General features: G+C 37.5%; 7 protein-coding genes across 14 annotated transcripts in view; 6 read left to right on the top strand and 1 right to left on the bottom strand.

The window, feature by feature from the left end:
• Positions 1-11,772: 11,772 nt before the first annotated feature.
• On the top strand, positions 11,773-21,739 carry LOC103331133 (uncharacterized). 3 transcript variants are annotated; one of them, XM_089052855.1, is made up of 16 exons: positions 11,773-12,127; positions 12,914-13,389; positions 13,630-13,873; positions 14,514-14,785; positions 15,703-15,873; positions 16,002-16,784; positions 16,928-17,022; positions 17,607-17,669; positions 17,820-17,908; positions 18,017-18,082; positions 18,625-19,200; positions 19,438-19,512; positions 19,711-19,781; positions 19,899-19,956; positions 20,218-20,473; positions 20,782-21,739. In XM_089052855.1, exons 2-16 carry the CDS (start codon positions 12,968-12,970, stop codon positions 21,468-21,470), a joined length of 3,930 nt encoding a protein of 1,309 aa, XP_088908981.1. In that variant the 5' UTR covers positions 11,773-12,127; positions 12,914-12,967; the 3' UTR covers positions 21,471-21,739. The 3 variants fall into 3 exon arrangements, with proteins under 3 accessions (XP_088908981.1, XP_008231964.2, XP_088908982.1); XM_008233742.3 differs by having other exon boundaries at positions 11,774-12,127; positions 12,803-13,389; XM_089052856.1 differs by lacking the exon at positions 11,773-12,127 and having other exon boundaries at positions 13,307-13,389; positions 13,630-13,674; positions 13,740-13,873.
• Positions 21,740-25,621: 3,882 nt separating this feature from the next.
• LOC103331132 (uncharacterized) lies at positions 25,622-27,790 on the top strand. Its single transcript, XM_089052765.1, has 2 exons — positions 25,622-26,373; positions 27,424-27,790. The coding sequence occupies exons 1-2, from the start codon at positions 25,711-25,713 to the stop codon at positions 27,580-27,582; spliced, it is 822 nt and encodes a 273-aa protein (XP_088908891.1). The 5' UTR covers positions 25,622-25,710; the 3' UTR covers positions 27,583-27,790.
• Positions 27,791-43,683: 15,893 nt separating this feature from the next.
• LOC103331131 (uncharacterized) lies at positions 43,684-45,836 on the top strand. The gene is made up of 2 exons (XM_016794765.2): positions 43,684-44,436; positions 45,497-45,836. The coding sequence occupies exons 1-2, from the start codon at positions 43,774-43,776 to the stop codon at positions 45,653-45,655; spliced, it is 822 nt and encodes a 273-aa protein (XP_016650251.2). The 5' UTR covers positions 43,684-43,773; the 3' UTR covers positions 45,656-45,836.
• A 2,782-nt stretch (positions 45,837-48,618) lies between these two features.
• Positions 48,619-49,367, top strand: LOC103331113 (small ribosomal subunit protein eS25). The gene is made up of 2 exons (XM_008233722.3): positions 48,619-48,758; positions 48,842-49,367. The coding sequence occupies exons 1-2, from the start codon at positions 48,756-48,758 to the stop codon at positions 49,163-49,165; spliced, it is 327 nt and encodes a 108-aa protein (XP_008231944.1). The 5' UTR covers positions 48,619-48,755; the 3' UTR covers positions 49,166-49,367.
• A 1,510-nt stretch (positions 49,368-50,877) lies between these two features.
• On the bottom strand, positions 50,878-53,623 carry LOC103331112 (uncharacterized). Of its 2 annotated transcripts, none has more exons than XM_008233721.3 (5): positions 53,449-53,623; positions 52,947-53,079; positions 52,449-52,693; positions 51,703-51,874; positions 50,878-51,369 (listed from the first exon to the last, which is right to left on the bottom strand). In XM_008233721.3, the coding sequence occupies exons 1-5, from the start codon at positions 53,562-53,564 to the stop codon at positions 51,178-51,180; spliced, it is 858 nt and encodes a 285-aa protein (XP_008231943.2). In that variant the 5' UTR covers positions 53,565-53,623; the 3' UTR covers positions 50,878-51,177. The 2 variants fall into 2 exon arrangements, with proteins under 2 accessions (XP_008231943.2, XP_016649984.2); XM_016794498.2 differs by having other exon boundaries at positions 52,947-53,069; positions 53,449-53,591.
• Positions 53,624-53,844: 221 nt separating this feature from the next.
• On the top strand, positions 53,845-56,830 carry LOC103331110 (ubiquinone biosynthesis COQ9-like protein). Of its 4 annotated transcripts, none has more exons than XM_008233720.2 (3): positions 53,845-54,005; positions 54,735-55,713; positions 56,586-56,830. In XM_008233720.2, the coding sequence occupies exon 2, from the start codon at positions 54,761-54,763 to the stop codon at positions 55,667-55,669; it is 909 nt and encodes a 302-aa protein (XP_008231942.2). In that variant the 5' UTR covers positions 53,845-54,005; positions 54,735-54,760; the 3' UTR covers positions 55,670-55,713; positions 56,586-56,830. The 4 variants fall into 4 exon arrangements, with proteins under 4 accessions (XP_008231942.2, XP_088909652.1, XP_088909651.1 ...); XM_089053526.1 differs by lacking the exon at positions 56,586-56,830 and adding an exon at positions 55,825-55,875; XM_089053525.1 differs by lacking the exon at positions 56,586-56,830 and having other exon boundaries at positions 54,735-55,875.
• Positions 56,831-70,098: 13,268 nt separating this feature from the next.
• LOC103331109 (calcium-dependent protein kinase 1) overlaps positions 70,099-70,878 on the top strand; it is a 7,956-nt gene continuing 7,176 nt past the window's right edge. The window contains exons 1-3 of one of the 2 annotated variants that reach the window (XM_089053524.1): positions 70,139-70,301; positions 70,553-70,609; positions 70,716-70,878. The exon at positions 70,716-70,878 is cut by the window's right edge and continues 891 nt beyond it. The gene's annotated coding sequence lies outside the window, so the exon portion shown is untranslated. The other variant, XM_089053523.1, reaches the window with a different exon arrangement.

Raw genomic sequence — 70,878 nt, 5'->3', positions numbered from 1 at the left:
ATGTATTGCCTCAAAGAGGCTTTGTGTTTATTGTGCAGCACTGTGCAGTATGCTGCACCTATTTGTTTTTAAATTTCCCAAAACGAGCATTTTGGACCAAGCTGAAAAAAAATGAAAGAACAGGAAACGTGCACAGCGAAGAAACTAAACCAGGCTTTTTGGTTTTAGTTTGACTTCTATTGAAAGTCTTTTATATTATATATTCTTTAACCAAAATCAATATGATGTTGTCTGAGGCCATCTCCAACCCATGAGGCTAAACCCAAAATATCCCAAATTATAGCTGTTTGTACAAATAATCTCTCAAGAGAATTTTCACTTCTAGATCCTTTGCCCTTTGATCTTCCTTCTCTCTCTTCCTCGATTCCTGTAAAAAAGACTGGCTAAATAGAGTACACCCAGGGGGTGTTGGCCAAAGGCTTTCCGATGCCTAAGTTAGTTAGAGTATTTGTAGGAAAACAATAGCTAACAAAAGGGTACAGAGATGTATTTATGGTGTGAACCGGGCGGCTAGAGCTGTGTGTGGTGGTCGGAGCCTTGTGGAGAAAATATGGAGAGTGGAATGGAGAGGGAGAGAGCTTTTGGTAATTTTCTCGGGTTTTAGAAGTAGGTTTAGATATACCTTGAATGATGAATGAAGCCATCTATTTATATGAGCCTCGGAGGCTAGGGTTTCAAAGAGAATAAAACTCTTATTAGGAAGGAGTTTATTCTTTATCCAAATAGTAGAGATTGAGTCCATTAGGGATTTGATTGGGATCCAAATCTCCTAATTTGACGATGATTATATCTCCTTATTAGGATATATATATATATATATATATATATATATATATATTAATGATATTATCTTATTAAATAAAGATAATATCCTATAATTAAGATATTATCCCTATTAATTAATTTGCCCAATAAATTGATTCAATTAATTAATTTAAGGGATATTCTTCTTTTCCACGTGACGTGCTATGATTGAAGACGAAAATATTTGCTCTCATAAATGCCCCATAGCTTCTACATGGCACTTGTGTGGCATGTAGGAGATGAACTTATTTTTTGGGCTCTCCAACTGTGTCTGGGCTTTCTTCTATGAATTAGACTCTTTTTGCAGATTGGATTCCCAATTGGAGTAGGCTTTTGATTGTTCTTAGAGTTGGGTTCCCAGTAAGAGTGGGCTTGCGATTCTTTCTTGACTTAGGATGCCTAACCTGTAAAAATGTAGGGCTTTTCTACACTCCTTTTCACTTCACAAATTTAACTTCTCCACTTTCTAACTTGAGAGAGATCTTGGAGAATTTGTATTGCTTGTCGAAGAGAGGAGTTGTCGTGCATCCCAAGGTCAGCATTCTTGTGCTCAAGACTAAAGTAAGCATCTTTTTTACTAACTAAGTCGGCAACAGAAGAGCTAAGCTCAGAGTCCTTCTTAGCAAGGGAACTCTTCAGCTCAAATATCATTGCCCTCAAATCAAATGTCTTCTTCTCATAACGGTTCTGCTCGGCAAAAAGCTTGCTGGTCAGTTCAGATTCTTCTTCTCCAACTCACTGAGTGAGAAGGGTCAACAACAGATGAGTTCCGGATAGTCTCAGCAGCAAAAACTAATTCTTTTTTAAGCAGATGAAATGTCGTTTCCTTTTATTTTTCCAAGGAAATACTTAAGAAGGTACCAAGATCGCTGGCATGATGGATATGATTAATCAGCTCAGCACAAGTGGACGGGCTTGACAGAAAGTTAGCTTTAAGCATATTAGACACGCATGCATCCCATACAGGGCTGGACTTGTCCACCTTGGGCTTAGCCACCAACATAACAGAAGAACTCTTCACTTAGGTAGATAACTTTCTCGCTTTCTTAGCCGTCGCCAACATCACATCCAAAGGAGTCAACAACACTAAATCAACTCTATGCTTGACTGCTCGTGACTCAATAACTAGATCATGATGGTTGGGTAGATGAGTAGACCTTTCAGTTCGACCTTCATCCTTTGATTGGTGCAGACGACACGAACCTCGGAGAGGAATATCAGCATCTATTTGCCTCTCAGCAGGTGAAATAATTCGTGAGTGAACCACTTCAAGGAGCAAATCACGATATCCAAGCTTATCTGCAAAAGCTTGAGTGGAGCATCCCGAATATTGCGTAAACCGCCAATCTTCTTGTTATCTGCACCAACGAGATGTTTAACCCTAGCTAATGATGGGGGAACAACTCCTACTTGAGTCTTCTCAGTAGAAGAGATCCTTGGCTTCTTTCTCAAGCAGAGACATCCTTCACCCTCGAAGTTGCAGCTTCATTCCTTGAAGACTTGACATCAACCTTCCTTTTTTTTGGGGGTCAGGCAGAACACTCTCCCGCCTAGCGGCAGATCATCAGAGTCTAGACCATTCTGCTTCTATCTCTCAACATCCTGGGCAGGGGCAAACCACAAACTTCCTCTAGATACTCGCTCAGTAGCAACTAGTGGCTACTGCCGCTCCAACCGTCTTTGGCCGCCAGTCACAATGACAACTAGCTTGGTCCCATCCAGCTGGTCCTCACCGAGAAAAAGAAGACGAAGGAAAAATATACACGCTTGACTTACCTTGGGATGCATGACAACTCATTTCTTCGACAAGCAGTACAAATTCTCCAAGATCTCTCTCAAGCTAGAAAGTAGATAAGTTAAGTTTGCAATGTGAAGAAGAGTAAAGAGAAGCCATGCATTTATACAAGTTGGGCATCTTAGGTCAAGAAGGAATCGCAAGCCCATTCCTACTAGGAACCTAACTCCAAGAACAGTTAGAAGACCACTCTAATTGGGAATCCAATATGCAAAAGAACTCCAAATACAGTAAAAAGCCCATTCCAACTAGGAACCCAATTTCAAAAAATTAGCAAGTTAAATAACTCCTCCACTCAGGAGCCCAAGTCACGTAAGGAAGCCTATTTACAGCTAGATAGCCCAACAATCAATCCACATCTCCTACATGCTATGCAAAAGTTGGGGAGGCATTTGTGAAAGCAAAATATCTACGGATCCTAGGTCAAATAATTAAGCCAATCAATTTGGGAATTGTTTGGCATAATTAGGAGTTAGTTGATTTAATTGGCAATTATTCGATTATTACCCTAATTAGGGATTTGATTTAAATCAAATCCATAATTATGTCAATATCTCCAAATTGGGGAAGAATAATTCCTTTTCATATGTGGAATTATTCTTCCGAAATCCTAGCCTCCGAGACTCCTATATATTCATGGCTACACTAAGACTTGAGGTAATTCTAAACATATGTCTAAGCTTCTATCTTAAAATACTGCAGAAATTTTATCTCACAAACCCTAACCGCAATAACTCTTCCTTTCTCTCACACAAGGCTCCGGCCACCCGGTTCACACTATACATACATCTCCGTACCCTTTTGTTAGCTATTATTTTCCTACAAACACTCGAATTAACTTAGCCATCGGAGGGCCTTCAGCCTACACCCCCTGGGTGTGATCCTTTACTCCGTATTGTTTTGTGAGGAGAAAGAGAAGCGAAGGGGAAGACGAAATCTTAGACAAATATTCTCGTGGGATGAAAATCGCTCCCACAAATTGGTGCTTTCATTGAAAGCACGAGTTATACTCAACGCTTGCTCAAGGAATTCGTTCCTCCTATTTTCCAATCCACCTAACCCCTCCAAACAGCCATGGTTGGAAGCAAATGCCCTAGGAGCAAAAACACCACGACGGTGCACTCCAGAATGGTCGAAACGTCGCTACCACCACAAGGGGCAGCAACTGTACCTGTTTTGCAGCATTCTCCTACGGCTGCCAATGCATTTCAATAGCCTCCGTGGCTGCCAACACATCACAGCAACCTCTAATGGCTGCCCATACCTTGCCACAGCCTCTGGAAGCCTTAGAACGGCTGCAAATGGCCTCTGAAATGGCTATACATGAGGTTGGAATTGCTGTACCTCTTGTTGCCAAGCCAAACCATGGCTCTGTGGCCTCTTCTACCATGTCACCACAAGGACCAAGTGACAGTGTCGTTTTGGAAAAAATCTGGAGGTTCCCTCCTTTGCAACCACACTTGACGTATGCACCCGTGTGCACATATAATGGAACCCTAGCCCATATGTTATTAGGCTCGATCTACACCTCTCTTCCCGACCTACGCAGTCAAGTGGCCTTAATTCACTGGTTGATGAACTCACGTAAAGGGTCGACCACCAAAACAATCTAAGTGGCCAACTACTCAGGCAGATCAACTTGAATCGAGGCCCTAGCAGATCACCTTAACGAGGAAAGGAGGATCCGCGAGTATATCGACAAGCATTTTAAGAGTTCTCAAACTAGTTGGACAGGGACAAATGGGAAGAGGAGAGAACGAGGTCGTGCTGAAGAGACAGACATTTGCAAATCGTACTCTGCGCCGGTCGACAATCTGTTCAAGGTTAGGTCCAAAGACTAATGTGCAAGAGAGGTTGGCCCCACAATCCAATGTCCACACTCGCTTGGGCTAGCAAAGAAGTATCCATATAAGAATGGGCCCACAAAAGGCACGAGTCAATGAATGATTGTGTGACGAATGCAACGACTAGCACTCATAAACCCGCTCAAGAACCAACTCGCGACGACAATTCGTGGAGGAATCCTTGCAAGCTCAATCTACTAATCTGCCTTATAGGCAGGGTAACCAAGGAGGTCGACCTCTGCGAGCCAATGAGGAAGCCACAACCAACTACCCAATCATGGAAGATGATCCTGGCATCATCTTTCAAGGGAAGGAAGTTCCAAGACAACAAAGTGCCTATCACCTCCGGGGGTACTATCTATGAAGCTCCTCACTTATTAGCTCGACTCCAAGGAGGCGGCCAACCCTCCCTCACCTCCATTGAAGATAAGTTACTTTTGATGTTACCCATATAACTCATCTCTTTTGTTCAATAAAGAAATATAGTCACACAGACATCAATGCAAGTTCAAGCTTTTCTTTATAATGGAGTGTTCACGAGAGCAATTGACACGTCTCCGGACATAGGCCAAAAGGGTCTCTCTCATGGACACATCTCCGGACGTAGCCAAACGGGCCACTGTTATCGACACGTCTCCGGAAGTAGGCCAAACGGGCCACTCTCATTGACATGTCTCTGGATGTAGGCCAAACATGCCACACACATCGGCATTTCTTCGGACGTAAGCCAAATGAGCCACACTCTCATCACACGTATCTGGACGTAGGCTAAACAAGCCACTCTCATTGACATGTCTCTAGACGTAGGCCAAACGGGTCACACTCATCGACACGCCTTCGGACGTAGGCTAAACAAGTCATACTCATCGACACGTTTCCAGACGTAGGCTAAACGGGTCACACTCATCGACACGCCTTCGGACGTAGGCTAAACAAGTCATACTCGCATCGACACGTCTCCGGGACGTAGACCAAAAGGGGCCACGCATATCGACGCGTCTCTAGACGTAGGCCAAACGGGACACACTTATGGACACGTCTCCTAACGTTGGCCAAACGGGCTACGCACATTGATACGTCTCCAGACGTATGCCAAACGGGCCACACTCTCATTGATACGTCTTAGAACATAGACCAAACGAGTCATTCTCATCGACACGTCTCTAGACGTAGGCCAAAAAGGTCATGCACATTGACTCGTCAGGAAGGATGTTGAAAGAGCATTTGGAATAATACAAGCACGATGGGCTATTGTTCGAGGCGCTGCACGTATGTGATGCAAGGATAACCTCCACTCAATCATGATTACGTGTATAATTTTGTACAACATGATTGTGGAAGATGAGTACGAATATGTTGAAGAGGAATATGATGATAAAGATATGTGTCCATGACGATCCATAATGGCCAAAGCAAGACAAGATGAGCTAGAGCCATGGATTACATACGAGTACCACCAAGATAGGCAGACTCTCTCTGATTACATGATTCGTCATAATATAGTTCGATACAATTGTTCCAATCCTCCTTTTGTGTTTCAATTATCTTGTGTTTTTTCTTTTATGCTCTATATTTCTTTTATGTTGTGTGTTTTCTTTTGGAATAAAATTATATTTGTGGAATTTCAATTTTTTTAGGTCAAATTGTTCAAAAAATTAAATTATTAAATTATTAAAAAATATTAAATGAAGAAAAGTTTTCCATTAAAAACAATAGACTTAAATCATTCTTAAACAATTTAATAAAGCTGTGGACTTAAAATTTGGGGTTAATGGTTTTATTAGTCCCCCAACTTTGACCGAATTTGCATTTGAGTACCTCAATTTCCAAAATGGTACCCGTGGTCCTTTAACTTTAGTTTCGTTTGGACAACTAGTCCCACCGTTACTTCTGTCAATTTTTTCGTTAAATTTAAGGGTAGATGGGTCTTTTCATGTTAGTTTTATTATCCCCCTTCTGCAACTTGCCTTCCCTACCAGAATCCATAATCAATTCTAGAATCATTTTCTCCAACAAATCTAGCCAAGAAAATCATTCATTCCTCTTAGCAGAGGAGAGAGCGCACCAACCAATCAACCACTGTTCAGTTTTCAAATTGAAATTACAACAAATATATATATATATATAGATGATGATTGAGATGAATAACCCAGTGGTGGCGGGGCAAGTGTGTTTGACGAGTGCGAGGGTTGTTCCTAATCCGAACAAAGCAGCACCAGGAGGATGCCCTCGAAACCTTGTCAATGGCATCGGCAAAGGCAAATTAGGTGGCAATATTTTCATTTCTTCACCACCACAATTAGTAGTAGCTACAACAACACCAATTCCAATCCCAATCCAGAAGGAAAATTCTCGGGACATGTTTGGTTACAGAGAAAACCCACAACGCAAACACAAGAAATGAGATTTTTTTTAAAAATCAAACGGATTAAAGAATGGCAAAAAAAAAGTATGGGATTTGATGAGAATTGAAATGTGGAGAGAGAGGGACGTACAACAAGCTCAACAACATCAATGGCGGCGAGATCGGAACGAAGAGCAGAGATGCCGAGATTGAGGCAGCGAGTGAGGAGTTGTTTGGCCTGTTCCTAATACTCCATCGGGAGATTGGGATCCACACCAACGTCGCCGTGCACATCGATTGCCCACCCGCCCATTTTCTCTCTCTCTCTCTCTCTGTGACTGCCTGTCTCTCGCTCTCTCTGTGTTCTCTTTCTGGACTTGCTTTGTTCTCTCTCCGTTTCACTCTTTAGCTCGCTCTCTCTCTCTCTCTCTCTCTCTCTCTCTCTCTATGTTGTGGCTGCGAGTATGAAAGGGGCTGAGGGAGGTTCATATAGGCGCTGGCAGATGTGAGGGTTGTTCCCAATCCGAACAAAGTTCGACACGACTGTACTTTGGCTCCACCAGAACCACCCTAAGACTTCGCCCAAGGGTTTTTCCTAGTTCTCTCAGAGAATCTAAAAGTCTTTTTTGCCCCTCAAAACTAACCTGAAAAGACCTATCTATCCCTAATTTTAACCAAAAAATTGACAGAGGTAACGGTGGGACTAGTTGTCCAAACGAAACTAAAGTTAAAGGACCACGGGTACCATTTTGGAAATTGAGGTACTCAAATGCAAATCCGGTCAAAATTGGAGGACTAATAAAACCATTAACCCTAAAATTTGAGTTTGGAGGGCTGGGAGAGAAAACAGTTTGAGTCCAGGCAAAACCCAAAAAGTTACTTTTTGGAGGGGGAAGATTTGGATTCAGCCCCCAATGGGTTGAAGAAGGCCTAACACCCTTAATTGTAAACATGATCTATATATCGTATGTTGCAAGGAGATTTGAGAGCAACCTTTGGAAGGAGGCTCAGAGGAAGTAGCTATGAAATATATGGATCGGGGTCTAGATTGTTATCATGGAATGAGGTTATGGGGCTCATGTTTGAAACTAGTCATAATTATTCTATAAGTAAGGGATATAAAGTCGCATATAAACAATACTTTTATGTAACTAAAATCATTATATGAGTAAAAAAACAAAATTAAGACAAATTAGATCAAGCACATGAATTGCAAATCAATAATACAAAATTTTGCAAGTACAAGATGCGACCGCATGATGGCTACCAACAAAAAAATTTAAAAAACACTCAACAGTCTTTGTTGTGCCTCTTGTCCCTGTACACAATCTTTGTTGGAACGCTTGTAAAGTTCTTTCGACTGATGACTTGGGACTACTTTTATCTCAGAGAAGATCCTCTTGCATCTCTTATTCAATCCCTTGAAATGTGTACCTACAACATCATCCACCATTAGTTGCTCATTTGCATGTGAAAACATGTCTCAAAATAGCATTGTAATTATTATCAATTTGAACATGGTGATCACCTGCCAATTCTTCTTCAGTCGCATCCTTACCTTGAATTGGTTCCTTACCCAAACTAGAAGCAAAAATCAGTACTTTTGGGGATTGGATCGTTTTCTCAAGGTGAGTTTGTGGAGGAGGAGAGGAGTAAGACCCATTTAAATCAGGAGGAGAAACATGAATTTCTTCTTCTACAATATACGTGTAAACAAGTTTAATGAGTTTCTTTCTTGCATATGATAACTGTGTGTGGCATAAACAATGACATGTTAAAAATCACATAAACAATGCCATGATAAAAAATAAATAAAAAATAAAAAAAACCATCTGCTTGTATATGGCTGAATGGACATGGCCACATACACAAATGAAATATCAATTTACAAACTAAACGTGGCCACATCGTTTATTTCAACTTGAAATTTAAAAGGATACAAATTAAATATCAATTTACATAGTATCATGGTCACGTCCACAATACTCATTTATTTTAGACTTGTGGGTTTCAATTAAAAATTAAAAAGCAGGTTGTAGTAAAGGTCCTATAGAATTGAGATGCATATTCTTAAGAAATTATGTCATAGAGTTGGTAAAGAAAGCGAAACAAATAGGAAGTTTGATTCACACAAGTGGCTTGTGATTCTAACACTTTTTATGATTTAATTTTTGTGTATTTCACATATATTGCTTAAGGTGTTGCATAATTGCTTCCTTAAAGATGTGGCTCATCACTTCGGAGTTTGATGTCTAAAGTGTCGCTTTGATAATAAATTCTGCCTCCTTGTGACTACATGGCATTCATCCAGCGTTGGAACCAATTCGAAACAAGATTGGGGTCACAAAAACTTAGTCTCTCAATCACCTCTTGGGCCTTAACCAACTGACAATAAGAGGATAGGTAGGGAAGCTCGAGAACACAACGCTATTTTGATTATGAATGAAGTGGCACACAAGTGGGCGAATGAATTGAGGCACCACGCAGGGGCAACTCGCCTCAGCAAAATACTCATCGTCTGACTCTGCCTTCGCATTTAGTTGAGCAGTGTTTCGTTGCTCGAAGTTGGCCTCTTCTTCAGTAGCATAAGAAATGAGTGAAGGACGGAGCTGTCTTTGTGCATGAACAAAGAAAAATATCAAGTATGGCCCTCACAAGGAACGAGACTTAAGAAACTAAGAATTGCAAAAATCACCCAACCATATATTTAGAGGAGAGTATTGGGCTGTAATGACCATTTTTCTCTCACCTAGCCAAAATGACCTTTTTTTTTTCTTTCACCTGTTCGAGAAAATATAAGTGACCTTACTCAATGCAAAGTTGTTTTAGCCGTGTCTTTTTGTTTTTTTATAAAGGAAGCACACAAGGCAAGCACTGCTCTGCTACCTTTCCTAGGATATTCATATAACATGTTGTTGAAATTCCTGCCTAACCACTCAGATCTGGGTAGACGTGTCAAACGAGTTGGGTCGACCTAGCACTATATGAGTCCAGCCTGTTTAAATGGGACACGACATGTCCTAGGCATGATTCTTGGTGGGCCATGTTAGGCACGACTTGGTTCAATATGGACTTGGTTTTGGGTGGGGGTGTAACATCCCACATCGACTAACGAATAGGGGGTGATGTGCCTTATATGTACATACCCGCCTCCATCTAGCACGAGGCCTTTTGGGAGCTCACGGCCGAGTCATGGAAACTCCGAGTTAAGCGAGTTGGGGCTAGAGCAATCTCGGGATGGGTGACCAACTGGGAAGTTGCTCGTGAGTTCCCGAAACAAAACCGTGAGGGCGAGAAGGGGCCCAAAGTGGGCGATGATCGTGCTACGAGAGAAGGGGCCCAAAGCGGGCGATGTCGTGCTACTGGAGCCGATCTCGGGATGTGACAATTTGGTATCGAATCACTCTGCGTGTGGTGCAAGTGTGCCGACGAGGACGTCGGGGCCTTATGGGGTGGATGATAATATCCAACATCGACCAACGGAGAGAGGGTGATGTGCCTTATATGTACATGCCCACCTCCATTTAGCACGAGGCCTTTTGGGAGCTCACTAGCTTCGAGTCATGGGAACTCCGAAGTTAAGCGAGTTGGGGCTAGAGCAATCTCAGGATGGGTGACCCACTGGGAAGTTGCTCGTGAGTTCCTAGAAACAAAACCGTGAGGGCAGAAAATGGGGCCCAAAGCGCATGATCGTATTGCGGAGCTGATCTCGGGATGTGATAGGGGGTGGGTTCAATGTTTTAATAAATGAGTTAAGTCGACACGGCCGATCTCGAATAATTCAATGGCCCGATTTTAAATGGCTGGCCTTCACCTTTGACAGCTCTAGGTTCAGGGAGTCAACAATCTCTGCTTCAATGGTAGTTTCTAGCATTTTGTGGGTCAATTGACTCCCTTGGCCCAAAATGGGTGTGCAGACGCCTACTATGACACAATAATTTTTAGAATGCAAAAGCTAAATGAAGAGTGCTAATATCGTCACTCTTTTTTGATGTTATCATTGACACTCCAATGTAGTGATACGACACTCCTCTCTTATTGCTTTAAAATGGAGAAATAAATGGAATTTCCCCTTAAAAGGTATAGTTTTGTTTAAAGTCCCACTAACGACTCTAGTTATCGTTTTATTTTCTAAGCTTGCTTATATAATTTTTAAAATGTCACTGGGTTATTTACTAATGAAAATATGAGTATGGTACTCTTGTGGTACCATAGAATGATTGTACTCCAACTAAGACACATCAACTTATTGACAATAGATTTATGATAAATATTCCCTTACTAATAAATAGCATGGATGGAAATAAGAAAGTAAAATGGGGTGACACATGATAAGAAGTAGGTGTTTTGGGTCAACTTGATTATAGTGGGTTTGGTTGGTCTAAAATGAGCGGGTCTTGGGTTCAAAATATCATAAATTGTTATGTACAGGTTGGAACCAAAACTTAAAAGTATGCATAATTTTGAGTCAACTTGATTGAACCACCAAACCAGATCACAACAAGTTTGGGTTGAGTTGGGTTAGCCTAATAATGAGCGGATTTTGGATTCAAAAAATCATAAACCACTATATATCGGGTTGAGACTAAAACCAACCCAACCTAACCTAACCCATGCCTACCCCATCAAGAACTTTTCCAAAGCTTCCTTTTCTTTTAGACAAATAGAATTTTTGGTTAGAGCTACGTTTTCGTTGTGTACCTTGTTTGACCTGAACACATGTTCTTGTAGTGTTGCATCAAAGTTAGATACACACACATCACGAATCAAACTCCCAAGTCAACTCCAAGTCCATTTTTTGCAAATCCAAACCTCTTTTTTTTTTCTTCCCAATTACATCATTTTTTGTCCCATACATTACCCACACTATCCACAACCTCCACATATGCCTAGAAAAGGTACAATGAGAGGCAAATAAAAGAAAATAAGAGAGAGCCTATGATTGAATCATGTTCATGGCTTTGCCTATGAAGGAAAATAATTAAAAACAAAAGTGAAAAATAAGAAGAAATTTTTTGCCGTCCCTCTCTAAATTTAAGGGGACCGAGGGAGCAGCGGTCCAATCCAGCGGTTACCCAAACAAAACCCAAAACCAGATAAAAGGCCCTGATTTTTAGTCCTATTGTCTTCTCCTCTCTCCTCTCCTGGACTCGGCAGTCAAAGGTCAGCCCCTAAATTACTGTGGGACCCTCAGCAATTCCTCTTTCCCCCCTCTTTCTCTCTCACAGAATCTCCACGACGACAGCTGCAAGCCTCCAATGCCCAAAACCCAAATCCCTAGAATTCACTGATACTTTGTCCTCCCTTCAATTCGATCTCTTGCTCGATCGGTCAATGCCGGTACGTCTCGCTTCCGTTTCAATTTGTGTATAGCTTTTCTTGGTCCGAATTTTGTATTTGCCAGGGAAATTCGGGTTCAATTTGGTGCAATTTCGGTAAACCCTAGTTTTTAGTAGCTTGAATCAGGTTGCATAGCGGGTGGTTGATTTTGTTTTTCTTCTGAATATTGTGATTGTCAGTTTTTTTTATCCGAATTGGTTTGAATTTGAGCTGTTTATGTGGTTTTCATAGTGATAAAGGTTGATTTTGGAGTTGAGTCATATAAAAAAAAAGTAATATATGGATACTTGTAGTTGTTGAGTTGCTCAGTAAATGTAGGAACCTCAGAAGATATATAATTTAGAATCTAGATGTCGTTTGCATTTCTTTTGGGAAATGAGGAAACGGAAGCTTTTAGTCAACTCTGTTTTGAGTTATCTGAACTCAGTTCTGTTTTTGTAAAGTGAAGTTACATAAACTTTAGTACCATTTGTTTGGCAACAGAAAAATAAAAAAATAAAAAAAAACTTTAGTACTATTTGTTTAGTTACACGCCACTGTATTATAATTGTTTCCTATAAAGATTAGTGTTTTATATTTACTTTATTGAGTATAAATTATTGATGAATTTATTTAAAGAACAAATTTTGAATGGTTTTTGGTTTTGTACTAATTCTAACTCCATGTGTATTGTAGATATGGTCAGAGAACCTTAAATAGGCATTTATTTATGGATATGATTTGTCCAAAATCGAGTTACTTGTAGATCACTCCTTTTGAGATTGTTTCTTGAGTGAGTTAAACTAGGTTTCGAGGAAGAAGCTATTTGTTGATATGAGCTTGTTCCCTTGGGCCTGAGTAATGGCCGGAAGTGTGAGATTTGAGATGAGTTCTGCCAGTCCAGAGGAGTTGGCCTTTGCAGGGTCCTACCCAAATGGGCTGAGGGGAAATTACCCTGGTGCCAGTTTGGATAGGTCTGGAAGCTTCCGTGAGGGTAGTGAGAGTCGGATGTTTAGTTCTGGTGGTTGTACACCCAGGGGCAGTGCTTCTTCGACAGGGAATTTGCCTCCACTGCCTCAGTGCTTGATGTTAGATCCTATTACAATGGCAGATCAGAAGTGTCCTTCGCTAGGTGAGTTAAGGAGGGTTCTGGGAGTATCTTTTGGGGGAACTGCAGAAGACAATGCATTTGGAACAGCTCATCTAAAGCCTCACCCTGCAGTGGCTACAGAGGAACTAAAGTGGGTCAAAGCCAGCGTGCTAGATGCCTCAAACAAGGCCAGGTAATTTGAGTGACTCGTCTGATATTGTTCATTTGTGCCTTCAGATCCTCTTTAGTGATGCTATAAGTTTTTTATGAAGTTCAAAAATAAATCTGTACTTCTAATAAAGATAATTGAACTTTCTGCCTTGTCTCTACATGTTTCCCTGGATACTATACCTTTGGTTGTTTGTGTCAATGTGTATGTATATTTTATTCTAAAAGTTAGCCCTCTATTGATGTTGCAACACTTTTTGGTCAGGGTTAGAGCAAAACGGTTGGATGAATCTATAGACAAATTGAACAGGTATTGTGAAGCTTTAAACTTAAAGAAGCAGCAAAGGAATGAGTTTATAACAAATGAAAGATCAGGTGGGTCAAACTTGCCGAAGATGGGAGCTCAGATGAATCGAAACTCTTCAGATCTTATGAATCAAAGGCTGGAAGACAGGACTAAGACTGTCGTGATGAATAGACGTGTTCGCTCATCGGTCACAGAAATAAGGGTTTGTATACAGCAACTTTTGAATTGTCTTCTTCTCTATATAAATTTTGGATTATTAGATTTGACCTTGTGGTTTGATTGCATACAAGTTTGTTAGTATCCTGTGTGGTACGAATTTGATTACTACATTGCATGCATGCATACATATCTGTGTGCATTAACACTATAAACAGTTGCATACAAACATGGATGTACATACACACTTATGTGTGTATGTGCACATACAAAGAAATGAACCCACAGACGCATTTTCATCTGTTGTTAGTATTCAAATCTGTAGTTTGTGCAAGAAAGATCAATGATCAAATTTTGATATCTTTGTGGTTTTTTAATAAGAAATGTTAGTCTTACAAAAGAGAAAGGAAATACAACCTGGGAAGAGAAATCAGATCAAAATCACAACGCAAACATAGGTAGTGGCATATGAAACAACAAAAGACTGAAAGGAAACTATAAATGTAAAAATTAACTGGTGCCAAAGATTTACTAAATTTCTCTGACAGAGTAGTACTGACCTTTCAGATTTAGCATTATCATCCTAACTTTAAAATCCCGACTTGCTGATTCTATCAGAATTTCACATCAAGTTACCTGTGTTACTGAATAACATATAATTTGTGTGGTTAACTTTATTCTTTCAGGCTGAAGGCAGAAGTAATATGCTCACAAGGCAGCCTGTGGTCATGGGAAAGGATAGGGATATGCTTAGAGGTGAAGGCTCTGATGTTGTTGAGGAAAAGATTCGCAGACTGCCTGCTGGAGGGGAAGCATGGGATAAGAAGATGAAAAGGAAGCGTTCTGTAGGCACTGTATTTAGCAGACCCATGGATGGTGATGCAGAGCTAAAACGAAACTTGCATCATAAGCCTGCTGATGAGCCTGGTCCCCAAGCTAGTGATGCTCAAGGTTTCAGGTGACTTCTTATATGTTTAAAAAAAAAAAAAAACTCTAATCAAATTGAGTTGTAATTTTAAGTATCCACGACAACTTTATAGAACCATGAAATTAATGTAGTGTTACAAACTAATTTTTATTATTTAAACTTGCAGCCTTGTAGATTTCTGTCCTGGCATGCTGTTTTGTTGTTGAATAGTTTGATACTACAAAACTAGCTTTGATGTTCTTTTTTCTCATTAAAATCCTTTTTTGACCTGTAAAGTGTAAAATTGAATAGAAGAATAATCGTTGCAATTCGGAAATGTCAATTTCTTGATTTTGTCATCTTTTTTGCAATGCAAATCTTTCTTAGGGCCAGGCTTTAAACAATTTAAGCTAGCCAAACTAAGGCCTGTTGAGCTTAGTTTGGTACAACTGTGACAGAGTTCAAGCTCAGCTTTAGTTGTGGGAGGTTGATGCTATTAAAATTAAGGTATTTGGAGATTTGAGTGTTAAGGGAGTTACATTTCAACTTGGGAATAAATATTTGTGGGTTTTCCAAGACAATTTTATTACATGTGTGATTATATTACTCTCTTGTTCCACATATTTCTGAACAATTTTGTTAAGGGGTCTCCTCTTTAATATGTAAAGCCCTAAGAAGTGAAAGACGAAATCATGTGTTGTGTCATTTGTTCACCAAAGTTGTTATAATCATTGAACTTTGTGCGCATGTGTTTTTTAAAATTTCATTCTCTTCTTTAAGGAAGTGGTGGTTTGATCATGAATTATGTGGACATTTTCTGGGTCATCGTCATTAGATGATTCCTACTCATCCATTTTCCTCCAAACTTGTCTTGCTTTCTTGCAATAATACTTTAGTTGGTTGTGCCCATTATTAGTCTTTTTTGCTGCTTGCTATAACTAATATGTGAAACTTCTCAACTCTTACAGATCAGGGTCATTTAATGGTGGTAATGGCATTAACAAGTTAGACTCTAATTCCTTGTCTGCCAATGCTAATGCCCGTGTTGTGCTAAAGAATGAGCTGGACAAGGTCTCTCTTTCAAGGGATTTAATGGCTGGGTTGAGTAAGGAGCGACTTGGATCAAAGGGAAACAATAAGTATGTACTCATACTTTGCTCATAAAAGAGTTTCTTGTAGCTGCATTAAAGATTTCTTTGACTGATTTGTTATCATAGTATTTTATACTGACTTGCTAAATGTCTTATTTGGTAATCACTCTGTTCAGATTAAATGTTCGTGAGGATAGTCAAATACCCAGTCCTACTCCAGTGACAAAAGGAAAGGCTTCAAGGGCACCAAGAAATGGCCCTATCACAGCAAGCAACTCATCTCCTAGTTTTCCTCGTACATCTGGAACACCTGAGGGATGGGAACAACCTGCAACTGTAAACAAAAATCATTCCATAAGTGGGGCTATCAATCGCAAGCGTCCTATGCCCACAGGATCAGCCTCACCCCCCATGGCTCAATGGGTTGGTCAGAGACCACAAAAAATCTCTCGAACCAGAAGATCAAATCTAGTGTCTCCTGTGTCAAACCATGATGAACTGCAGATACCCTCAGAAGGCTATTCCCCTTCTGATGCTGGTGCTAGGTTAAATTCTTTTGGAACCAATGGGCTGCTTCAAAAGAGTGTTTCGAATTGTGCCCACCAAATCAGAGTTAAACAAGAAATTGTTTCATCTCCTGCCAGATTATCTGAAAGTGAAGAATCTGGTGCTGGTGAAAACCGTGAAAGTAGATTGAAAGAGAAAGGACCAGGTGGTGGTGAAGTAGATGATAGAGCTGCGACTGCTGTACAGAATACTGGTTCTTCCCTATTGCCTACAAAGAAGAATAAACTGCTCAATAAAGAGGAAATTGGAGTTGGTGTGCGGAGACAGGGAAGGAGTGGTAGGGGTTCATCCATTTCTAGGGCTAGCACTGTAGCTACTAGGGAAAAATTGGAGACTCCAGCCTCGACAAAGCCACTTAAAAGTATGAGGCCTGGTTCTGAGAGGAATGGAAGGTGTTAACTCATTTATTTATTTATTTATTAATGTTCTGTTTCAGTGTCAACCAATTTCTATTTCAATCTTTTGTTTTCATTTTCCTGTTAAACCAGATCTCGTCATCGTTATATCTAAGCTTTGTTGTTTTTTCTTGTTTCAGTAAGTCAGGACGCCCTCCTCTGAAGAAACTGTCAGATCGGAAGGCCTTTGCTTGTCCGGGGCATATATCAACCAACGGGTCTCCTGATTTTGCAGGTACTGTACTAGTTTTTCATTCATTGGTATGTTTGGATTAGGTGCTTTGGCTATGTGTTATTGTAATGATACCAAAAGGTTGCTAAAAGAAATTATTATACTTGGAGGTTATTTTTGGGAGTGCAAACTAAAATTTAGAGTTATGACTTGTTTTAGGATGTTTGGGCTTCCTAGATATCAGAACTTGCAAAAACTCTGCCTGGATGTGTTCTTTAAAATTTTTTGCAGGCTTTGATAAGTTTTGGTCTTCATCGCATGCCAGTAATAAAAGTTATTCTCTTCTAAATTTCTCAGACATCAAATAGTATTAGGGTTTGGGTATTTGGTTAAATACATTGCTGTATATTTTTATGTCATCTGCCAAAAAGAATTAACTTTCATTGGTATGCATGTGTACACTCAGTCAATGACGAGAAACCTGATTTCCATTATATGATTTCGAATCTTCTATGATGAGATATATTGTTTTCATTTCTTCATATTTTTTCCTATAGAAAATAGACTACAATGCATACTGCATATCAGGGTTTGGCTCTTTGAAATCAATGGGTTGCAATGATATGCTATTGCATTTCATGTTTCAGGTGAATCGGGTGATGACCGTGAAGAACTTTTAGCAGCTGCAGCTTTTGCTTGTAATTCCAGAAGTATGTTTCTAAGACCAATATTGTTTTTTTCTCTCCTTCATTTAGCAATATATACTTTATGTATTATATGAACACATATTTGCATTATTATGAATGTGTTATGTTCATATACATATTTTTCACCATGGTATTGTTTGGTTGTTTTTGTAGATTTTGCTTGTTCTAGTCCATTTTGGAAGAAAATGGAACCAATCTTTGGTCCTGTCAGTTTAGAGGAGGCATCTTACTTGAAGGAGCAGGTAGTTTCTAAAATTTATAACTACTTCTCTCTAAAAAAATCTATTTTATTAGATTGATATGGTCCCTGACAAACTCTTTCTATATTTTTATGTTTCCATTTGAATCAGCTCATATGTATGGAGGAGAAGGATGAATGCATGTCTCTGATGTTTGGCAATGGAAGTAATGTTACGGTAATGTCTAATAGCCAATTATGTTGTTCGATAGCATGTTATGATTTCTAATTTTGCACTCTCTTCCATCTTCTTTACACTTAATCTTGGTAGTTTTTAATCCAGTGTCATATTTAATTTGATGGAATACTTGAATTTTGACCCTTTTATCTCATCCCAAAGTGTGCCATTCCAGATGTGTATTTACGCTATGCTTTTATGCATTCTTATGGTTTTCAAATGTTTAATAACACATTTTCCAACTCCTGTTTTACCAAACTTTGCATGCAGTATCCTGCAGTTAGAATGATGAGTGGTGGTATGAATTTTGAAAATGATAGTTTGCTTGCAAGGACATACATCAATTCAACTTGTCATCTAAAGGAAAAAAAAAAAAACGAAGACATTCTATGGGTTCAATCTTGATGATATTTAAAATTATTCTAATCAGCTCATTTTGCTTAACTTCTACTTTACTATTAGGTGTTCTTGACGAAGACAAACATCCTGCTGAGTAGGATGCCAGACATCTTGTTACTTATGAAGTTATCTTGTTTTCTCAGGGTGATATTGTGCGTGAAGAAAATTTTGCGTCCAAGACTCTTGCTTCTGGATCAAAAGAGAGGAACTTGCAAGACCATATTCAAAATGGAGGTATATCACGTGGAAGATTAGACTCCGAAAGAATGAAGAAAGTGCCTCCACTGTACCAAAGAGTATTGTCAGCTCTAATCATGGAAGATGAAATTGAAGATTTTGAAAAAGATATTGACTGGAGAACCATGTCTTTACAATATAACAGAGATGTTTCTTCCACTGCTACATGCGCCTCTATTAATGTTGAGCCAAGGAACAGGGTTGGGATTCAGTTTGCAAACGAAACCAATTTGGGTCCTCATCTCAATCACTGTTCCGTTGACAGTCTCCCCTGCAATGGGACTAGTGGCTTTGCTAATGCCACAGGAATCTGTAATCAAATACTTGCAGATGATTTGTCGAAAGTAGATTTTGCAGTATTGCATTCAGGGAGTGGTCTGTTCCCTGCGTTTTCTGAAAATGGTTGCCCATATGAGCAGATGTCTCTGGAGGATAGACTCTTGTTGGAGCTGCAGAGTGTTGACCTATATCAAGAAACAGTGGTAAGTTCTTAACTTATTTAAGTGATGATGTATAATTGCTCGGCTCTGCGACTGTATAGTTTCACTCTACTCAGTTTTTCTGGGTCAGTCCTTTTTTCTGCTAGAAATTTGCATGACTTCCACTGCAGAATTGGGAACTGGGGAACTACTTTGAATGACAGCTCTCTCTCTCTCAGTTGCCTTTCTCAACACCTTTCTTACATTAATCTAACACCCTTACCGTTTCCCTTGTCTCAGCCTGATCTATCAGATGGAGATGATGAAGCAATTGATCAAGATATTGTTGGACTAGAGAAGCTACTTCACCAACAGGTTACGGTCCTTAGATTTCACTTTTTATGAACATAATTGAGTTTCCGCATTGTTAAACTGAACTTGTACAGAGTTATTTCTTCTCAATACTTTGTTTGCACAATTATTATCTTGCAATTGGTAAATTCTGAGTCATTTCTACATCTTTTCCTATTTTTGTCTCATAGTTTGATTTTTCTGATTCTTCGGACACTCTAGGTTGATGGGAAGAAGAAGCAGTTGAACAAATTTATTAAAGCAATTGAAGAAAGCATGGACATCGAAAGACGGTAGGATATTCAAATGTGTTTTGGAAGTTTGTAGTATAACATTTTTCATTAGGAACATCAGCACAATATCAATTCTTAGATTCTGTGGAAGTTCAATCTTATGTTGTTGAATTGCAGGCGGCGTGACCAGGTTGCCATGGACAAGCTTGTTGAGTCGGCTTACAGAAAGCTTCTGGTACCTTTTGCAATTGCTTATTTTCCCATTGTTTATTCCTCCAATATTAGAAGCTATCTATCATGTATTACAGTGTATCATATGGGATGGAATTCAAACTTGCATGTTCCCAAATCTATTACTTACACATCTTGACTGAATTACCCACAAATGATAGATATTGATTTAAAATGCCTCAATATGCACATTTTGCTGAATTTTAATTGTAGCATATGAAGTGTTACGGAGACAATAAAAGGTCCCATTTTCTGGTTTCTGTAGGCCACTCGAGGAAGTATTGCTTCAAAATATAAGATTGCTAAGGTTCCAAAACATGTTGCTGTTGCTTATACGAAGAGGACTCTTGCTAGATGTCGCAAATATGAAGAAAATGGAATAAGTTGCTTTAATGAGCCTGCACTTCGAGATGTCATTTTCGCTGCACCGCTTCACGGAGGCAATGCGGAACCCATGAAATGCGATGGCTTAAGTTTGCCACCTGAAAATCAAACCTCTCACCAAGAGCCCGTGGTGTCAGGTTGGCCTTTAATTATTTATATTTTTGTGCTTTTGATGAGTGTATTTGTAGTTTTAGCATACTTTACTCTGTGTTTGTGTGTGTACATTAGGAAATTTATGTGCTACAATATGCATATTTACCAAGATATTGAAAGCAGGTGTTCAGTCAGAGGCCATATATATCAGACAAAAACTATGCACTGGTTTTGTGCTTTCCCATTATGTGGATTTTTTTCCAAACATCCCTAATTATTTAAAGATATTTTTTTCACAGAAACTTAATCTAGGGTGACCTGATTTCAGTAAATGCCTTTTTTTTGCTCACAGGTTCTTCCAATTGGGCGGAGCGGCACGATCATCTTAACAAGTATGGCAGAGATTCTGATGGTACTTTTGGAAGTCTTACCCATCGCTCTGCGAAGGACTATGCTAAAAATGGACCAATATTTTACAGAGGGAAAAAGAAGGAAGTTCTGCTAGATGATGTTGGCAGTCCTTCCTTGAAAGCTGCATCAAATCCTGGTACTATGCTGGGCCGAGCAAAAGGGAAAAGAAGTGAGAGAGAAAGGGACAAAGATGTATCAGCCAGAAATTCTGTTGCCAAAGCTGGCCGTCAATCATTGGGTAACAATAAGGGTGAGCGTAAAACGAAAACAAAGCCCAAGCAGAAGACAGCTCAGCTATCAACTTCAGGAAATGGGTTGGTTAGCAATGTCGCTTCAGCTAGTGGTTTTATTGAAGTTGGTGGCAATAGTAATAACAGAAAACGAGAGGTCGGGCCGGTACGCTATAATGACAATTATGAGGGTCCCACAGAGACCAAGAAACAGATAGATTGTGCAAACATGCAGTTGAATGAATTAGACTCCATAGAACTAGGAGTAGACAATGACCTCGATGGGAATCAAGATCTGAGTACTTGGTTGAACTTTGATGAGGACGGTTTGCAAGATCATATTGCGGAGGGGCTTGACATACCTATGGATGACCTCTCGGATTTAAATATGCTTCTGTGAGAACAGCATACTGTATATTTCCTTGGATTGTTTGACATTTAGACAACATTGATGGTGTTATTGTCAGAGGGCAACCTGCTAATATAAGTTATGGCTCTGACAAACAGGCACATGTAATTATGGCCATTCTTTTTGTATACTTATCTAAAGAAGTTATATAAAAAAAAAAAGGAAAACAAAAACAAATCTCAATTGTTTATGTCATGCTGATAAATTCTCCTGTCATAACAAATAACAGTATTCTTTTGAACCGTAGTTTGCTTCTTTCATTTCTGTTTTCTCTAGCATTTATAACTTCTTCTATTAAGAATATATTTAAGTGCTTACTGAGGTGATAGCTACTTTCCTTCCAATTTTAGATACTCTGTGTCAGTGTGTTTGACGGGTGGGTTATCTATTTGGTTAACTAGAGTGGGTCTACACCTGATAGGGAGTCTTGATTGTTGTTGTCAAGTTGTTTATGAGCTTATCTCCTAACAACTTTTGCTCTTGGGCTTAACGTTACTTGGTATTTGTTTTGCTTCTAGAAAATGGGAATTTTTTCTGGTTTATTTCTGTTTCAGGAGCTGTTAAAGTCAAGACCTCTGCATGTATAGGTAAGGGGGTTCTAATTATGTAATTTCGTGACTATTTCATTCTGTTTAGAAACTTGATTCTACGAACATCCACTTCAAACTTTATCACATCTTTTTTTTTTATTTGTTTCATTTGCTTTTGGTGGTTTCTTTACTTGAACTTCTTTTTTGTGCTCTGCTGTTGTAGGTCGGATTTGTGGGAGATGCTTGTCCTCAATATAGCTTGCAAGTTTCTGTGCCAGGTTCTTCATTTTTACCGTAAGATGCTAAGCAGGTGTTGCGTAATGGCTAAGGAATATGCTTTTTCTCCTTGCCCTATAATCTGGTTGGAATAGTTATACAGATCAGGAAGTTGGAATTGTTCTTGGGCTCCTACTATATATTCTTTCTTATTTGCGTGACTAGTTTTGTCTTTATTTTATGGTTATGATACTTTGATTATTCACTTCCTGTTGAGGATCATTACTCATTAGCTTGTTTATAGTTTATTAATCTATTCAAATAAGAGTATATTCATTCAATAGTGAGAAACCATTGTTCTTCTTGCGTTTATTACATTGGAAATTGTGGCTCTTTGCATTGTTTCTATGATTGTTCTTTCCTTTCCTGAACTTTCTTTGTCATTCATTCCTTAAAAGTTGAAACAATATTTGCTTATAAATCTATATAAAAGCTTGATTGCATTTTTTCTGGCCCTACACTTTATACTTCAAATTTTCTTTGATCCCTGTGATTACCCTTACCTTTTCTAATAATTTTGAATTCATCCAGTTTGACAATTCTGCCAGAAATGTAGGCAAAACATGCAAACCTAGGTCACTGACTGATGTCGTCTCTCCCCTCCTTTCTTGTTGCTCCTGTCTTTTCTCTGAATATCAACTTTTTGTTCTGGACATCTTGTATGCCCTTCAATATATTTTCTTGTTCTTTTTTAGTCCTTAAACTACATATTGTCTAGATGCAATGCCGTGTACTTTGGATTTAGTTTTCTGATTCTTTTTTCGCCATAGAGATACTATAGTGCTATGCGTTTGGAGATAACAAGAGAGGTTTTACTGATTTAAGTACTTGCAGTGGGAGTCTGAAATGGTGTTTTAAACGCAAATTATGCTTTGGGTTATATGGCTGAAGGTGAACTATAACTGTTTTGTGCAAACCTGAGTTAGGTATATAGTGTGATGATTGATGTAGGAGAGCTCTGAAATTCTGTGGGAGTGTTAAGAGTGTAAGATTCATATTTTGAGTAGTTTTAAGGACTACGCGTAGCAAGGTGTAAAATGGAAAATGTTTCCAGAAGTTTTAATGGCTTAAAACTTAGCATGAGGGGAGGTCCACGAGTTTTCTAGTGCAGCAACTGGGTAAGATGATGTTGGCTTCTAGAGTTAGGGTTGGGATAAATATGGATTGTAGGGTTTTAATAAATGACATGATGAGAGAGTGTTAGTCAAGGATGAAAGGTAAGTGAATAGAAACCGAAGAACGGTTGTTTTTCATTCTTTGTGCATTTAAATACGCAAGTGATGATCCATCTTCCTGCATTCTCAAAATAGGATTTGTAAAGGGAGTCGGAGCGGGAACCCAGCTTCGATGGGCTTGAATTTGCATCCACCTGGATATTTGTGGTGTGCTTTCAACCGGGTAGCACATCATAAAAAAGGTGCGATATGCTTTTTGTGACTTTGCTCACAAGATAAAATGATAGACCCGAATACTAGTTCCGAGAATGTACCTTTAAGTATGCACCTTATGTCAAACATGGAAGTTTTTCTAGATTTTCATCATGGACTTCAAGAATTCCATGCTTTTAGATGTCTTGCTGAATCTGAAACTTGTTATGAAGTGTGCAAACCACCAATGAATGAATAAGGTATGGAGGAGCTTCACAAAGTGACAAACACAGTTTCCTTTCACTGGTATGTTCTTTGATACCTATTTTGTGTTTAATTGTCATTTTTAATTTAGTAATTAAATATTTGTGAGTTTCTGCGGTTGCATCGTCAACTGTATGATAACCGAAATAACCATGAGAAATTCGTGCAGTATAATTTGTTGGCAGCAGTCCTTCGTGCTTGACCCTTGCTCCAAACGCTTAATATGCTTGGAAGAACATTCAATGGTGGGGCAGTAGATTTCCTTGAAAACAAGATTTGGTAGTTATATCTCGTAGCATTATCTAGAACTAGGCCGTCTAAGGATCATGTTACATGTACATGTTGATTAGTATCTTGACTTCTTTTCTTTGGTTTCATGTGGATAATCAGAAAATATTCTTTTGTTTTCGGTAGCTTTATAGAGCTCAGATTGTTTCGCATTCCATTAAAAGATTGCTTCATTGGATGTGGAGGCTTGTATTCAAATTTCTTCACGGTTTTAGGTTGGCTGCCTCTAGCAGTACGCTATCCATTTCTTGTGTTCTTAAATTGGCTGCCTCCAGCAGATTGGTTGATACTTGGATTTTCATCGAATATATTGTAAAATGAAAAGAGAGAACCAGTTTAAATTTATAAAGATTTTGCTTCTCCACGGTTTTATAGCGGATCAAAGGCCAAGCGACAATCTTCTAGCCTCTCTACAATTTGATTTCTTGGTGATATCTGAAAGGATCTATCCAAACCCATAGCATCCTACGGACAACTAAAAAATTTGAGCTGATGAACCCATGAATAAATTAAAGAATTAGCAGAGATGTCAAAAATATCCAGATTTCATCATTTATGCATCTTGACTGCATTTTACTTCATCCTTAAGGCAGCAAATCCCCAATATAAATACAGTAATGGTGACGAACCGGAACGACCCTATTATGGAGGGATGATAAACTTGATATATTGTACTGCTACAGATAATTTTAGTTTCTCCTGCAAAAAGCTGAAGTGAATGGTTTCATCTGTGCTATTTTAACAAAACAAACTTGGGCTCTATTTCTCAAAATTGGAAATAGCCCCGGTCATTTCAAAGAAACAGGTTTAAAAGAAACCAATTACCCAAAGTAATTTTAACAAGATAAATTTTAATTACCATCAATGGTGTTCTAATCTAAATACCCATATTTAATTGGTTTATTTTTTACCCAATTTCTAGATTACATATTTTAAGCTGGATGGTTTTATCATAAAAATAATATGCATTGGTATAGCAAAATAGAAAAACCGAAAATTGAAAAAAAAAAAAAAAGACAAATGAAAAATAAATAAATAAAAATCAGACCAAGCGAAAAAATAAAGCAATCAGACCAATACATTGGGTAGAAAATGAAAATGAAAACTTGGTGTTTTTAGTTTTTGTACATGAATTTGAATTTGTTTTCAAAAAACAATTTCAGTGAAAATGAACACGACATACATAACACATTTATAATAAAAAATGAAAATTGAGCTTTGAGAGTATTACCGAACGGGCCTTAAAAACCCACTGAAAATAAAATTCTCTGCATAAGCACAAATCTATTTCTTTGGTTTGGTGGGGCTTACTTCAGCCGCTGGATGGTGCCAACGGTTGATATTACAACCACCTAACTTTTTTTCTGTTAAAAAAAAAAAAAAAAAACATTTTGCTATAAAAGCGAAGATATCAAATCCCTACCCTCATTTCGCCCACAACCCTAAACCCTCTCACTGCAGCCGTTACTCTTCTCCCTTCTCCTTCTCATCCCTTCTCACAGAACAATGGCAGAGAGACCAGCAGAGAGAGGCCGTGGTGGATTCGGCCGAGGCTTCGGCGGGCGCGGAGGCGACCGCGGCCGCGGAGGAGGCCGACGCCGCCCTGGGCGCCGCGAGGAGGAAGAGAAGTGGGTCCCAGTGACCAAGCTCGGCCGCCTCGTGAAGGAAGGCAAGATCAAGAGCCTGGAGCAAATCTACCTCCACTCTCTACCCATCAAGGAGCACCAGATCATCGACGCTCTCGTCGCCTCCGGTAGCCTCAAGGACGAGGTGATGAAGATTATGCCGGTCCAGAAGCAGACCCGGGCCGGTCAAAGAACCCGATTTAAGGCCTTCGTCGTCGTCGGCGACAGCAATGGGCACGTCGGGCTCGGAGTCAAGTGCAGCAAGGAGGTGGCCACTGCGATACGTGGCGCGATCATATTGGCTAAGCTGTCTGTGATTCCGGTGAGGAGAGGGTACTGGGGTAACAAGATTGGGAAGCCCCATACGGTGCCGTGTAAGGTGACCGGCAAGTGTGGCTCTGTCACAGTCAGGATGGTGCCCGCTCCCCGTGGTGCTGGAATTGTGGCTGCCCGTGTGCCCAAGAAGGTCCTGCAGTTTGCTGGTATTGATGATGTTTTCACCTCCTCCCGTGGCTCCACCAAGACTCTTGGCAACTTTGTCAAGGTATATCCAAATTTTCATTGTATTTTTTTGTGATTTCATATTAGTTGATTGTTTGTATATTATTATTATTTATTGGATGTTGTTTAGTTTGCTTAATAAATATCAGAGTGTGTTGGGTAGCTTTTTGTGATGCTATTAATCTTGAATTAATAATTATCTATTGAAAAATTGGACAAAGAGTTCTTACTCGTAAAAATATGAAAATGAAATTTGGAAGAAGAATGTGATAGTTTGTGGAGTTGAGTGTTGTGTAGTTGAAATTGAAATCTACCCATCTCAGGAAGCTCTTAACAATCTTTAACATTTTGTTTTGCATGTTTTTAGAAGTGGGAAATCTTTGGTTAATGCTTCAGCAATGGTTTGTGCAGATCTAATACATTTTCTTGATAATCTCTTATTTGGCATATAATTTAACAGTTTTAGTTTTTGTGTATTTGCATGATTGAGGATGCATGAATGCAAAAAGTTTTAGTGCATGTTGTGGTTGTAGAAATTATGGAAGTGGCATTTTGACACGAAGTGCAGTTGAAGCATTAATATGTTTGAACAAGATAGCACTAAATTCTATTTCTTTGTGTAGTCGGGCTTTGAAAACTTTTTAATGGTTGGGCTGGTAAATGGATATGGAGGGTCTGGCCCTTGGCCCCTCTGATGATCCTGGCAGCCTGACTCTGAAGTATGAGCATTAAATAAATATATAAATTTGATTGGTGATGTTGCAGAGCTTCTTCAAGATAGGACTTCTGTGAACCAATATGTTAAGTTTAGGGCTGACTCTGACTTCAATGTAGTCCAGATTGAAATGAGTAGCTTTCCTTTTGACCCTGAGTGTCAATTTTTCTTTATGCTATATAGTTTGCTCCTTGGTAGTCATGTTAGTTCTTGATTTGCCATTGCCTTTGGTACAAAGAAAATTTATAATCACCACCCTTCAGTTTGGGTTTAATTCCTCAGTTAAAGATGTAATTTAACTAGACCGAACTAAGTGTTACTTGAATCTCGTATTATTTGCGTTGTATCTAATCATTTATGTGAATGCATTTTTTGCAGGCTACTTTCGATTGCCTCCTGAAGACTTACGGTTTTCTGACCCCTGAATTCTGGAAAGAGACGCGCTTCAGCAAATCTCCATTCCAAGAGTTCACAGACCTGTTGGGAAGGCCAACCAAACCCCTTCTCATTGAAGATGTGGAGAAAGTAGAAGCCTAGTCTGACTGAGAGAAGCAAGTGTTTATTGAAGATGAAATCTTAGTTTCTGCAATATGTTGCCTTTTTGGTTTATCAACGGTTTTGTAATTTCTTTCATCTTGTTTTTGTTTGTTTAAACTATGCTGGATTCGTCGAATGTGTTACTTTGCTGGAATATTTTTGTTTTCGCAGAGATTTACCAATGCTTCCATTCCTTTTGGATGTTCAATCTGCCCATATTTTAAAAAAAAATTGGTTACCGGTTATACAAGTTGTCTAGTTTCCATCTTTTATTAATATTTAACGCAAATGCAATTGCATGAGGGTCATGCAATTATGGCCTCCTTGTTTGTCAATTGGCATATGATTTGACATGTTATTTTTCAATTGAGTTTATTATATTTGACTCACGATGACATGCTTATGAATTTTGTAATTGCATTTGTTTACTTTTGTAAATATGAACGTACCGTTTTACTCTTTTTTAATGAGAATTGTTTTGTACCTCTTTTTTTTTTTTTTTTTTTTTTTTTATCGATATGTCACCTCATTGTAGCTTTATTCAATTTCATTATGAGTTTCTGGTTTTATTTCTATGAATTATGATGGCTAGTTGAGCAAATTTCTCTGTATTTTATGCTAGTTTTTGAATTCAATTGAGGATGGATAGTTTTAATTTTTGCTTCTTTGTTTCATAGAATTGGTGAATATGCATCAATATTTATTTGAGAGCTTGAAAGTCTTTATCCATTAAATTTTTTCACCTCGAGTTTTGTCTATGTTATTAGTTGAAATCAATTTCTAAAATAAGAACTATATTAATTGTTGAACTCTATGTTACATGGTTATACTTTCGTAGACATCCAAGAAGTATTATAAATTTATATTCTTTTCCTAACATGGCCATGGATTTTATAGTACATTGTTATGATTAAAAGTCAAGAAAAATAAGTATACAATTAGAAAGTTTAGTTTTCTCATAGATTACAAAATTTTCAGTTGTGTTTACAAGGATACTCCTCGAAAGTCCATTCTTATCTTGGTACTATGTGTCATTTTCTTTGTAAATTAGGGTATTACAGTGTTATTGATTAAGGTGAACCACAATGTTGTTACAATTATTTCCTGCACTTATAGATTTTTTTTAATGATTCATGAGTTAGGGGTTGCTTTATATAACTTGTAACCAAAAACAATAAAACTTGGGTAGCTTTATATATTTCCAATTAGCCAAATTGAAATTGTGTTTTTTTTTTTTTTAACTTGTAACCAAAAATAATTTTTGAACATCTAAATGATTCTTTTTGTTTTGTTATTTCTTAAATGTGAATAAATTATTATAAGGAACTAAAATACGACTACATAATATAATTTGTTCATGTGTTATAATATCAATCAATGATAAGATATTCAACTTTTAAGACATATTATCAATAAATATCAACTTATATTATAATAAATATTATATAACCAGACTCTAAAGCCACACTATGATCCTTCTCTAGTTTTTGGTTCATATCCTCGTAATATAATTGGTTCACATTCCGATTAATAAAAAGAATGTTAAATAAGAATATCTAATAATTTAATACTTAAATAATATATATTGCATTTTATAATCAATAAATAATACATAAATATGATATTTACATATAATATATACAATTTCAACTAAAATACTCAAAATTTTATGTGGTATGGATCCACATTATAAGGAGTTGGTAATGGTGGCCCTTAGCAATGTAAAATGGGTCATTATTCTAATAAACAATTTTATTAAAAGTTTAAGGATCGAGGGTACAATAACGTCATAAAGAGAATCCCTAAACTCATAACTTACAAGTTTTTGGTAACAATTTACAAGGTCTTGCATCTCGATTACAATATTAGGGTTCACCCAATTCATAATGTCGTAAATCAGCCTTTTACAAGGATATAGATTCACATTACAAGGAATTGGTAATGGAAGACTTTTGGGATGTAAACTGGGTCTTTATTCCAGTAAACAATGATTTACAAGATTAAGGACCAAGGGTACCTTAACATCGTAAAACTAAACTTGTACTTACACGTTTGGGGTAGCAATTTAAAAGGTTTTGCACTTGGTTTATCACGTTAGTGATCACCCAATCCATAATGTTGTAAATCACCATTTTACAATAATATGGATCTACATTACAAGAAATTGGTAATCGTGGACCTTAGCGATGTAAAATGGGTCAATATTCTAGTAAAGAATTTTGTTAAAAGTTTAAGGACCGAGGGTACCATAACATTGTAAAGAGAATCCCTAAACTCGTAACTTGCAAGTTTTTGGTAACAATTTACAAGGGTTTACACCTTGATTACAACATTAGAGTTCACCCAATTCATAATGTTGTACATAAGCATTTTACAAGGATATGGATCCATATTACAAGGAATTAGTAATGGTATACCTTTGGGATGTAAAATAGGTCCTTATTCTAGTAAACAATGGTTTACAAGATTAAGGACCAAGGGTACCTTAATGTCGTAAAGTGAATCACTAAACTTGTAACTTACATGTTTGGGGTAGCAATTTAAAAGGTTTTGCATCTAGGTAATAACGTCAGTGTTCACCCAATCCATAATGTTGTAAATCACCATTTTACAAGAGTATGGATCCACATTACAAGGAATTGGTAATGGTGGACCTTAACAATGTAAAATATGTCATTATTCTAGTAAACAATTTTGTTAAAAGTTTAAGGACAAAGGGTGTCATAACGTTGTAAAGAGAATCCTTAAACTAGTAACTTACAAGTTTTTGGTAACAATTTACAAGGTTTTGCACCTTGATTACAACATCAGGGTTCGCCCAATTCATAATGTTGTAAATCAGCTTTTTACAAGGATATGGATCAACATTACAATGAATTGGTAATGATGGACCTTGGGGATGTAAAATGGGTCCTTATTCTACTAAACAATGATTTACAAGATTAAGGACCAAGGGTACCTCAACGTCGTAAAGTGAATCACTAAACTTGTAACTTACACGTTTGGGGTAGCAATTTAAAAGGTTTTGCACTTGGGTTATAACGTTAGGGTTCACCCAATCCATAATGTTATAAATCACCATTACAAGAGTATGGATCCACATTACAAGGAATTGGTAATGGTGAATCTTAGTGATGTAAAATGGGTCATTGTTCTAGTAAACAATACTTCACAAGATTAAGGATTGAGGGTACCATAACGTCGTAAAAAGAATCCCTAAACTCGTTACTTATAAGTTTTTGGTAACAATTTACAAGGTTTTGCTCTTGAATTACAACGTTAGGGTTCACCCAATCCATAGTGTTGTAAATTATATGTTTACAATGATATGGATCCACATCACAAATGTAACATCTCACATCGACCAACGAATAGGGGGTGATGTGCCTTATATGTACATGCCCACCTCCATCTAGCAAGGGGCCTTTTGGGAGCTCACTAGCTTTGGAGTCATGGGAACTCCGAAGTTAAGCAAGTTTGGGTTAAAGCAATCCCAGGATGGGTGACCCACTGGGAAGTTGCTCGTGAGTTCCAAGAAACAAAACCGTGCTATGGCGGAGCCGATCCGGGATGTGACAGAATTGTTTTTTTTTTTTTTTTTTTGGGTAATATCTCACATTGACCAACGAAGAGAGGGTAATGTGCCTTATATATACATGCCCACCTCCATCTAGCACGAGGCTTTTTGGGAGCTTACTAGCTTCGGAGTCATGGGAACTCCAAAGTTAAGCGAGTTTGGGTTAGAGCAATCCCAAGATGGGTAACTCACTAGGAAGTTGCTCGTGAGCTCTTAGAAACAAAACCGTGAGGGCATGGGACCCAAAGTCGACAATATTGTGCTACGGCGGAGCTGATCCGGGATGTGACAATAAGGAATTGGTAATGGTGGACCTTAGCGATGTAAAATGGGTCCTAATTCTAGTAAACAAATTTGTTAAAAGTTTAAGGACCGAGGGTACAATAACGTCATAAAAGAGTGTTCCTTGTTGTTGTAAAAACAAAGATTTACAACATTAAGGAATCATTTTGTAATAGTTGGGACTTGAGATGTCCATAACACTGTAAAGTTTATCCGTAATCACGTAAAAAACAATGGTTTACAACATTAAGGAATCATGTTACAGTGGTTGGGACATGAGAGTTCCATAACATTATAAAGTTTATCTCTAATCTTGTTAAAAAGGAGTTTACAACATTAAAGACTCATTTTACAGTGTTCGGGACACGAGTGTTCCATAATATTGTAAAGTGTATCCCTAATCTTGCAGGTTACAATATTTGGATTCCAATTTGTGAGATTTCGCACAATGATTACAACATTAAGGTTCACTTTAATCCATAATATTGTAATGGCCTAATTTACAATGAGAAGGATCTCAATTACAATATTAAGGTAATGTTGGACCCTAAACAAATAAAATTGTTTCTTATTCTTATAAAAACAAAGGTTGACAACATTAAGGACTCATGTTACACTATTTTGGAAATGAAGATTCCACAAACTTGTAAATTTTATTCATAATCTTGTAGATCACAAGATTTTGGTTATCATTTACAAGATTTCATATCTTACAATTTACAACGATGAGGTTTATATAAAATGTTTCAATAGCCTAATTTACCTTTGACATAGGTTGTTTGGAAATATCTAATTAGACAGTCGGTTTTCATGAATTGGAATGACAGTTATGTGGTGCATTTTCATCAATTACAAACTTGATGTAGTTAAGCGAAAGCAATATATGCAACTTGATGTGAGACAAATGTCTTAAAACTAAGACTATATATTATTTTGTGAATATGACTCATAGCATATTCAAAATATACTCCAAATTTTATATATGTATGTAACATAATAAAATACTAGATAGGAAGAAAGTTACCAATTCTCTAGCTTCTCATATAAATCCCTATTTTATAAGGACATAGATCAACATTGTAAATGTAGACCTTAGGGATGTAAAATTGTAGGCAAGCTACTTCCCGAGTACAAACTCAATGGAGCCTCTTTTGAGCGCTATGTCCCTGACATACACCCAGTCGACAAGCCTTACCTCCATTGTAGGCAAGTTACTTCCTAAGTACAAACTAAATGGAGTATTTTTCGAGCGCTATGCCCCCGACATATGCACGTAGACGACAAGCCGTACCTCTATTGTAGGCAAATTACTTCCCAAGTACAAACTCAATGGAGTCTTTTTTGAGAAGCTATGTCCCCGACATATGCATATAGGCGACAAGCCTTACCTCCATCGTAGGCAATCTACTTTCCGATGGAGCCTGTTGAAACGATAATTTTTATGAAATAAATAAGCTACAAGGAAAAAATTGGGGGGGGGGGGGGGGATGGTTGCCTGCGTGGAAATTGATTAAAAGTGAATGACAATAACTATGATTCATCTAGTATGTGTTTAAAAGGAATAAAAGTTTCTTTGATGCAATGGTTGTACTTAGAGTGTTTGTATCAAACACTAAGGCCAAGGAGTGATAGTTCACTCAATCTTAAACTCCTCTAGACTCAGGGCCAATAAAAGAGCCATGCCTGTGACCAAAAAGAAAAAAACAGAAAAAGCAGAGCAAAGAGCAGCCGTAGGAAGAAAAAAAGACAGCAACCTCGCTAGAGAAAGCAAAAACCATCTCAAGGTAAAATCATAGTTCTATGGCACAGTTTTCTTGTTTGCTCACAACTCCAGGTTTCGATGTTCCTGGCTATGATGATTTCTATCATCATAAAAAAAAAGTCAAGGATCTCTCTAACGCATGGCTCCACTCAAATATTGCCACAACAAATAGGGAAGATTGTCTTCCATAATGATTTCAATCATCATATATTAAGACATGTCTGTTCCTACAGGCAACTTCAATTAAATACTTCCAATATGTGTTCAATATCCGATTCACAAGTAATCCGTGAGAATTGCTTGTCATGGTGGGCAAGCCATCACAAAACCCAAACTGGTGTACAACGCTTTTCAAAAGACATAGAGGAAATCCTAGAATTCTCTAGATTTCTCTTACTATTGCGCCATAATAGCCAAAATCGTTAAATAATGTTCATCATGAGATGGACAGCAAATGAAAAGAATCAAAGGCAGGTAATTCATGTAATTACCCAAGAAGAAATTCCAAGCATTCCCATCACAAGGAGACAATTTGGTTTGTCTTTGATTAACGCTCACTACTTGGAGAGCAACGATATGAAGACAAAATAACAATTAAAGCAAAGGAGAAAACTATTGTTTGTGAACTCACCACGTGAAAGCATGAGGTTTTTTTTTTTTTTTTTTTCCTTTGTGTGTAGCTGGCGATGAGCAAGGCGAAGTGAAGTGGAACTCTAAGGAAGAGTCCTGCCAATTGAAAGTCTCAAGGTTCTCTTTGGTTATTGACCTTGGGAAGTTACAACAAACAAATGACAACAAGGGGATTTGTGGTTCCACGTCACTTGCAAAGAAAAATCCCAGAGTCACCCAATTGACAAGAAGGTCTTCTGTTGCTGCCCATGCAAAAGCAAAGTTAGTTCAATAAATAAAAGTAAAAATAAAGAAATAAAGAAAGAAAATAAGAGGATGATGCATGGGGATGCTACCACGTGGAGGACAAAACAAGAGAATGAATTCTCTCTAATTGGCAGCAGAGGTCGAGCAAAGTCTATGGTTTGACAAAGAAGAGTTGTTTGCCTTAGTTTACTATGGTGAGAATGTATCTATTTAAAAAAGAGACACATAATCCTACTCGGAAAAGGGGATGTTCTTCTTGTGCTTTTCGTGTTTAGTTGCAAAGAGACAAAACAAAAGGAAGGCAGCCAGGAGAAAAAAATTTAAAAATGGGCCTGTGTCGCACAACCCCTCCCTCTCTTGAATGATTCTCTTGGTCTACTTTGACTGAAAATTGAGTAAAGGAAAAGAGATTGGCAATAGGGCAAGGATTGCTACAGTAGACAAAAAGAAAAGAAAAATAGGCAAAGCAAATACTCAACCTAGATTTGTCTTTGGTTTATGAAGTAAGAAGACAAATTGCTCTCAAAGCTCTCAATGTGGCCCACGGCAAGACACCTCCTTAATCTGCATCCAAAAAGAGAAGTCAGCCACATGGATCAAAAAAATTGAAATAGAAGAAGAGAAGAAAAGGAGGATTATGGGTTTGTGGGTTACTGTGTGAAATCTCAGAAGGAAAGAAACAATTTGTTGCTTCTTTTGATGATGCAGCAGATGTCTTGGGGAAGTCTACGGGCTGGTATGGAAAAGCAAATATATCAGAAGCTATCGCTTTGTTTGCTGGTTCCTTAATGTTGCGGTGCACATGTCCTTTTAAAGGAAATTTCATATTGCCTAATCCTGTATGTACAAGGGGCTTACAGCTTTCTTGGATCCTCAAACGGTTCCAATGCGATAAGGAGGCTAATTCATACTTCACTTGGAGAAGGATTTTTATCCTTGGGTGTTTTGATCAAATTGAAAGGCATTTGCTTTTGGCACCAAGCCGTAAAAGAACCAATTGGAGCAAAGGCACTAATCAAAAATTAATTGGGACTAGTGTAGTGCACATCTCTCTCAAGACCCGATGATCTCAAGTCAATATTCCAAAACTCAACGGTCTAAAATACAACGTTCTAGTCTCAGGCACAATGGGATTGTCCATTAAAAATTCCAATTGGTGAATAATTTGTGCAAAGACCAAATTCTCAAACCAAAGCTTGAAGGGTCCAACTTTCTCAAATTATTTTGTTGCAAGATTGGCCTGCTAAAATATGAACATGGTTTGAATACTTTGGGTTGTTCTTTATTCTTTTTCATAAGGAGGTATATGTAGGAGTTTACATATGAGGGTTTTAAAAGAATTAGGAAAGTATCTCCTAATTGTACAATGATTTTATCACTTATATATAAAATAGGAAAGTAAATCTCTTAATTAATCAAGGAAGTAAATCTCCTTGATTATTTAGGAGACTCATGTCAACACTCCTCCTCAAGTTAGTGCATATATGTCACGAATGCCCAACTTGGTAAGTGAGTCATGAAATACTCTTCCACACTCACAGCATATGGAATATCTGATCTTGGAGGACGTATGAAGAGTAGAACCTTTGTTGGTGGTGATAGAAGAAGGAGTCTGGGTTGACCACATGCTTTTGTGAGTCTGCAATAAGATGGAGAATCGTATGGGTTCTTGACATCGCAGCAGAAGTAAGATGTGATATGAGAAGGTGAGAAAGGTGATGTGAGAAATTTGCTGTATGAATTTGATGTATGAATTGGATTTAAGAGGTATGTGTATAAGATTTGATGGTATGTGTTCAGGGATTTGGATAAGAGGATTTGAGGACTTTAGATTTGAGGGATTTGGATTTGGGGAAAAATATAAGAAATTTGAGATAAGGGTTTAGAGACAAAACAACTTCTCTTGACTTCCCCTTGAAGAGAAGGGGTCATCAGAGTCAAGAAATAAGCAACATCTTCTTGAGAAAGAGAAACATATCATTTTCACTCCCCCTTCCCCCTTTGAAGAGGAGGGGAGGAGAGCACTTAAATTGCAAGAAGAATGCACCAACTTAATCACCTGTTTAGCAGGTGTGGGGTTTTATACAAAAGACATCGATGTTATTAGGAGTGAGCCAAGGGTTCGTTCCTTTGAAATCTTAACATGGTATCAGAGCGGGTCAGTTGACTGGGCCCGATTAAACCCAAATCAAACAAAAAAACCCCAAATTGAATCAAAAATCAAACAAACCCCAAATTAAAAATTAAAAACTAAAGAAAAAAGAAAAAAAAAGTGACGGATGTGGAATTGGTTGCACGTGTGGCCCACTAAAAAGTGGTCCCACGTGAGGAGGAGTGTTGAAGAATACACGAGTCCCACATCGGAAACTTAACAAAATAGAAAATCCCATATAATAAATGGTTCCACTCCTAATAACATCGATGCCTTTTGTATAAAACCCCACACCTGCTAAACATGTGATTAAGTTGGGGACAATATCGATGTTACTAGTGGTGGGCCAAGGGTCCGTCCATCTGAAATCTTAACATGGCCTATTTACCAAATATCTTTAAATGGTTTTCAAGTATCATGACAATTTGAAGAACCCGAGGAGATTTGGTCCACGTCAGATGGCAACCCAAATGGTCAAATCTTATGGAATGAACACATCTCACATGAATCAATGGAAAGGGACAATCAACAATTAGCAGGCTGACAAAACTGGAGACATTTAGTTTCAAACTTCGACAAAATAAATTATCAAGAATTGTTCCCTCCAAGCAAATGGTTTTCAATTAGCACTTGTTCCTAAATCAAAGGCATGAACAAAGCCTCACCATCAAACAAAACAAGGTCTTGGACTTGGCGGTGTTCTTTATTAAGCCTTCAAGTTGCTTATTTAACTTAGAAAGCCAAGATGGCAAAGATGGATATTTCACTCTCAGGTTTGCAAGATAAGTCACCATGGCAGAAGCAAAATTTCATTGTCAATAACAATTGGGAAGTGGCAAAGAGTGTCAGCAAAGGTTCATGAGAAGTATATCAATTGAGGGCCAGGAGGCTCAATAAAATGTTTATGGCATTCGGTTCTATTTGCCTCGATTCTCAAATGCAAGATGGCTATCAAACATGCCCACAAAATCCCAACAAGAAATATGGGAATCAACCACTGTGGCAAGGAAGCTATTTAGAAAGGAGTGCTAAGCGACTCAACCATATTGTGACGGTGACTCCAGTCCAAATAAATGATTGGTCATGCCCCGAGCATCAAGCTCAATTTCAAAAGATACCAAAGGAACATCAATATGGATTAACGGGTTTATCAATCACAAAAGCCCATTAATTTCAAATCCTTCAAATCATGCATGGATACAAATGCATGTGCCAATGATCAAATTAAATTAGTGGGTTCATCAAAATTGCCCATTAGTTTTCTTTGATATTGACAATGAAAAATAGTACAAAACCATCCAATTTTTCCCATGGGTTATCTACCTATGAAAATCTTCAAATCGTCTCAAAGACACAAATTTTAAATTAGTCGGCCACACTTACCCATTAATTTCTAAATTTGGAACTACGTCAGTTTGATCCTGTCAATGGTACGTAGGCAGTCTAGCATCCCAATAGACGCAACAACAATCAAATTTGAATCCCTGATTTATCATAACCAAAATTCGTCACTGCAAATGTCATTTTTAGAAAAAATTAGTAGGTTAATCAAAATTGCTCATTATTTTTCTTGGACATTGACAATAAGAAGAATGGTACAAAACCATCCAATGTTTCATGGGTCATCTACCCATGCCAACTTCAATTCAAATTTCCAAACACAAGTTCTTGATTAGTGGGTCACACTTACCCGTTAATTTCCAAATCTTAAATCCGAACAGAATCCCTGGTTTATTTCTTTAACCAGATTCGCCCCCCCAAACACAATGTCATATCAAAATCGAATCCCTAGTTTATTCAGCTGAATTCACTCAAACACTTTTTCAATCAAATTCATACAAATCCCCTTTTTTCAATGAGTCACTTACTCATTGCAAATCTTTGAACTACAAGTGGCTTGATTCTTGCGAAAGATACGTAGGCACCCTGAGGTTGGACTTGGGAGCAGCTGCAAAACCAAAGACACATGTTATGTTTCTTTATGATGGAATCAAATGGTGTTCCCTTGAAGGAAGGGATTATAATTTAAGAGACTTGCGTCTTGAACGGGTCGAACCTAAAATAATAAAAACCCATTATTTAATTAGTAGAGGTGAAATTATGTTGTGAGGTTCACAATTTTTTTTCTCTCCAACAGAGCCTCTTTCAAGCGTTATATCTACGAACATCCACTCACAAGATATAATGCGAATTGAAATTTGAAAGACAACTGAAAATTTCATAGCAAAGTGGCCAACTAGCCAAGTTCAATAAGAAATAAGGTGGTTGACTGAAGACCACTTATTCAAAAAAAAAATTACAAAGTTCAAAAATAGCAAAAAGGGACCACATCTACTAAGGGACTTCGGCATATGACCCTTAGCCGATCACACCCTTTGCTACCTCTTGATCAACCACACAGACAACAGCCTCATTCTCGCTCAATCAGCACCATCTGCTCTACAGCCCTTGCATGCTCTTCAGATCTGCCTAACCTCATCGGTTGCAACACATTTGGCAGTGTCTTCCTTCATTGCAACTTTGTCAGCTACCTACTCTTCAACTGCTTCTACATCCATAGCATTGATTTGCTCACTTTAAGCAGGGGGCAGATCAAGATAGAGCTGCTCATCATCTTTATGTTCGAGAGGGAAATAAGGAGAAGCACAATTCATACAGTCCAAATATCCTAGCTTGTACGCATTAGCAGCAATCTCATTCTTGGATGCCTCTGTGGCTTCAACATGAGTTTCCAACATGACCAATAGAGTTATCACCAACTCCCGAATTGGTAGTTCGCGCAACTGAATGACTCTTTGTTTGAGTAGACGACTCTTTAGCTCTCTTCGTCACAACTTGCAACATTAAGTCAGCTCCACGCTTAATTTCTCGTGGCCTCGCAGACGAGTCATGGTTGCTATGCAGAGGTACAGTCATCTCATTTTGATCCTTGGATTGGCACTGACGACCCAAATCTTTCTTCTCAACGGCCTCCTTACAAAGCATATCACGGGTTTTGGGTAGTTCGGGTGGAGACTTGAGCATAATATCCTGGAACTTTTGCATGCCATTGACCTTTTTACTGCTCGCACGATGAGGCACTTAATCCCGACAGATGAGGCAGGAGCAACTCCCATAGGGACCTTCTCGGTGACGAAACCCCTAAGGAAGACTTGCTCGTGGCAAAAAAGGTCTCGGCTGCTTTCACTAAGGGACGAATCCCTTGATCTTGAGACTGTAGCTTCATTGCAAGCGAATTTACTGCTAGCCTTCCTCTCCTTCGGGAGCTCGATCGAGAACTCCTCCTGCTCAGCTGGCATATCATTTAGGTCCGAGCCATACAGCTTCCATCTTCCAACATCTTCGGCAAGAGGCAGACCACCAACCTTCTTCCAATGTTCGCTTAGCAACTAGCGCCATTAGAGTTCCATTGTATTATAAATATGACCTCCTACAAGGAGAAGAATACACATAAAACAAATATTCTCATATTAGGTTTCATATTTTAGCACATATAGTATGCAGAACAAGTTACTAATTTGTATTCTATGACCTTAATACATATTCAGATCTCCATCAAAACCAATTTCATCATAGGGAATTGCCAAAACTTCATTTACAAGAGCATATTAAAGCAACTGGCTCACAAGTGCCCGCTTCCTCTCTTCCATCCGTACAAATCTACCAATAACAAAACACAATGCAGTTTCATTAACTGTCTCAACAATTCTCCCTAACCTCAATCCATTATCATTTTGCTTTCTTGGATGATAATTACAACATCAAACTTCTATAGTGCGTTTAATGTATTGATTTTATATATATTTTTTTTTAAAGTTCAATAATTTCATCAAACAAGTCCCTTTGACTTTGCCAAAAGCAAGTGTCAAGTGTGGTCATGAAGTAACGTAGTTTATATGATTTAATATATATTTTGTTTATATAAATACTAAAGAAATTGTAAGAGTACAAAAACAATGATCATTAGATTTTTAGCAAATAGATATAGCTAGCCCATCCGTTGAAAAATTCTTGGTTCTGCCATTCATTGTAAAATGCAGAAAATAATACAAATAAATGGCACCAAGATTGTACACAATTACTCGTTTACTTTGATCACTATATTGAGTTTTCTTCTTTCTGTGTTTTGTTGGAACAAAAAAACGAAAACAAATAAACGAAAGAGAGAGAGGAAAAATTGGTGACATAATTGCTCTAGACCTGTCAAACGGATCGTGTTTGTGGGTTTTGAGTCGTGTTTGTGTTAACCCATTAAGTTAATGGGCTGACACGACACGACCCATTAGTTAACAGGTGAAAAATATCATACCTGAACACAACCCGTTATAATTCGCAAATTACACGACATGACCCGTTAAGAATTAAAAAACTAAATAAATAAATAGACTAGAAAAAAAATAGCAAGAGAACACTCCTGGGAACCAGAGCATAGCTCTAGCCAATTTCATTGTCATGATGTGGAAAAATCAACGAGCTAAACTCAATACATAATTATAAATATCAAAAAATAGGAATTCCCCAATACAACAAGTTAACCATAAACTAATATTCAAACGAATTCCAAACAAAACAAAAGCTTCATATGGGCCGTCGATGATGTTAATATCTTCCTTGGGAAAGAGATTGATGGCTCTAACAAGCTCTTGCGAGTGTACGGAGGCGAAGCTAGACCTAGCGTGGGAGAGTTCGTGATTCATATCTAGACATGGTTGGATTCCTCTTTCTTCTTATTCCTTTTTCTACTTTCTTTTCCTTCGGCCGCCGAAACAAAACTGAAGAAACTAGCATTGTCTAGCATAAGAGACTAGTGTAGAGGATGAAGTTTCGGTCTTTTGGTTAATGAAGCTTCAATCTTCTACTTGTCTGCTTTTGCACATATTAATATTATATTAACTTACCAACCACTAGATGTGTATAAATCGGAAAGCAATTAGACAACATTAAAACAATTGCATACAGCCAAGTGCGTAAAGGAGGTTTCTTTGAAAATGTGTTGGTAGGGGTTCGAATCCCTTCTTGGATTCAATTATTTTCACTTTTTTAAAGAGAAACTCATGTAAAATTACAAAAATACCCCTGCTATTAATGGGTCAACGGGTGATTCACAAATGACACTAACACGACCCGTTAGCTTAATGAGTTAACCTATTATCAACCTGACCCGATGACTCAAACCTGAATACTGATTTTTTTGTGTGAATTTGTGTCGTGTTAACGGATCGTTTACAAGGTTTAGATTGCTCAACTGGAGGAAGAAGAGAGAGAGTAGTCGAGAAATCTTGAGAAAATGAAAAACCCACAGAAAAAAAAAAAATTTATCTGCAGAAGCACAAATCTATTTCTTTCGTTTGGTGGGGCTTACTTCAACCATTGGATGTTCCCAGAGATTGAGATTACAACCACCTAACTTTTTTTTGGTTAAAAAAAAGGCTTAAATGTTAAAATGGTCCTTGTGTTTTATCTCATAGGCCAATTAGTTCTTATGTTATCAATTTGGTCAATTTGGTCCTTGTGTTTGTATATGTTAGTCAATGTGGTCCATTCTCTTAAAAATATAAAATATAAAATATTTTAAATTAATTAAAAAAAATGTAATTGATTATAAATTTTTTAATTCAATCTGAAAATGAAATATATATATATATTTTTTTTAATTTCACCTTCCCAAATTTCATGCACATGCCTCAATAGGCCTCATCATTTGGCCCGCGGGCTCATGGGCCGATGGGGCCCGCCTGCTCATTGAAAAAGCCTGGCCGTTATGGGCTTTGAGATGGCCCGGCCGGGCAGGCTTGGGTGTCTGCCCATAGGCCCGCCCGCCCACCCAAAAGCCCGGCCCGTTAGGCCCGCATAGATATATAATTATGTATAAATAAGAGTTTAAGATTATGATTATATCACTTAAATCACATATATAATTTGTTTCATTTCATTTACTTTTCTTTACTCATTCCTAGTTTATAATTGGATGATTAGCACATTAATTTGTGTCAATTATTAATACAACAATTATATATATATATAAATAAGATGAACAATATATCATATCACTAAACATAATCATATCACGAAATATAATCGTACTACTACCACCAAATATAATCATGTTTTTCTTGAACACATCACCAAACATTTACATATTTATTTATACCATCCTTTAAAAAAAATATCTTTTTGATACTTATTATTTTTTTAAATTATTTCTTAAAACGTATTATGGTCTAATTATGTAATAACCTCAAAAATAATACTTTGTTTTATTATTTTTGTGGAAAATCTTATTAAGTTGTGTGACTTTATTGAGTATTTTATGAATTTGGTTTGATGTGAAAATATTGGAATTAAGTGAGTTTAATCTCAAATTTAGACTAAAATGCCATTATGATTAAGTTTATGATTTTTTTCGAATGAAGTAGGCCCGTTGCCCGGCCCGTTGGGCTTAGCCCAGCCCGCCCAATGGGCTTTCTCAAGCCCGACCTATGGGTCGGGCTTGGGCTTTGAATTTTCTAAAACCCGGCCCGACCCGCCCAATATTTTCTCTCTCCTCTTTAAAGCCCGACCCGCCCGCCCAAGCCGTTAAATTTGGGCCGGGCTAGCCCGCCCGGCCCATTGACGAGCCCTATGCCTCAACAACCCTCACCACCACCACTCCAACCCCAAACCCATAGCCACCCTCACCACCATTCCAACCCCACGTAAACCACAACCCTCTCTCTCTCTCTCTCTCTCTCTCTCTCTCTCTCTCTCTCTCTCGGCTTCCACTTTGACAAATCACGAAGATCTTCATAGCCGGTCACTGTAACCTTGATGGCTCTACCACAACCCTCTCTCTCTCTCTCTCTCTCTCTCTCTCTCTCTCGGCTTCCACTTTGACAAATCACGAAGATCTTCATAGCCGGTCACTGTAACCTTGATGGCTCTACCGTCAATTGATCATCCTCGTTGCAATAAGTCGACGACATTCATGCCAATGGATCAAAGAGGAGAGAGAGATGAAGGGTAGAGTATGAGAAAATCTAAAACATAGAGAGAAGAAAAATTGCAGCAAGAAAAGAGTAGGCATCAATTCGACTAAGAATCCTTTTTTTCTCCCTACAGGAATCGATACCATTGGAGGTTGAGGCTGTGTCATTTTAGCATTATTATTATTTGAGTTTAAATCTTTATAATTAATTACATATTTTTAAATTAATTTTAAATATCTTTTTTTAAGGTTTTAACATAATTTTGACAGAAAGGATCAAATTTGTTAACAGATACAAACACAGTGACTAAATTGACCAGATTAATAACACGGGAATTAAATTGTCCAATAAGGTAAAACACATGGACTAAATTGACCAAATTAATAACACGGGAGCTAAATTGTCCAATAAGGTAAAACACAGGGATCATTTCGTCATTTGAGCCTGAAAAAAAGGCCATTTTGCTATAAAGGTGAAGATATAAAATCCCTACATCTCCTTTCGCCCACAACCCTAAACCCTCTCAGTCCAGCCGTCGCTCTTCTCCCTTCTCCTTCTCATCCCTTCTCACAGAACCATGGCAGAGAGACCAGCAGAGAGAGGCCGGGGTGGGTTCGGCCGAGGCTTCGGCGGGCGCGGAGGTGACCGCGGCCGCGGAGGAGGCCGACGCCGCCCCGGGCGCCGCGAGGAGGAAGAGAAGTGGGTCCCAGTGACCAAACTCGGCCGCCTCGTGAAGGAAGGCAAGATCAAGAGCCTGGAGCAAATCTACCTCCACTCTCTACCCATCAAGGAGCACCAGATCATCGATGCTCTTGTCGCCTCCGGTAGCCTCAAGGATGAGGTGATGAAGATTATGCCGGTCCAGAAGCAGACTCGGGCCGGTCAGCGAACCCGATTTAAAGCCTTCGTTGTCGTCGGCGATAGCAATGGGCACGTCGGGCTCGGAGTCAAGTGCAGCAAGGAGGTGGCCACTGCGATACGTGGCGCGATCATATTGGCTAAGCTGTCTGTGATTCCGGTGAGGAGAGGGTACTGGGGTAACAAGATTGGGAAGCCCCATACGGTTCCTTGTAAGGTGACCGGCAAGTGTGGCTCTGTCACAGTCAGGATGGTGCCCGCTCCCCGTGGTGCTGGAATTGTGGCTGCCCGTGTGCCCAAGAAGGTCTTGCAGTTTGCTGGTATTGATGATGTTTTCACCTCCTCCCGTGGCTCCACCAAGACTCTTGGCAACTTTGTCAAGGTATATCTAGTCTATCCAAATTTTCATTGTTTTTTTTGTGTTTTCACATTAGTTGATTGTTTGTATATTATTATTATTTATTGGATGTTGTTTAGTTTGCTTAATAAATATCAGAGTGTGTTGGGTAGCTTTTGGTGATGCTATTAATCTTGAATTAATAATTATCTATTGAAAATTTGGACAAAGAGTTCTTACTCTTAGAAATATGCAAATGAAATTTGAAAGAAGAATGTGATGAGCTTGTGGAGTTGAGTGTTGTGTAGTTGAAATTGAATTCTACCCATTTCAGGAAGCTCTTAACAATCTTTAACATTTTGTTTTGCATGTTCTTAGAAGTGGAAAATCTTTGGTTAATGCTGTATCAATGGTTTGTGCAGATCTAGTACATTTTCTTGATAATCTCTCATTTGGCATATAATTTATAACAGTTTTAGTTTGTGTGTATGTGCATGATTGAGGTTGCATGAATGCAAAAAGTTTTAGTGCTTGTTGTGGTTGTAGAATTATGGAAGTGGCATTTTGACATGAAGTGCAGTTGAAGCATTAATATTTTTGAACAAGATAGCACTAAATTCTAATTCTTTGCGTAGTCGGGCTTTGAAAAGTTTTTAATGGTTGGGCTGGTAAGTGGATTTGGAAGGTCTGACCCTTGGCCCCTCTGATGATCCTGGCAGCCCGACTTTGACGTATGAGCATTAAATAAATATATAAACTTGATTGGTGATGTTGCAGAGCTTCTTCAATATAGGACTTCTGTGAACCAATATGTTATGTTTAGGGCTGACTCTGACCTCAATGTAGTCCGGATTGAAATGAGTAGTGTTCCTCTTGACCCTGAGTGTCAATTGTTCTTTATGATATATAGTTTGCTCTCCTTGGTAGTCATGTTAGTTCTTGATTTGCCATTGCCTTTGGTACAAAGAAAATTTATAATCACCACCCTTCAGTTTGGGTTTAATACCTCAGTTAAAGATGTAATTTAACTAGAACCAACTAAGTTACTTGAATCTCATATTATTTGCGTTGTATCTAATCATTTATGTGAATGCATTTTTTGCAGGCTACTTTCGATTGCCTCCTGAAGACTTACGGTTTTCTGACCCCTGAATTCTGGAAAGAGACACGCTTCAGCAAATCTCCATTCCAAGAGTTCACAGACCTGTTGGGAAGGCCAACCAAGCCCCTTCTGATTGAAGACGTGGAGAAAGTAGAAGCCTAGTCTGACTGAGAGAAGCTAGTGTTTATTAAAGATGAAATCTTAGTTTCTGCATTTGATTTCTAGCGTTGAAGACATAATACGTTGCCATTTTGGTTTATCAACGTTTTTGTAATTTCTTTCATCGTATTTTTGTTTGTTTAAACTATATGCTTTATTGGTAAAATATGTTACTTTGCTGGAATATTTTTGTGTTCACTGATGTTTACCAATGCTTCCATTCCATTTGGATATTTAAGCAATAGCCTTCTAATGTACACGAATGAATGCGATAATTTACTAGATGCTACCTATTGTGGTGCCACTAGTCTGTCAATCATTGGCTAACAACAAGGGTGAAGGTAAAACCCAAGCCCAAGCAGAAGATAAGCTGCTATCAACCTCACCTGATTACGGATTAGTATACGGTTTGCAAGACCATATTGCGGAGGGGCTTGACAATGGACATCTATGGATTTGAATATGCTTTATGTTAGACAAGATTGCTTTGCGGATGTTATTTTCAGAGTAGGGCAACCTGCGATGCTAGTATTATGGCTCTGGTACACAGTTCTTTTTGTACGCTTATTTAAAGAAGTTTTAAAAAAAAAGTAGGACAAATCTCATAAGCCTTGTTTATGCGGTGCTGATAAATTCTCCTGTCATAACAAATAACAGTTTTCGTGACTATTTCATGTTGTTTAGGTTCTTGATTCTAAGAACATCTACTACAAACTTGATCATTTTTCTTGTTTGATCTTCATTTGGTGATTTCTTTACTTGAACTTGTTTTTTGTGCTCTGCTGTTGCAGGTCGTGTCGGAGTTTTTGGGAGATGCTTGTCCTGAACATATACATAGCTCGCAAGTTTCTGTACCAGCTTTTTCATTTTTACTGTAAGATGCTAAGCAGGTGCTGTGTAATAGCTAATTAACATGCTTATTATTGTTGAATATTTTGTACTGTGCCGGATTAAGAGGCTGGACAAGTTATATTGTGTTCAGCTACGTTGCATGGACACGGGTACAGGGACACGGGAACGCGACATGGGGACACGGCGACACGGAAAATCTCAAAAAATTAGGACACGGGTACGGCTAGGACACGGCAATTAAAATAATAATTTATTCTTAATACTTCAATGTCACATAATTCCATAAAACAAAACAAATAACTCATGTTCATCATCCATACATAATAATTAATAGACCACAAAATAAAACATAAATGATCTAACTCTGAATCTTCTTCAAGCATCTATGTCTTCAATGTTATTGTCATTATTTGTTGTGTTTCTCTTAAAAAAAATAGAAGAAAGAATTGTCACCTCACCACCAAGTCCAACTCTTCTACTGATGTGAAAGGAGATAAGAAAAGAAAATAGAGAACATAAATAAATGCATTTGAAAATAGAGAAAAAAAAAATTGCAAAGAGAGTTACCTTGTGCAAAACCAGGAGAAGGGGAGGAGAAGAGCTGTGATGGAGGAAATAAACTTCGGCAACAGAAAAAAGTGAGATTTAGGTATAAAAAAGTATTTTCCCACTTTTAGCCCATATTTTTAAAAATATTTCAAATCAGTCCACCAAAAGTTTCAAAAATCAAGTTTAGACCCCAGATTTTATTTTGAAAATTTCAAACTGGTCCCTGCTATGTCTTGACCGTGTCGGAGCTGTGTCTTGACCGTATCCCAACCGTTGACCGTGTCCAATGCGTGTCGAGGGCGTGTCGGAGCCGTGTCGGCATGTCGGCGTGTCCGACACTCCGACACTCCAGCAGTTTAGAGTGTCCGTGCAACATAGGTGTTCAGTACTGTACAAAGTAAAAGGTTGTTTTCAAATGAAAAAAATAAAAGCATCCCACTCTCTCTTGTAAGGCAATTTACCGGACTGGTAAATTTAGGCCGAGTCCTAAACAATTGGGAACATCTCTGCACAATATTGGAACATGGGACAATTTGTATTTGTTATCTAACCTTTAAAAAAAAAAATTATTAACAGTATATTGAAATCACAAATGCCATTTATAAAGCGATCACATTTATATACCACATTTGACGAACATCACATATTATGACGCAATAATAAAATTAATGAATTGAGTGGTAAAAAATGAGCAAGAACATCAACCATAAGAGGTTGGACAAGTTATATCGTGTTCAGTACTGTACAAGGTAAAAGGTTGTTTTCAAATGAAAAAAGAAAAGCATCCCACTCTCTCTTAGAGCATCTCCAACCGATATTTCAAAAGTGCCACATAGACATTTAATGATTAGAAATAACATCTCACATCACTCCAATCGAATTATCAAAGCTGATGTAGAATGAAGGCTAGAGGTTCAGCTGTTATTTTTGACATCCCAAAAGTAAGATGTCAAATGAATATTTTATTATTTTTTAGAGACAGCTGGTTGTAACTTTCATTTATTTTTTTATTTTTTTATTTTTTTCTTCTTTATCTTAAATGATTTGACTGTTATAATAATTATTTATTTGACATATCGAGTAGAGTAAAAAACTGTGTAAATGTCAAATTGCCACATCAGCCATCAAATTTAAATTTAAAGTTTGGTATTTGATATCTCCCTTGAAGATGCTCTTATAAGGCAATTTACCGGACTGGTAAATTTAGGCCGAGTCCCAAACAATTGGGAACATCTCTGCACAATATTAGAACATGGGACAATTTGTATGTGTTATCGAACCTTTAAAAAAAAAATTTAATTAACAGTATATTGAAATCACAAATGCCATTTATAAAGCGATCACATTTATATACCACATTTGACGAACATCACATATTATGACGCAATAATAAAATTAATGAATTGAGTGGTAAAAAACGAGCAAGAACATCAACCATAAAATTGCATTTGATTGGAGTTCTGGGCCCAAATATCTGGATCCTTCAGAAATGGGCCAGTCAATCAATCAAAGGAACAAACTAGCCCAAAATAAAAACAAAAGGTCGCCAAAACGACGTCGGTACCATGTAACCCCGAGGAAACCCTAAGTTAATAAATCTCTACCCCTCACCTATCTTCCTCTTTCACTCGCACTGCCTCCCGCCCGCAACCTCTTCTCTTTCTCTCTCTGTCTCTCCCCTCTCTTTCTCAGTACCGATCCAATGGTACGGACCAAATTCCTTTCCAGATTGATCGCCATCTGTTTGTGAGAATGTCTCTGACAATCTAGAGTTTTTTATTATTTCAGGCACCGAAGAAGGACAAGGCACCGCCACCGTCGTCGAAGCCGGCGAAGTCTGGAGGAGGCAAGCAGAAGAAGAAGAAGTGGAGCAAAGGAAAGCAAAAGGAGAAGGTCAACAACATGGTGCTCTTCGACCAGGGCACGTACGACAAGCTCATCGCTGAGGCACCGAAGTATAAGCTCATCACACCCTCCATTCTCTCCGACCGTCTCAGGATCAATGGGTCGCTGGCGAGGAAGGCCATAAGGGACTTGATGGCCAGAGGGGCGATTAGGATGGTTTCTGCTCATGCCAGCCAGCAGATCTACACCAGGGCCACCAACACCTAGGTCGTCTTGTTTTCTATGGTTATTAAGTCGTTTTGGTGATTATTATATCGTTGTAGACTATTTAGCATCCCTTTTTTATTTGCATGCCAGTTTTGTTTTGGTTTTTATGGTTAATGAGACTTTGATTATTCAGGATTATTACGCATTAGCTTGCTAGTAGATTATGAATCCATTCAAATAGTGAGAAACCGTTGTTCTTCTTTGTTGCGTTTTCCATGGTTTCCATGAACTTTGTTGTCATTCCAACCTTAAAAGTTGAAACAATATTTGCTTATACATCTATTTAGAGGCTAGATTGCATTACCCTTACATGTTCTTATAATTTTGAGTTCATCCAGTTTGACAGTGCTGCCAGAACAGTAGGCAAAATATGCAACCTAGGTCACTGACTGATGTCATCTCTCCCTTCTCCTTCCTTATTGCTCCTCTCTTTTCTCTGAAGATCGCAACTTTTTTTTCTTGACATCTTGTATGTCCTTCAATTTATTTTCTTGTTCTTTTAGATTCTTTAAACTACGTCAATTTTGTGTGCTTTGGATTTAGTTTTCTGTTTCTTTTTCCGCCGGAGAGATGATATAGTGCTGTGTGTTTGAAGCTAACAAGAGTAGAGATGTTGTACTGATTCAAGTACTTGCACTAGGAGTCTAAAATGGTGTTTTAAACGCAAATGATGCTTTGGAACTGTTATATGGCTGACGGTGAACTATAAATGTTTATTTGTGCAAAGCAAACCCCAGTTAGGTATACAGTGTGATGATTGATGTAGAAGAGTAGAGTAAGATTCATATTTGAGTAGTTTTAAGGACTATGCGTAGCAAAGCACAGAAAGAAAATGTTTTCAGAAGTTTTTATGGGTTAAAACCTAGCATGAAGTTTTCTGCTGCAGCAACTGGGTAAGATGGTTCTGGCTTCTTAGATTTAGGGTTGGGATAAGGATGGATTTTAGGGTTTTAATAAAATACATGATGAGAGGCTTCTTCACGGTTTTAGGTTGGCTGCCTCTAGCAGTACACTATCCATTTTTCAGGTTCTGAAATTGGCTGCCTCTAGTAGATTGGTTGATACTTGGATTTTCTTGAAAAATATTGTAAATTTACCAAGATTTTGCTTCTCCACAGTTTTATGCTGAATCTGAGGAATTTGAGCAGATGATCCTTTAATTAATCTAAAGCATTAGCAGGGATGTCAAATATCTCCAGATTTCATCATTTATACATCTTGTGTTACCGGTTGCATTTTACTTCATCCTTAGCCTTGTTTGGTTCATGGGAAAGGAGGTTTGAGGATGAGAAATCAATTGCTTTCCCTTGTTTGGTAAATCCAGGCATGCGAAATCATTACTTGGCTCATGGGAAAGTGAAGCCCTCTTCCCGACTTAGGTTTTGTTTTCCCTCCTCAGGAGAAAGTTTGGGAAAATGAGCTAACATTAAATATATGTTTTTTAATGATTATTTTGTACCCATTAACAATTTAAAATTATAATATATAATTTAATGTATTTTTTATTATTTGATTTAATATGAGTATAATTGAAAATTTATATGATCTTTGTTTTCCATTTCTACACAAAACATGGAAAAGGAAATTACTTCTCAAATATTACCAAATGTGGAAAATGAATCTTTCATTTATTATTCCTTGAGAAGTGATTTCCATTCAAATTCGTTTGGTGAACCAAATGGGGCCTAAGGATAAAAGTTTGCCCCAGCCAATTTACCCAAAACATAAATATATAAAACTAATTTTTGTCAACTTTGAATTACAACTTACAAGCATACAACAAAAATCAAGCTTACATCTTAAGCAATATAATGACAATGCCCGAGTCATCTAGACCCATCCTACCACACATGCCCAATTTACATACAATAATGCTGACGGGAACCGAAACAACGCTATGCTGCAGCGACATTAAACTTTATATATAGAAGTGCTACTACAGTTTGATTTTAATTTCTCCTGTAAAAGGCTGAAGTGAATGCTTTCACCTGTTCATCAGCGCTTCAATGGTATCATGAAATCGAAGTACGATGTACACGGTCTTTGTGTGAAACCGGAATGAGTTGTTCTACAGTTCTGGAGACAAATCTGACATTTGGAAGATGAAGAGCGGCGTTATACTCCTCTTCATCAAACTCTGCCTGTTTTAATGTTCTCATATAACTCTCAGTAGCTGATCTTGGATGACCCCTTGCAATGGAGACCTGCGATTTCATGGAAAACTGTCACACAGCAGGAAAATAATTGCCTCGTGCCAATAAAATTAGTATGCATAGTCTTAATGCCTTGGTTCGGATGGTAGGATGGAGAAGGTCGAGCTGTAAAAAAGGTCTTAAGTTTGACTCGTCCCCAGTGTTCGTGCATGCATATTCAGATTTTGTTGCATTCCATCGATATTTTTAGCACCCCAGGTATCCATTAAGTAAGAACTTTGGAAAAACTACGGAAGCTATAGATTACCAACGAAACTATGTAACCTTGAAAATTGAAATGGCATCTCAATGAAAACAAGGAAAGAAAATTAACAAGGGACTTACCAAATGTCCCTTTCCTAGCTCAAGAAGCCAAAAGCGCCATTCTTTCATAGCCTTCCCCTCAACATTAACAGTGATGTTTGTCCAGCAACTGTGATGAAATTCCACTCTGTCCAAACCATATGCCACTCCACTCCCAATCGCTTTTACATAAGCTTCTTTCAGACACCAATATCTACAAAACACACTATAAATCATCAGCTACTCAAATCTTTGGACCTCTCCCGTATGCTGCTTACTGCACCGATAAATAAACATTATTTTGCCAAACCCTAATGATTCACCTGAACATTCAAGCTCAACGCATATTTAATAAACTTGAATTGAAGGGTTTCTATTCTAATAGACCTGTGAACTTATCCCCAACAGATAAACAGAGTGAATATGCAGTAAAAAATTTCAGGCAAGGTATGCTAGCCATATCTAAAAGAGAACCAAGCCACACAGAAAACTGCAAAACTGTGACAGTTAGATGTTCTGACAAAGATACTGAACTTTATTCCATAATTTTAAACTCAAGGGAGATTTTACATGAAAACCAACAATGTTAGATAAGATAGGAAACAAAGTCTTTCTTTCTTCCAGTAGTTCTCTAGTGGGTCACTAAGGTTTACATAGAGTACAAGTGCACAAATCATAAGTATATTGAAATTAGAATATCTGACAAGGAAACAACAATGAAAAGCTATAACTTACAACACAAAAGTATTATGGAATAAATTTTCACAGAATGTCAGGAAACGATTTACCTGTAAAACTCAATCAGAATATCATCAGATGTGCCAGCATTGACTATACTATCCCATTCAAAACTTGAAAAGTATGAGGAGAAGTTTTGAATAAATTCTATAACCGTCTCTTTCTGAGGAATGACTATGGAAACAACGTCCACCCCGACGAGGCACAAAGGTTCGGACGCTATAGCAACATAGTCACCATGATGAGATGCATTGAAATTAAAATTGGGAAAATCTGCGCAAACATCATCACATTCCTGAAAACAAAGACATTATGCAGAGTGTAGTGAACAAGATATTAATGGTGGATGTACAAGCAAGGAAGGTACAAGAATTGCGCCAAGAAAAGGATGTAAAATCATTTCTTGTATAGACATAGTTGGAAATTAAACATAGTATGCAGAACAAGATATTAATGCCAGATTCCGTGACTTCAATACATATTTGGATCTCCATTAAAACCAAATTCATTTCGATAAAACAAGAAATGGCAAGTTTAATCATACATACCAGATATGGTTTGCCTTCCAAGGTGCGCTTAATGATAATTTCATCATAGGGAATTGCCAAAACTTCATTTACAAGAGCATATTGAAGCAGCCGGCTCACAAGTGCCCGCTTCCTGTCTTCCATCTGTACAAATCTACCAACGTCAAAATATAATGCATCTCTGTTAACTGTCTCAACAATTCTTCCTAAGCTCAATCCATTATCATTTTGCTTTCTTGGATGCTACTTATAACATCAAAACTCTAGTGGAAATTTCCCGTTTCATGTATTGATGGTTCAGTCATTTATCAGACAAGTCACTTTGACTCTGCCAAAAGCAAGTGCCAAGTTTGGTTCATATATATTACTTGCAAAAGGCATAAAATAACACAAATATATGCCTTTTGTTGGAATAAAACCATTTACTTTGATCACTATTGGGTTTTCTTCTTTCTAGGTTTTGTTGGAATCCAAAAAAACAAAAAACAAAAGACAGCAACTAAAAGAAAAAGCAAGGGAAAACCTGGTGACAGAGGGCTGCTCAACTGAAGGAAGAACAGAGAGAGCAAAGGAGAAATCTTGGGGAGATGGGTCCCACCCTGATATGTTCACAACCCATCTCTGTACCCCTCTCTCCATTGTTATGCAAAGACCCACCAAACAAGAAGAACTGAGCTTAGAGTTAAAAAAAAACCCATAGAAAATGCTCTGCTGACAAAAGAACTCTCTCTTTCGTTTGGCGGGGCTTTGTTCAGCCGTTGGATGTTCCCAACGGTTGAGATTACAACAACCTAACTTCATATACAAAGTTGTCTTGTCTCTGTAGTTTGCCCCGGGACCAAAGTTGACCTTTCGGCTTAAATAAAACCACCCGATTTGCAAATACAACCCGACCCGAAATATTATTTTTAAATAAAAAATAAAATAAAACTCGTTCAATCAAATCGACGCAACAATAGGAAACACTCTTCTCCGCGGGTCTCTCTCAGCCTAAGAAAAACGAAGCACTCTCACTCCTCTTTTCCCTTTGCCGTTGGGTTCCATTTCCTCTGCAACAAGGAAGCTCTCTTCCAAATCCAGGTTTGTGTTCGCAATTTTTCTTCTGCTTTGTCAATTTCTGGTGCTTTTTTTGGGTTGGGATTAAACTAGTGTCTGTAACTTAGAGGTTTACGCTAGGGCTTTTGATTTTTTTTTTCTCTGTTCCAAAATTATACCATTTGTTGTCATGGGTTTAAATTGCTGTTAATATTTCTAATCTAGGCATCTCCATTATCTGTATCAAGATTGTTCTAGAAAAAAAAAATTACAAATTTTATATTTTAAAAAAATACTATTATCAATTTTATGCAATTGGGGTGAGTGATTATCATGTAAGGTCAGCAATGTCAAAACCTTGATATCTATCAATTAATACAACATTGAGTATCAATGAAAAAAAAAAATGATTTTCTTCTGCCACTTAAAGGGGAGGGTTATGGATGGATTGCAGCATTGTTTTATAATCTTCTTGATGGCTATGAGTCTGGATATTTCTTTGGGGAAATTAATGACATTGAAGTCTTCTATATATTCCGTCAATTTAGATTCATATCCATGAGAGAGAGACATTTTAAGTGAAATAATTTGAAGAAATTAACAATTCTAGGTAAAATTTATTTTATTGTAAATGAATATTTGATATATTATATTTATACAGAAAAAACATTAACTTGTTTCTTGCAAAACTAATAACTCATTTCTAACATTTATGCTTTTAACCGTTTATATTATCGTATCATCACTTCATCAAAACCCTCATTTGCCTTGTAGACAGATATTGGTGATACCAAATCAAAATGTATAGCTCAGCAGCGAAGCGGCTTCTCCATCTCTTTGGTACATCCTTGGGTAGCAGTACCAACCACCGTATTATTCGTTACCGCCCTCTTCAATCCCTCATTAGTCGTTCTCACTTTTCCACAACTGTGAACTCTGAATCTTTCGTCAATCAAAGCCCTAACTTTCAAAACTCCACATCGTCAACGGCCAATCAAATCCCTAATTTTTCAAATACCACGTCTTCAACGGCTGATCACACTAGGAGACCGAGAGCGGAATACCAAGATGAGCAAGCTCGTGTGCTCCAAGCCTCACTCCCCCATGTTATAAGGTTGGGATGGAGCGAAGCGGCTATGATTGCTGGTGCAAGGGATGTTGGTCTGTCTCCATCGATTGTCGGATCATTTCCAAGGAAGGAGGGTATGCTCGTTGAGTTTTTCATGGATGACTGTTTGCAAAGGCTTAGTGATATGATCGACTCTAGTACAGAGGAGTTAAAAAGTTTGATACCAAGTGAGAGGATCACAAAGCTTGTGAAGATTCGCTTAGAAATGCAGGCACCCTACATATCGAAGTGGCCACAAGCTCTTAGCATCCAGGCACAACCAGTGAATGTACCCACAAGTTTTAAGCAGAGGGCGATGCTTATGGATGAGATCTGGCATGGTGCTGGCGACGACACAGCTGATTTTCAGTGGTATGTGAAGCGGACTGTCCTTGGAGGTATATACTCCACAACCGAGATTTACATGCTTACTGATAATTCCCCCGATTTTTGTGATACATGGGCATTCTTGGATGATCGAGTGAAAGATGCTTTTGACTTGAAGAAAACCGTCCAAGAGGCAACATACTTGGCAGAAGCTGTTGGTGCTGGGATGGGGACTTCTTTGCAAGGATTTGTGAAGAGAGTCTTTCAGGGCTAAGATATTACTAAAGAATTATATTGCAAGCATCAGTCCTCTCTCTGGTCAGTAAACTTGGATGAGATGCTCTGTTACAACTTTACTAAAGAATTATATTGCTAGCTCAAATTATTGTAAATCTTTTCCTTCTCTGCTGAAGCCTGAGTTGAGTTTAGTTGTCTATTGCAAGATCCATTTCTTTGTCAATTGAAGCTTCATTTAAGCTCTCAGGGTCCAGTTTGAAGGTATTGCACATTTTTGGTACTTTCTGTAGTCTGTTGAATTCATGTTGGACGGGGCTTCTCCTTAGACCTGACCTGAAATAAATAAAAGGGAATTTACCCGGACAAGAAAATGGAGTGTAAATGAAGTGTATGAGTTTATATTATGTATAACATGAAAATACTGTTCAAAATAAAAAAATGTTTTTCTTTAAAAATAATTACTATCATTGTATCAGGGTCTTTGACATTGTAATTCATAAACAGTACTATGTTAGTAGCTGTTCAACTATGATTGGAATGTTGTGGAACAACCTGAGTTTTTTGCATCATGAGCCTATGTATTTAGAATCTATGCATTTTTCCGCATTTTTCTTTATCTTAATACAACTACTTATAACATGACATGTCAACTACCATCAATTTAGGTGTAGTTTTAACACTCTAAAAAGTCTAATTTTACCCTTCCAGAAGAGTTAAAAATTTTGAAATTTAAAACTTAAAAAATAACAAACCAAACCCAGCACTTCCTTCGACAACGGTAATCCCATTTAAAGGCCCTCCAAGTGCCCGGGATTGTGCTTCCACAAAGCATTGATTCCTGGGTTGCTCTGTCCAAACTCATACAGTGAATTTACCTCGGAAAACCTTGTATTCTATGCTGCAAATAGTTGGCTGAACCTTGTATTAATACGTTCTCAATTTTTCCTTCACAGGCTAAAGATACAGGGGAAGCCATGACCTAATCGATGGCAAAGCTTGTCCAAGAGAACATCAAAGTTGGCTGATCGTGGAGTGGCGGTCTGCCGATGCTACTAGGGGTGGGTTTTATTATTAATTTTATTGAAAGGGTGAAATTGGACTTTCAAACTTATGATAGTTGACGTGTCGTGTTATAGATTTTAAGATTATTACAATGATTAGGATTAAGTGAAATGCAGAAAAATGCGTAGATTCTAAATGTGAGGCTTGGAATTTGAGTTTATAAGCCTTATTTTGAAAAATAAATTAAAATCAAACAAGCTTCCCACATAAAAGATAAGAGAACATATGAGCAAGCAAATTGGTCTTCCATATGTAATATTCTTTGAAGGTTTTTCGAGTATTCACTTCTGACTTTGTATTTCAATGATAGCAATTAAAGACATGTAATTTACCTAAACTTACAATGAACTCTAATCCATTAAAATATGTCAATGAGTGGACAATTTCGGTCTAGTGATATTTATCTAAACTAAAATAAAAATGGATGAAAAGATATGCGAGTAGCATATATGCTAGGGTAACATCATAAACCAAAATAAAAATGGAGGAAACTAGGGCGGCGTTCGGTAATGTTTTCCTTAGAGCTAGATGTACTAATTTTGAATGACCCCAAAAGATTGGGTAATTTTATGTTGTTAACCCTAAAATATGCAAACATATTAGGAGTGCTAGTATTACATCGTTTTGGCACTAAGGGTACCATAACCTGGTAAAATAGATCTTTATAACAATATAATTACTATATTTGGGTCCTAATTTACAACCTTTTGCATGTGGGATAACAATAATCCGGAATGTTGTAATCCTCTATTTGGATTGATAGGGATCCACATTACTATGGATTTTTGGCGCATGGGGAGGAGATTAATTACTAGAAAATGTCATGGAGTTCAACAATCAATCATTAGATCAGTTCATCAAGGAGCATGACATGTATGGATATGATATTGGCAAAAGGGTAGTGTTACTCTCGCACTACCAAGTCATTATAAAGGATTTAATCGAAAACATTTGGCAAAGGTCGCGAGGTAAAGTAGACATAGGGGATCTAGATAAGATGATTGTTACAATACTAGATAAATATAAAGTGATGCTTCCAAGTTCCTTTCTGTCTCCCTCTGTCTCTCACCCACTCATCGGACTTGAGCACCATCACCATGAGACCCTTCGGAAAATTATTTGCTGCTGCCGCCGCCAACGTTTTGAACCTCACCGGCTCCCATGTAAAACAGAACTACCAAAAAAAAAAAAAAAAACATGAACAACCCACATGAAGAGATGACTATGAAAAGCTCGGGGAAGTCACTGGAAAAAAACAGCCTATGTTTTAGGGTTTGTTGACATTGTTGTTGGAACCGTTGATCTAACTCTTTTACTACTTGGCGCTTCTTTCCTCTCCCCACTTTGGTGAGGACAGAACCTGGAGCGGCACCCAAGAACTTGTCTGAGAAGCTCACCTGGGAGAACCTCGTTGAGGACTTCGTAATGATATGTGACAACAATTATAAAAAAATTAAAAATTCCCATGAAATGTATTGCGAGGTGCTAAAGTGGCGTGACACCATTTATGCAACCCAAAAGAGCCATAACAGAGGTGCTGATGGAATCCTCGCCACCATAGTCGCCGAAGGCAGTGCTGATGGAGTTGCTGCAGTCGTTGGTAGCATTGTTGTTGCAAATACAGGAGCCAAAGACGACGTCCCATACATTATGGTGCACCTATGCAATCCGTTCAATTGAAAAAATTGGGTGAACTCATGAAAAAATTGCATAGGTGCACCAGAATGTATGATTATTTGGCATGTCAATATAATTGATATAATTGAAAATATTTGGCAAAAGTTGCGAGCTAAAATAAACATAGGGGATCTGTTAGAAGTATGCCCTAAAGCCAATCATGAGATGTAATTATCTTAGTCATTTACTTAATCAACAAGTCCATGGATCGTGAGACTTAGAAAGTGACTTAAATAAGTTAAGTTGAGGAGACCTTTTTGTACCATGTTCGCATCCTAAACTGTTCATAGTCATAGGATAATCAACTGTACAGTGATAAACCACAAAGACCATCATGCACTGTATCTGCTCAATCAGGAGGATGACTGGTTTTGAGTCATGCGTGTGGAGACACTAAGATAAGTGTATGGGTGTTCGTTAGAGAATGAATTCACTGAATGCGATCAACAAAGAGAACTTGAAAGGAAGTTTTACTTACATGCCAATCAAGATCTCTCAAATTGGAATAGTGCAAATTAGTCCTTGATCTAAGGCACCATAAGTTGTCTTATGAAAACGACGTAGGCCTTAGCCATTTGCATTCCTTTGGACATAACCCAAAGATATGACTAGGGTTCATGATAAATTCATGGCGGCATGTGAGTGTACAACAAGGGATCTCGAGAAGGGTCCCATCTGAAAAGATGGTCCTCATGGAAATTGTTCATTCTTCATCTGCTGGGATAAAGCACCTCGTTACGTGAGCGACAAGAAAGTCAATGACATGCAGAAGGTTTGGGATATTTTGCTCAAGTCTTCACTCGAACTACTCAAAACCCGTGATCTACCCTATAGGGAGATTGATGAGAAGCAAGATTCGAGTCGTCTGCGCTGATTTGGGGATCAAACTGAGAAGACTATACCCTTATCGAGCAATCATGACTTGTTTTCCAAGCCACGAATAGTCAAGCGCGGAGCTTATTCAGCATTCCAGAATGTGGTCAGGAGGGCTAAAGAGTTGTCTGCTTGAGCAAAAGTCATTCAGTTGCTCCAACTGTTGGTCCAAGAGCTGGTGATAGCTTTGCTGGAGATGAGCATGTGAACAAACTTCCTATCAAGTCTATCTGCCTGTGCCAAGTTGGTTGACCACATACATCAGGCTGGCGACCTTAGCACGTTCTCAAGCCTCTCCCTAGGTAAGCAAGAAAAAGTTGTTATGTATCATCTTCAAAAGGGGATGTTTTTTGCTACTAGGGCCATGCGGAACTCGTCTCCTATTGCTCCTCTTCTGCTTTGCTAGATGAGCTGACGAGGAAGAATTCTGATATGGTTGACAAGCTTTCGAACAAGTCAATTCGCCATAATGCCAGAATGTATGAGATAAAGGAAAGTATGTTTGCACTGAAGAGTTCTCTTGGCCAAAAAGATGGTGAGCTCAAGTCTCTTGTTGCTACCCTCCTCGAACGCAAGGAAGCTTATTATCACCTCAAACAAAAGTATGCCTTTCTGGCCTAAAACCGTAACAAGCTGCTGGTCAAGTTTGACACTTATGTTGAAGCCACAGAGGCATCCAAGCATGAGATTGCTGCTAATGCGTACAAGCTAGGATACTTGGACTGCAGGAATGGTGCCTCTCCATGTTGCCCCCATCAAAGATGAATATGATGAGCTGCTCTACGTGGACGTGCTCCCTGCTTAAAGTGAGCAGATCAACACCATAGATGTATGAGCAGTTGAAGAGCACATGGTGGATGAAGCTGCATTGGAGGAAGATGGCACCAAGGATGGCGCAGTTGATGAGGTTGGGGCAGATGCGGAGGAGTTGGTAGCTAGGGCTGCCGAGCAGATGGTGGTGATTGAGTAGAGTGAGACCGCGGTTGGCACAACTAATCAAAAGGCAACTGAGGAAGTAGTCGGCCAAGGGTCACCTGCCAGAGTTCCTTAGTAGACGTAGACTCCTTTATTATTTTTGAACTCTATATTTTCACTTCTTGTTTCAATAAATGGTCTTTAGTCAACCATCTTCTTTCTTGTTGAACTTGGAAGGCTGGCCGCTTTACTATGGAATTTTCAGTTGTTTTTCAAACTTCAATTCGCATTGTATCTTGTAAGTGTATGTACAGAGACATGTAGATGAGAGTGGCCTATTTGGCCTATGTCTGGAGACGTGCCAATAGCTCTCGTGGAGTGGCATTTTTGGCCTATGTTCGGAGACATGTCGATAGCTCATAAAGTGTGTGTCCAGAGACATTTAAATAAGAGTGGCTCATTTGGCCTATGTCCATAGACACGTCGATAGTTTCCGTAAGTGTATGTCCGGAGACGTGTAGATGAGAGTGGCCCGTTTGACCTATGTCGATAGCTCTCGCATGGATCTCCAATTAAGTCAAATAAATTTTTATTCAGAGAGAGAGAGAGAGAGAGAGAGAGAGAGAGAGAGAGAACAACGGTAAAAGATTTTTATTTTTTTTTGGGTCTACATGGAAGTCCATGTCACTAAAAAAAAATATAGATTTCACATTTGACAAGTAAGCATTTAACAGAATAACTAACAATTTGTGTAACGATGAGGGTAAATTGTAGGTTTTCTGGGCTTTTGAGTATGTACTCTTAAATGTCCCTAAAGGTGAGTATGAACTTGAAAATGACCATATAGTTTGGGGGGCTCTTATGTAGTTTTTCCAATAAAATAAAATAAAATAAAATAACCTACATATGTTATAAGCCCAATCCAAAATTAAAAAAATTAAAAACAAACCCTACACACACGCTGCCCATGTAGGTGGTCCTATCTTCTCTCTCCTTCTCTTTTTGCTATGAGACATTTGCTTGTTTCTCTATCTTTTTAGCTACCAACATCAGCATCTTCTTTCTCCCTCTATTTTCTATATCTTTAATTATAGTTTGAATTTTAAATTGAGTATTCTAGGGTTTAATTAGGAATGAAAGAGAGTTTGCTAATTATATTGATAATACATTGATAATTTAAGAATTTAAGAGTTCTAAGCATCGATAGTTTTGGTTTATTTTGCATTGCATTTACTTTTGGTTTTAGTTTTAGTTTTTGCATTTGTGGAACTTTTATTTATGGATAGAGATGCATTCGAGGGTAGGCTCATTACCTCCTCCTTGACTAAGTGTATCCTTTTATGTTTATTAATGAAATTCACTCGTATCAAATTGAGTTTAGTATGTAAGTTTTGCCCAACCCGCTTTCGAATCCTAGAACCACTACTGAGGGGCCTTGAAATTGGTTGGCAGTAGAGGGACTGTGTCGGGGAGTGGGGTGGTTGTTGCTTGATGGGAGTGTAAATTTTTCATTTCATTATTTTAAAGGTATTGAGTACATATAGGCCCATTTTAGCATGATATATATCCAAAAACCCAAAATAGCCACTTGTCATTTTCTAATTGGTCATTCTTAGTGTGTTACAATTTTGTAACAACCAATTAGAAAATGACAAGTGGCTATTTTGAGTTTTTCTCTCCAAATAGACTATGTAAGTTTTTGTATAATATATCATGCTAAAATGGGGTTTTGAATAAATATCTCTACATATAATAAGGTGTAAATTGTGAGTCTAGTGATTAAAATAGACTACAATTATGATGATGTGGACTTATTAAAATTCATTAGATCAATCTAACAGTTATCAATTTTTTAAATGCATGTAAATGCACAGATACTAAATGCAAAGACTCGAGATCCAACTAATGATAGTTGAAGCTTGGCTTGAAATGGATTGACATGCATGATGCATCTAGTATGGTGGAGAAAGTCATCTTTCATGCAATTTTATGTCCACATGAATATATTAATTCCTCTCACACTCAACGTACCCAACACGTGAAATAGTTAGTAAACAAAAAATCTGTCAAAATTAAGATATTTCTGTTTAATTGGGTGACCAAACAGAACCCAAAAGGAAAATTCCAAAGAAATTCTTTGACCTACTTCAACAAACATAAACAAAAAGATGAGTTTACCACGACGGCAAACTAATATAAGCCTTTGCTTCATTGAAATGGTAATTAAAAAAACAGCTTTATACTGTTTTTGGCTCACACTTAGCTGTCCCAACCAAACACGTCGTTATTATTAACGCGTCCAGCTAATACATAAATAAAGCACAACATGCATCCAATTTGTAAATCACCAAAAATAAAAAAACATTTTTGGAAAAAAAAAAAATTAATTTGCAAAAGAGGGTTTTGGGTTTCGAAATTGAAATGTTGAAGATGAAGAAGTACGTGAAGCTTCAGAAGTGCAAGCTCCAGCAGGATAAAAAGTCTTCTCGAAGACCCAAGTTGATGGAGGAGGAGGAGGAGGAAGAGGAGGAGGAGATCAACTACAAGCAGAGCCTGCAGAGGGAAAGAATCAGGGCCGTTGATCATGGAGATGAAGTTGGTGTTGGGCCCAACACCCCTAGGAGCACAAAGCTTATGGATTCAATGCGCAAGCTGATTCTGCAAAAGCAGCCCTCCAATTTTGCTCCCAACAAAAGCAATACTATTATTGCTTCTGATCCGTAGTGATTATGATAGTGGTGCGGCCTACCGCAGGGGATAATTTTCAAACTCTGTATATTGCATGCATGCATGGCTTCTCACTTCATGCGTGTTCAATGGAATGCATGAAGAGAGAGAGAGAGAGAGAGAGAGAGAGAGAGAGAGAGAGAATCTACTCTTTTCTTTCTTTTCTTTGTATTATAGTTTTCTTATTTTTCTTTCTTTGTTCTCTTCCTTTCTGGGTTGTGCATACCTATAGAATTGGCATGAAGAGGCAGAATTAAATCATTCATATTCACTCAATGAAATGTTTGAAGGATGAGTCTGCTTGAACCCCTGTGTACTTTTTATTTTGATGGTGTTTTATTTATTTATTTATTTTACCGAACATTATTATTTTTTCTTTCAATTTCTACGATTAAAAATTTCATTGCAAAATGGCCACCATTATAGGCAGGCACATATGCCATCGGTGCCTCTAAACGCCACGGCCAAATCGTCATGATGTACCTCACTGACTTGCAGCCCCATTGGCTTCTGGCGGAGGGTTGGGAGACGGGGATGGAGATGGAGGGAAGCTAGTGGGGAGAAGGCAATGGTTTGAAGTTTTTTCTCCTTTTGCAACGTTTGTGTTTTATTGCATTCAAATGTAAAATAAATTGTTGTACCCGAAAAAAAACAAATGTTAATTAGGATTCAAAGTTGCAAATACTGAGGGGTTAACATAACAAATTTAGACTTCATATATAATTAGAGTTGATTCATATATGTAACTCAGCTATGGATTTTCTCACCTCATGAATCTAGGCCAATGATTGAAACTGTTTAGTTTTCAGGTTCTCTTTCCAAGATTGCCCATGAAAATCATGAGCTAAATTATACACTTTCTAGCTGTTTGATTGTTCACATTTTCGTTTCAGTTTTATTCAGTTATGTATTCTTCTTTAATATGGAGGTATTTATAAGGAAGTACAACTTTAAATAAAACTGGAAATAAATCTAAATTACAATAAAAAATAAATCTAAATTATAATAGAAAATAAATCTCAATTATAACTAGACAAATGGGTAAGTAACTAAAATCCTAACTAAATAAGAACTTGCCAACTTGTTTGAGGGTATAGATTTAAAAATCAACCTTGAAACGAGAAGGACAATGATCGATTTGTTGAGGGGGAAACCCTAATACTATTATTTATTAGACTAACAAATATAAAACAATATTGTTTTATGTGGTAAGGTTTAAATTTTAAGATTTGGGGCGTCTAACTCTATATATGTATACATTTATATGAGGTATTCAGTTTGTTATCTTGATTCTTAATCATTTGGATATAACTTAACATGTACTAGCCTCTCGCACCCGCTTTCGCGCCTGTAATAGGCTTTTTTTTAAAAGAATTTAAATTTATTTTAGAATTAAAAAAGATAATGGGTAGTTGTGTTCCATAAAAATAGAATCCATTATATTATTTATCTTTTAATTTTAATTTTTTTAATATGAAAAAGTGTGAAGTTACCATAATTATCCTCATTTAATTAATAATTTTAATTCTTAATGTTTGCATTAACCATAATATTTTGGGAGCTTTAGTAATATACCCAAAATAGGGGCTGAAATTATAAAAAAAACCCCACATGAAATGCACTTTAGAAACACACCCAAAACCTATTTACTAAATAAGAAATGATTGTTGAAATTCCTATAAATTACATCTCTATCATTGATTAACTTAAAACAAGCTCAACACAAAAAACTCAAAAAGAACCAAAAACAAGCCCAACACAAAATTTTTAAAAACACCCAAACTAAAAAAAAAAATCGTGAAAATCAAGAAGCTGTCCTTAAAACCCTTCTCCACTGAACCTCCGTACACTGTTAATACCATGTGATAGAAGTACATTGTTAATACCATGTGATAGAAGTACATTATTAATACAATTTCATAGAAGTACATTGTTAATACGATGTTATAGAAGTACAATGTTAATTCCATATGATAGAAGTACATTGTTAATACTATTTTATAAAAGTACATTGTTAATATCATTTCATATAAATTTTTTAAAAAAAAACTATAACAGCCCAGCAAGACATCCGATATCTTTTGCAGAAACCACCTCCAATTGTTCATAGTTTCACTTCATACAATCGCAAAGGCAAAAGGAAATATCTTTACAAAAATAAAAAAAAAGTACACTGTTAATACTATGTCATAGAAATCAACTCAGTTGCAGGGCATGAACAGTTATTATATAGTTCATACCACTTACTGGAAGTTAACAACTACATCATTTCATTTACATAATCGGTACGATAAAAGTGTACAACTCCATACCACTCAAAATCAGTTACATCATTTCATTTGCATAATTAATTTATCCTTCATCACTTCACATACCATAAACATTGAATCAGAGTGACTCCTACACATACTGTTCATCATCATTGTGCTTGGTAGTAACAATGACCTTATCTACAACAAGATATGCACCAGCAGCCAAGGCTTCCATAAATTCCTTGGTGCTAGACTTTGCAATGGTACCAAGGTTGTTCACCAAATCTGACAATACGAAATAAGAACAAAATAATTAAGCATAATAGAATAATTGGAATAACACAGTTAACAATTATAAGCCCAAAGCGCATAACTGATAAGGTGAAATAGTACATAGAATTTGAATAGTCTACTATTTCACTACAAACTATAGGGATAATATGAAGCCATTCACTCCCCGCGTCAAAATTTCAATATAAAGTTATTGTAATGCTAAGTGGTTACATATATTGTAACAATGAAGTAAATAAAATATCTCCTTTTTCAGGACCTCCATGGACCTACCAATCTCTATGAGTTTGCAACAAGAAAGATAGATAAATGTTTAAATGACAATAATTAAACTAAAGTTGTTGCTTTAACGGTCATTTTTATATGGTCAACGGATAAATATGTAGAGATTAATATGGGGCACCATAATACATAGTAGCATGGCAAAGCTAGTAGTGTGATACATTATTGAAACTTTATTCAAGAAATCTCAGAGGATTCTTCTTCCAACAAAAGTTTCTAGAGAGGCAAAGAGAGTTTTTCAATTTGTATAAAAGATCAATCCCACACATACACACGTACGCACACCAACCCAACTCTCTCTCTCTCTCTCTCTCTCTCTCTCTCTCTCTCTCTCTCTCTCTCAATAACAACCAAATAAATAAATATACAGAAGAAGAAGAGAAGAAGAAGAAGTTTGGTTTGGTGCAAGTCCCCGTGTGCTGTATAGGAATATTTAAAAGAAGTTGTTGCAGGCAGAATCTATTCAATATAAAGTTTTCTACCAATACATATTCTTAGTCTGAATTCCCTAGGAGAGCAATCTCTTCTTTCTCTCATGAAAAAGGCAAGGCAAAAGAGAAACAAAAAGCATAACCAAAATGGGGGAAATGATAGTATTTTTTTAAATAAATATTGAGCAGTCTAAGACAATCATCAACCAGGATGCATGTTAGTTAGAAATTAGGAATGCAAAGAGCATGAAATTCAATAGTTAATACTAGCACCATATACGACTTCAACTTCAGCTAATGTGACAAAATCAATCATCATCAATAAAGTAAGGAGCAAGGGCAAAACAAGGCAAAGCAATAGCATCTCAATTATGGCTAGGAACTAGAAAGGAAGGAGGACTACTGACTGAAAGTTGAGACAGAAGAGCTGCTGAGCTGAGCAATGATACGGATTCATGGCGAACTGAACTTTGGAGCAATTAGTGAAGCGAATGCCCGCAACCACATCCTCTGCCGCCACCTTTGGAGCTATAACCTCCTTACCACCACTGCCGCTTCCACAAGACTGGGCCTCGCTGACGGTGATGTTACGGCTGTCGAGGTTCTGGTCGTTCATGCCTTCGATCACATCCCTAATGTCCTTCTCGTTGTTGAAGGTGACGAAGTAGAAGTCGAAGTCGAAGCCCCTGGACCTCCAGGTTGTCGATGATCTGGAAACACAAAAAGAAACCAAATCAAATCAGATCCGTCCATCAAAACAAAAACGCTGGAGTATAATCAAACAAATTCACAATAATAAACAAAAATGGAAAGGAATCGATCGATCTTCAATCTTTGGGAGAGAAAGATCAAGTAACATAGAGAAACAGAAGATCAAGAAGCAGAGAGAGAACATGCATCAAACGGCTCTTCGATTTGATGATCTCACCGAACGGAGAAAAGGCCCTCTCCAGCGCATCATTGTCGATAGCCCAGCGAGCCTTCCGACGAAGCTTAGAATGATGAGGTTGAACAAAAACTAAAAATTGGGGTTGAAGATGAAGATGAGAGACTGAAGGTCGTGAAATGGGTTTTGATTTGTTGTTGATTAGAATTCCAATTTTATGTTAAAAGGGTAATAAAGGTATTTCATTTTAATAATTAAATTAAAAAATATACAGCTGTTGATTTTTGGGTTTATTTTGGGTGTGTTTATATACATTAAATAGTATAGGGTATTTTTATAGTTTTATATCTAGAAATGGGTATTTAACTAATTTTCTATAATATTTTCTAGTATTTTGAATCTTAATTCTCTACCTTTTGTTCTATATATATAAATAATATAATTGTTCAGATTTATAATGTTTTTTTAATCAATAAAATAAAAAAAGAAAGAGTGGTGGCGAGGGAATGGGACAGATGAGCATGGAAAAATTTATAAAATAGAAGAGGGTCACTGGCATACAAGGACTTGACATGCAATTTTCAAACCGATCCATCTCCTACGGATCAGGGTTTTATTGAATTTAATTTCATGTCATTTTCCTTTAAAAAAAAACTTTTATTACCAGACGGTAAGCCAATGGTTGAAACAGTTCGGTTTTCAGGTTCTCTTTAAAGATTGCCCCGTACAAACCATAAGCTAAATTATACACCTTTTAGCCATTTGATTATCCACATTTTCATTCAAGTTTTATTTAAAGAACCTTTTTTTTTTTTTTTTCACCATAGATGACCAAGCACCTTCCAATTTTATCAGGGTTAGTTCTTGAAGGATGATGTAAAGTTCTGATCGTTGAATGGAAAACAAGAGGAGGATAGTACTTGTTGGGCTGAATCTATCATATGGAGAAAAACGCCTCAAATAGAAATGACATTGCCACTGTGGCGGATTTAGGGTTGTTAGACCAAGGAGTCGTGATGTAAAAGTTTCAAATTCTTTTTTATGATGAAACAACGCTAGAAATATTACAAAGGCAAAGCCATCAGGTATCGAACCCCTAATCTCCTTCCTCGACCACAATCGTTTGCCGAAGTCCAGATCCAACGCATCATCCACATCACCAACATCACTCGCACTCTTGGTCACCAATGAAGGACCTCAGTTGTTAATCCTGGGACGTACTTTGTATTTTATTATTTTACCATTAATAAAGGTCCGCCGAGAGTTATTCATAGTCAACATGAATTTAACTTCTTGCAGACCGATGAAGGTAGACATTGCAATGACTAGGTAACTGATTGAAGTGTGTATGCATGCTAAATACCGAGAATATCAAGTTATTGGTGACACTTCTCTATGACTACTAGGAAATGTGAAGACGCGTTAATCTTAGAGTAGTTTGTTTACTAATAAAAGATAGGCATTCGTCCATAGTTTTTACGTTGTTGAGTTCAACACGTTGTAGGCCTATCATTGAGCTTTTGCTTCATCACTCCATCATTAAGGACCGGAAATCCCTCAAATGCTTGCGCAATTTTCGAGGAGAATATTTGTTTTTCCCAACACTCATCAAGAATGAATTTTATTTTTACAAAATCTTTTCACAATTGCCTCTTGCCTAATTCTCCAATGTCACTGACACTATAGTTCTCTTGGTTTGATCCGAAGGCACGAGTGGGATCATATATTCATGTGTACCAATGAAAGATTGGATAAGAGCGAGAAAGATAATCCATTCTAATCATGCATTTATTAGATAGATGTGAGACATTAGAGCATTCATAATTGACTTTCTAAACCACTTTCTTACAAATTTTGGGGAGGAATTGGAAAAATATAACTCCAACCGTACTTCTTATACACTTCCTAAAATAAAGAGATCTTTATAAGCTTCTAAATTTGTGTGTTTTTAGAGCATTTCCAAGGGAGATGTCAAATACCAAACATCAAATTTAAATTTGATGGCTGATGTGGTAATTTGACATTTACACAGTTTTACACTCTACTTGATATGTCAAATAAATAATTATTGTAACAGTCAAATCATTCAAGATAAAGAAAAAAAAATAAAAAAGAAAAATAATAAATGAAAGTAACAGCCAGCTGTCATTAAAAATTAATAAAATATTTATTTAACATCTTGCTTTTGGGATGTCAAAAGTAACAGTTGAACCTCCAGCCTTCATTCCACATTAGCTTTGACAATTCGGTTGGAGTGATGTGAGATGTTATTTCTAGCAATTAAATGTTTATGTGGCACTTTTGACGTATCGTTTGGAGATGTTCTTAGCTAAATTTTAACTAAAAAATAAAGAGCATGATTGTAAATGTTCTTACTTTGCTTGTTAAAGATCACTTCATCTACCAGGGTAATAAGGAGCTGGGACCTCGCTAGGTAACAAATAGTAGACTGATCAAGCTCACCCACCATTAAACTGACATCTAAGAGTGCAAGACTTTTTTTTTTCCCCTTTCTGAAAGCTTTTACTAATGATGGTCATAACTACATAAGTGAAGGTCAGATATTATTCCTAGTTTTCAACAACAATGTAAATAAATATTAAGGGGAAAAGAACACTCAAATGATGCTCAATAATGCTAAGGTCATTTATAAAAGAGGTTTAAAATTAATATGTTTTATGAGAAAAATTAATGAACAAATTTGAAGTCTATATCTGATGAAAAAATCTAATTGAGCTATTGAACTAGAACTCATGTTCCATACCTTCACCACTCCATTCACTTTACACTCTCTTGTATTGGTTTTTTTTTTTTTTAATATTTAAATTATAATCGGTATTATAAAAAATTACAATTACAAAGAAGATCCTCTAGAAATCTTATAACCATATAAGTAAAATTTTAACTAAGCATTTACAAGGCGTAGTAATTGGAATTTTATTTTGACTTTAAAAAGAAGAAAGAAAGAAAAAAGGTCTCTTCATTTTAACAGTATATATACAAGGCTAAGTAAAGTGGGACCTAAAACTAAGCCAAAACTCGAAAAATCACGCATGAACACAAGCAAATCAAGCAACCCAAGAAATCCGGGATTTTGAGTATTTGGACCCAACGCGTTTACTTGATGGTCCTTCATTACACTCACCCAGAAACCTGTCTAAATATAATAATACCGCCAGTGGTAGTAGATAGAGACAGCCGGACAAAGCCTTTATTCTCTTCTTCTCTCTGCTTCTGCGTATTCTACTAGGCAGGCACCCTGGTAAAGCAAAGGTTGAGTCTTTTCTTTCTCACCTATGTACCCATCATTCGTTTCTACCCATTAGTCTACTCAGTTGCTCTTTCTTTCTGCTCAATTGGGTATTCTAGTTTCGTGTTGAATTGTTCAAATTTGATAGCTTTTTGTTGATTTGTTTATTGATTTTAGTATTTTTCTTTTGCCTTTTTCTTTTGTCCTGTTTCTGTAGACCTTTTTTTGGTTTTGCGGTCTTATATGTTCAGTGACTTTAGTTTGTGATCCACAGATTCAAAGGTGTGTTCTTTGTTGTACAAATTGCTGATTGAGTAGCTGATCAAGCAAGGTTTTGACCCTCTCTGGGTTCTCTTTATTTGGTTGTCTTGTCTCAAGTTTCATCATTTTTGTGTGGTTGGACTCTTGATTTATTTTTCCTGTTTCTTGTATCGAAGGGAATTCATCTGTCATAGATGCCATATCAGAAAGTTGGTAATAGTGATTTCTGTTTGTTGATTTGGTGGTAGCAATTGTACATCACTTGTTGGGGGGTATAAATCCATGCCTTTTATTTTACATCTATAAAGTCAATCTAGAGGGATTTGACTTCTCAAATTT

Source organism: Prunus mume, linkage group LG5 (assembly GCF_029339155.1).
Source record: "Prunus mume cultivar Tortuosa linkage group LG5, ASM2933915v1, whole genome shotgun sequence".
NCBI classification, from domain to species: domain Eukaryota; kingdom Viridiplantae; phylum Streptophyta; class Magnoliopsida; order Rosales; family Rosaceae; genus Prunus; species Prunus mume.
Note: the sequence above shows the minus strand (reverse complement) of the source record. Positions and strands in the feature narration are given on the sequence as shown.

Coding starts and splice junctions, on each gene's coding strand:
- LOC103331133 (XM_089052855.1), top strand. CDS start 12,968: ATGGCCGGAAGTGTGAGATTTGAGATGAGTTCTGCCAGTCCAGAGGAG. Junction 15,874..16,001: donor GGATCAAAGGGAAACAATAA/GTATGTACTCAT, acceptor CACTCTGTTCAG/ATTAAATGTTCGTGAGGATA. Junction 19,957..20,217: donor CGGCTTACAGAAAGCTTCTG/GTACCTTTTGCA, acceptor TGGTTTCTGTAG/GCCACTCGAGGAAGTATTGC.
- LOC103331132 (XM_089052765.1), top strand. CDS start 25,711: ATGGCAGAGAGACCAGCAGAGAGAGGCCGTGGTGGATTCGGCCGAGGC. Junction 26,374..27,423: donor CTCTTGGCAACTTTGTCAAG/GTATATCCAAAT, acceptor CATTTTTTGCAG/GCTACTTTCGATTGCCTCCT.
- LOC103331131 (XM_016794765.2), top strand. CDS start 43,774: ATGGCAGAGAGACCAGCAGAGAGAGGCCGGGGTGGGTTCGGCCGAGGC. Junction 44,437..45,496: donor CTCTTGGCAACTTTGTCAAG/GTATATCTAGTC, acceptor CATTTTTTGCAG/GCTACTTTCGATTGCCTCCT.
- LOC103331112 (XM_008233721.3), bottom strand. CDS start 53,564: ATGGAGAGAGGGGTACAGAGATGGGTTGTGAACATATCAGGGTGGGAC. Junction 52,694..52,946: donor TGGAAGGCAAACCATATCTG/GTATGTATGATT, acceptor CTTTGTTTTCAG/GAATGTGATGATGTTTGCGC. Junction 51,370..51,702: donor AGCTAGGAAAGGGACATTTG/GTAAGTCCCTTG, acceptor ATGAAATCGCAG/GTCTCCATTGCAAGGGGTCA.
- LOC103331110 (XM_008233720.2), top strand. CDS start 54,761: ATGTATAGCTCAGCAGCGAAGCGGCTTCTCCATCTCTTTGGTACATCC.